This window comes from Triticum urartu, chromosome 7 (genome assembly GCF_003073215.2).
Source record: "Triticum urartu cultivar G1812 chromosome 7, Tu2.1, whole genome shotgun sequence".
In the NCBI taxonomy this organism is placed as follows: domain Eukaryota; kingdom Viridiplantae; phylum Streptophyta; class Magnoliopsida; order Poales; family Poaceae; genus Triticum; species Triticum urartu.
The window spans coordinates 42,487,604-42,559,692 of NC_053028.1; the positions used below are offsets into that span (position 1 = coordinate 42,487,604).

The 72,089-nt window shown below is 46.9% G+C and overlaps 2 protein-coding genes across 3 annotated transcripts; one reads left to right on the top strand and one right to left on the bottom strand.

The window, feature by feature from the left end:
* Positions 1–3,440: 3,440 nt before the first annotated feature.
* On the bottom strand, positions 3,441–4,604 carry LOC125518288 (putative F-box/kelch-repeat protein At1g13200). The gene has a single exon (XM_048683179.1). It carries the CDS (start codon positions 4,602–4,604, stop codon positions 3,441–3,443), a length of 1,164 nt encoding a protein of 387 aa, XP_048539136.1.
* Positions 4,605–18,269: 13,665 nt separating this feature from the next.
* Positions 18,270–31,552, top strand: LOC125519655 (protein DJ-1 homolog C-like). 2 transcript variants are annotated; one of them, XM_048684385.1, is made up of 10 exons: positions 18,270–18,538; positions 18,739–18,899; positions 19,092–19,409; positions 19,481–19,681; positions 20,900–21,049; positions 21,133–21,312; positions 21,642–21,710; positions 22,260–22,460; positions 30,230–30,367; positions 30,450–31,552. In XM_048684385.1, exons 3-10 carry the CDS (start codon positions 19,212–19,214, stop codon positions 30,669–30,671), a joined length of 1,359 nt encoding a protein of 452 aa, XP_048540342.1. In that variant the 5' UTR covers positions 18,270–18,538; positions 18,739–18,899; positions 19,092–19,211; the 3' UTR covers positions 30,672–31,552. The 2 variants fall into 2 exon arrangements, with proteins under 2 accessions (XP_048540342.1, XP_048540341.1); XM_048684384.1 differs by lacking the exon at positions 18,739–18,899.
* Positions 31,553–72,089: the final 40,537 nt, after the last annotated feature.

A 72,089-nucleotide genomic window follows, 5' to 3' on the forward strand; every position in this document is an offset into this window, starting at 1 on the left:
AACCTGGATGCTCATATTGGCTCCTACATATTCTACGAAGATCTTTATCGGTCAGACCGCATAACAACATACGTTGTTACCTTTGTCATCGGTATGTTACTTGCCCGAGATTCGATTGTCGGTATCTCAATACCTAGTTCAATCTCGTTACCGGCAAGTCTCTTTACTCGTTCCGTAATACATCATCTCGCAACTAACTCATTAGTTGCATTGCTTGCAAGGCTTAAGTGATGTGCATTACCGAGAGGGCCCAGAGATACCTCTCCGACAATCGGAGTGACAAATCCTAATCTCGAAATACGCCAACCCAACATGTACCTTTGGAGACACCTGTAGAGCACCTTTATAATCATCCAGTTACGTTGTGACGTTTGGTAGCACACAAAGTGTTCCTCTGGCAAACGGTAGTTGCACAATCTCATAGTCACAGGAACATGTATATGTCATGAAGAAAGCAATAGCAACATACTAAACGATCGGGTGCTAAGCTAATGGAATGGGTCATGTCAATCACATCATTCTCCTAATGATGTGATCCCGTTAATCAAATGACAACACATGTCTATGGTTAGGAAACATAACCATCTTCGATTAACGAGCTAGTCAAGTAGAGGCATACTAGTGACGTTTAGTTTGTCTATGTATTTACACAAGTATTATGTTTCCGAATAATACAATTCTAGCATTAATAATAAACATTTATCGTGAAGTAAGAAAATAAATAATAACTTTATTATTGCCTCTAGGTCATATTTCCTTCAATGTCAGTTACGCGTATGTGGAAATTAGGTAAACACACATGACAACTATGATTAACCATACATGAAAACTATGGTTGGGCCACACGTGGCAATTAGATAAACACACATGACAACTATTGTTTGACCACATGTGACAAGTAGTTAATCACACACGGCAACTATGGTTTGATTACACGCGGCAACTACCATAAATTAGACACGGCAACTATAATTAACTAAAATAGAGAGAGTTGCCATGCTTTTACAAGTACATTTGCCATCCCGGATAACTAAAGTTGCTATCCCCCAGGGTAACTAAAGCGTCATCCCGCGGGTAACTAACGTAGCTGCGTCAGCGATGTGTGGGCATATTTGCTTGGTGCCACACGCGCGGGGTGTGGATGAATAGTATTTGTTGGGCGTGTGGCGCGAAGTAGGTGCGTCCACACATGTGTGGGCAGTTGTAATGTTCGCTCACACATGACCCGTGTAGGCTGCCTTCTGATTATGCCACATAGGGCATGTGGGCGGATCTCTAATATGCCACACGTGTGAACGTTATCGGTGTCCCAAAACAAATACATGGATAATCCAAAGCCATCTTCCTAGCGATCTATATGGCGCTACATCTATTAGTTTGCTGATGTGTCTTGACCTCGCACCAACACATATCATCTACTCTTATGGCCTCACCAAGCTGCCCTACGACGTGCTGAGAGCACCAACCGGTCTAAATTCGTTGCCGCCATCTTCCGTCGTTTCAACTTCAGGAGAGATCAACGCATTGACCTTGCCAGACCAACTGTCGTCGATGCCAGATAGCGCTATAACACTACGCTCGTCCATCAACACACGTCCAATGCCGAGATCTCGTTGTGCCACGATGCCGAGACCCGCTGTCATCGACGCAGTAGATGGCATATAACATATACTCCCTCCATTCCATAATTTGAATTAATGGTTTTAGTTCAAACCACGACAAAAATTATGAAACGAAGAGAGTAATTAGTTAGTCAAATCGATGACCTAAAACTAGGTGTACCTAATACACCCAGACGGAGGAAGTAATAACATCTTATATTATATACTCCCTCCATTCCACAATGTAGTGCTTCCTCTATTTCCGTGCTTCAACTTTGACCGTAAATTTAACTATCAAAACCGATTGCGGCGGGAGCAAACATTATATCAGCGAATTCATATTCGGAAGAAGTTTTCAATTATATAATTTTTTCTCCCGCCGCAGTTGGTCTCGTTGGTTAAATTTATGATCAAAGTTGGATCTCGAAAAGCGCGAGCGCACTATATTTTGGAATGGAGGGAGTATAAGACAGAGGGAGTAATAGCAAGCGCGGAGCACTAGCAGAACTAAAACACAAACAAAAACACAAATGCAAGGGACATGCAACAGCAGCCTTGCAGAAAAATAATACTCCATTGGCCAACACGAGCCTTCGAACATTCTGATCAAAACAGCACCGAATCCTGGACACATAAGCAGCAGGGAAAGAAAGACCCCAGCAAACACTTCCAAACAGCCCAGGAATTACTTTGCCAAAAACTTCAACAGAGGCCGCGCTATAGTAACAATCGGAAACCACCAAACTTTGTTGAGTGTCAAATCACACCCAACCACGCAAGTCTGCCACAAAAAAAAATTAAAAATAAAAAAAATCTCCACACAAAGAGCATGAGCAACTAGGTGCTAGAGTTGCTACTTCATTCATACTCCCTCCCTCCGTTCCTAAATATAAGATTCTTTTAGAGATTTCAATAAAACTATATACCGAGCAAAATGAATGAATTTATACTGTAAAATATGTTTCTATAAATCTATATGTAGACCGTGTTAAAATCTCTAAAAGGTCTTATATATAGAAATGGAGGAGAACAGTTAGGAGTTACGACCACGGTGCGTACTCCACACCAATGAACTATAAACCTATGGAAGGGCATATCTAAACTAAATAATCAACCATTTCAATGGTGCTTACTCAACACCAAGGAATCATTTTAAATTGCGACCATGCAATTTGTGCTTCTAAAAGTGCAGTACTATTATCAGTGTACAAAGTGTTCCGTCCTATTAGCAGTAATAACATCTAAGAACAAAGTAATATAAGACATCGGTCAATGAAATAAAGTACTTGCTATCTTTTAACAATAATCACGCTGAAGTAACAATCCGACCCAAAACAGATGCAGTGACCCAATTACTGCTGCTGCGGTAACAATCAGACACAAAACCATGTTGAGAACCCAGATCACAGGCAGCTTCCCAAATATGGCTGAGAAAAAAACATCTCCACACAATGCAATAGGACCAAGGTGTGCACTGAACATGAAAGATTGAATTATTAAGCAACAGAAAGGAATATCAAAACCAAACATTTGTACAACTAAAACGCCATAATTAACTTCTGATGAAGGAATCAGCATTCCGAACTGCAACCATGCCTTTCATGCTTTTGAACAATGAACGCTGAAAGTAAATAGGGGAGAATTTCAGATCAGTTCTATAGCATAGGATACTCCATTGTTTATAATACTAGCATGATGCTCAAGATATCATAACAAGCACCGAATGATGATAGAAGAAGTGCCGATTCCGCCATCCAAATTGTTCCCTTCATACAGGATAGATGCTTCAAGGGCACGAGTGCACGACTAGTCCAAAACATTGAGATGGAGCATGGCATCTCATAGCACAATAGAGAACAGAGGCTCCTTGTTCACAGCTTCTTGTTTTTGCGTCTCAAACAATGGAAGTGAAATCATGCTCTCTTGGAGGCGATGCCAACTAAGTGTCCAGTGGTTTTCATGCTCTTCGCTTTCCACATTTTCTAAAAACACGCCATCAATATCACAGTGTAATATACGGCTACGACGATTCTGAACCAACAACTCACGCTCGTTCATCACAGCCATGCTACGAACATATTTGATTTGCAAATCAAGTGGTAGTGATGCCTCCATCACTGACAAGTTAATCTGGTACAAAAAGCCCCAAGTTTCAGCATCGTAGTCCTGCAACACCCAAACATCTTCTAAAGTAGTGACACATTCAGAGGACGTGCGGCACAATGCTAGGGCACCACCCATATCCATCAATGACACCATATCGCCCAATTGTGTTGGGCGGCTCATCTGCCGGAATGTCTCGGCTATTGTGTCAAATACCGTTATGTTGAGACCCATTGCCCAATGCAGGCTACCACGATGGTGCACTGCTCGGCAATGGTAGAACCAATTATCAGGAATAAACCTTTGTTCTGGAACTGTCGGCCACTGGATGCTTCTTGGCTGATCCGATCCGACCATGAGGACGAAGTACTCAAGCGACTCAATTGCTACGTCGCTCCCATCGAGCAGCGTGTATGACCAGGGGTATGACACCCAAAGCACTCGGTGTTCTCCAGATGTGTGATGCCGGTAGAACCCGGCTACGCTGACCAGGAAGTGTGGTCGTCGTGGAGGATGTGGCAGGGACGCACACTTGCGGGTGGCCGGGTTGCAGACGTAGAAATCGGATTGTTCTTGTTGCGACAGAATGAGGAGGCCATCACAGGTGGCGCGGTGTACAATGACGTCGTATTCGTGCCGAAGGACGGGCCGTATCTTCAGATCATCACCGGAGGTTCTGACGACGCGGGAGATGCCCTTCCCGTGATTGATGATGGGGAGCGAGGGCTGGTAGCGGTGGTGGTCGAGGATGAAGGCGTCGGTGGAAGTGCCGCTGCGCCACGACCTGTGGACTGCGTGGCAGCGGAGTACGTCTTTGACAGGCAGCCGGACGAGGATCTCGTGGACGACCACCCACTCCGGTAGGTCGTTGAAGACGGTCGCGCTGCGGCTCCCTTGCATACTGATTCCTCGCTGATATATATATACACACACACACACACACTACTATATAGTGTATGAGTTTTAAATGTTTGAATTCATGCATTGAAATGCATTTCTGGCCGTTCATTGAGCTCCATCGGACGGCTCATAGTGCAGGGATTCGCTGCTACAGTACCATTCAATGTTATCAGGGTCTTTCCAGAAACATCTATTGATTGGCCCTGAGTAAGGGAGCCCACGGCATGTCAGTTCACTGGAGCAAACAGAGTCATCATGTCATACTCGCATCGCCTGAAGCAGTACAAATTGTTTTATCAAAGCAGACGGCCGCAGAGGTACATGGCCTGTGTGGTTGGAGAAACAAATGGGATCCGTACCAATAAGTCTGACAGGAGGTGAAAAAGTAGAACGATAAAGAAGTAAACAAACCAAACCAGTGCGTGAACCAAACAGTGCATTGCGCACATACGATACATGGCATCACTGCCTCCCATGCATTTCTGGGTGGAAAGCCATGGTAAACGCTACGGTAAAACATGGCAATAGGTAGAGTATATTACAACCTGCATTTTAAAAATACATTTTAAATATGTTAAAAGCAGTACAAAAATAAATTTCACATGTGCATTTTTGCAAAATAGTGCAGGGAATAAAGTTTTACAAAATATGTCTTTTTATTTTACCTCCACATAAAAGATATTTTTTACTGCTTCTAAATAGCGTTTCACGACACATTTTTTTGCCTTTTCACACATACAAAAAGAAATATTTTTCCACGAAATTTCCTATGCGCGCATATAACTTGGAGGGGGATGAATGCGTGCAACTTATTTTAAAAAAAATTGTCATTACGAAATGTATTTTTTGAAGTTGGTTCATATGTATTTTTTCAGAACTTTTTAGGTGAGTTCATATGTATTTTTTTCATAATTTTTGTCATTTAGAAATGTGTTTTGAGAAGTGGGTTCATATGTATTCAGGTTCGTCTATGTATTTTTCGCAATAGGTATCCCAATTTTTGTGCAAATTACATATTCATGTGATATGCCAATTCCGAATACATGCACAATGGACATTTGTCTTGAATCATTTCTTCGTCATTTTCATGACTAATTCTCGCCAAATCACCCTGCAACGTAATGACGCGCATTGCGCGTGCATGCATACGGAATAAGTTATTCTTCATCCGAGGTAATTTTACGATCATTTCATAATTAAATTACGTTTCGAATTCAAATAATTACATTCCTATTGATTCACTACGTAAAATTTGATATAAGAAAATAAAAATATAGGTCATAAGACAAGAAAATTTGCAGTTTATGTGTATTTTAGACTATGTTTTTACGTTTATAATTTTATATAATATAAAATATTTTTTACGGCGATTATATATTTTCTTACGATCCCTATATATATTTGTAGGACGGTGGAGCGAGGGGTCGACGCTTGGAAAAAGGTTCCAAGGAAAGAAAACAGGCGGATGGAGAATGCCATGGCCGGAGAGAGTCGAGGTGACTTACTTTACTCTGGAGCGGAGAACGGTGGAGCGAGGGCGGCGGTCTCCGGCGGTGACGGGACGGTGTCGTGTTCGTTCCCGGTGGCGTCTCTGGACAGGAAGACGAGACCTATCGATCTGAGGGGCGAAGGGTAGACCTTTTTTGACAAGAAAAAGGGAAAGCAACACCGCAGATGGGATTTGCTTACGATCGTTGGATTACTAGCGACGTGGGTCCTTTTGTAGGGTTTCCTTGGAATTTGCTATTTGTGTATGACTAACAGAAACAAGAAATCACGGTGGATTAGCATTTGGAACGTGGATCCACCTTAGTTTGCTTCCGTGTAATGCTTCCTCAGAACGAACTGCTCCCGAGAATCTAGCGCACTAACAACCATGACATTCCTCAACGTTTGTCCGTATACCCAGGCGATGTCATCAGGGCCGGGCCGGTAAAATCCAGGACCTTGTGCGAAACTAAAAAAAGAGACCCTATCTCACTAGAAAAAAAATAAAATATCAAGCAATTATAATGTATATTTGATATAGTGTCTTACGTAACAAATTATATTGTATTGAAACACAAGATATAAAAGGTGAATAAAATAAAATTATAGTAATATGGTAGTAGATATCAATTGGAGATTATGCATCAATGTTTGACAATTAAACGAACCGTCTAACTCACCTAGTCTTGTGTCCCGTCAGATTGAACTGCTATACTATGATCTTTAATCGAGGAGCAATAATGCAAGAACATATCTTTCCATTGATCCATGTGAAAAGTTAATTAAGAAATAAGAATTAAGAGAATAGGAATAGAATTTGGAGTAAGAACCCAGCGGTATTCCTACCTGACTCAAGAATCTGAGATCACGAAAGTAATAATCGATGGATGAGAAGTTGCAAACCAATGAGATATTGTATTTGCAATACCAAAACTAACGTACAACGTAACCTCATCATATCCTGCCTCTGCCTATACCTGTCGGCGTGTCGTCCGTCGCGACGTCGTCGGATCTTGATGTCTCGATGGCAGGAGGCAGGGGGATGCGCATGCGCCATGTCGCCTGCCCATGGATTCTCGATGCGATCGATGGAGCAGAACTAAACCACCCTTTGGTTACAAAAAAACCGAGCAGATTAGCTTATTAATTTTTTGAGGGAAGATCGAGGCATCGAGCAGATCAGCATGCCCTAGCACCTTGGCGTCTGGGATCGCAATCGAGGAATCGAGCAGTGGCTTGGGATGGTCGAGCAGCAGCCTGGTGGACGCACACACTGGGGAGTCACGCGCCAGCGGACAGAGGCCCAGTTCTATGCGAGGCCCAACACCTACCGTAGAAAAATATGTACAAAGGCATTTTAAAAAAGTTTGGGCCCCCCTAAATTGATGGGCCCTGTGCGGGCCGCACAGTACGCACAACTATGGGCCCGGCCCTGGATGTCATTGTAACGTCCTCGATGCGGCTATATCTCCCACGTGTCGAAACACGACTTAGAGGCATAACCGCATTGAAGGCAATGTCGCAAGAGGGGTAATCTTTACACATCCCATATACTGAATAAGAAAGGGAATATAGAGTTGGCTTACAATCGCCACTTCACACAATACATGAATAAAACATTACATCATCCAGATACAATCAAGGTCCGACTACGGAACCAAAACAAAAGAGGACTACCCCTAATGCTACAGATCCCCGATCGCCCCAACTGGGCTCCACTACTGATCAACTGGAAACGAAACAACACAATGAACGAGATCTTCATCGAGCTCCTCCTTGAGCTGGCTTGCGTCACCTGCACGATATCATCGGCACCTGCAACTGGTTCTGGAAGTAATCTGTGAGTCACAGGGACTCAGCAATCTCACACCCTCGCGATCAAGACTATTTAAGCTTATAGGTAGGGAAAAGGTATGTGAGGTGGAGCTACAGCAAGCACTAGCATATATGGTGGCTAACATACGCAAATGGGAGCGAGGAGAGAAGGCAAAGCACAGTCGAGAATCTATGATCAAGAAGTGATCCTAGAACTACTTACGTTCAAGCATAACTCCAACACCGTGTTCACTTCCCGGACTCCGCCGAGAAGAGACCATCACGGCTACACACGCGGTTGATGCATTTTAATTAAGATAAGTTTCGGGTTTTCTACAATCGGACATTAATAAATTCCTTATCTGCCCATAACCGCGGGCACGACTTTCGAAAGTTCAAATCCATGCAGAGGTGTCCCAATTTAGCCCATCACAAGGTCTCACGGTCAACGAAGGATATTCCTTCTCCCAGGAAGACCCGATCAGGCTCGGAATCCCGGTTACAAGACATCTCGACAATGGTAAAACAAGTCCAGCAAAACCACCCACTGTGCCGACAAATCCCGATAGAAGTTGCACATATCTCGTTTTCAAGGCACACCGGATAAGCTAAGCGTACAGGAGCCCACGTAACCCAAGTTGCCAAGGGATGGCCCTGCACGGTGCTCTAGTTTGGACCAACACTCAGGGGAGCACTGGCCCGGGGGGTTTAAATAAAGATGACCTTGGCTGGCCCGACCCAAGGGAAAGAAAAGGCTAGGTGGCAAATGGTAAAACCAAGGTTTGAGCCTTGGCTGGAGAGTTTTATTCAAGGCGAACTGTCAAGGGGTTCCATTATAACCCCAGCCGTGGTAAGGAACGCAAAATAAGGAACATAACACCGGTATGACGGAAACTAGGACGACAAGAGTGGAACAAAAACACCAGGCTATAAGGCCGACCTTCACCTTTACCAAGTATATATATGCATTAATTAAATAAGAGATATTGTGATATCCCAACAAATAACCATGTTCCAACAAGGAACAAACTCCAATCTTCACCTGCAACTAACAACACTATAAGAGGGGCTAAGCAAAGAGGTAACATAGCCAAACAACGGTTTGCTAGGACAAGGTGGGTTAGAGGCTCATGGCAATATGGGAGGCATGATAAAGCATGTGGTAGGTATCGCAGCCAAGGCATGGCAATAGAGCGAGCAACTAGTAAGCAAAGATAGAAGTGATTTCGAGGGTATGGTCATCTTGCCTGAAAAGTTCTCCGAGAAGACGAAAGCTTGATCCTAGGCATAGCAATAGAGCGAGCAACTAGCAAGCAAAGATAGAAGTGATTTCGAGGGTATGGTCATCTTGCCTGCAAAGTTCTCCGAGAAGACGAAAGCTTGATCCTCGAACACGAACTCGTCTCCCGGCTCTACCCAAAGCAAGAACACAAGCAAAGGGAGACACAATCAACCACGTGCAATGCACAAGCAACATGATGCAAAACATGGCATGATATGCGGGATGAGATATGCAATGTATATGCGAGCTCCGGAAGGAAAAAATTGAATCAGGCCTCAACTTGGAAAACCAAGAATGCCGCTGGAAAGATGAGATGATTTCGGTCGAAATCGATATAAAGATCACCGGAATCGGATGCACGGTTTGCAAATGGCAAGCAAAACAATAATGGCACAAAGCTGCGGTTAACAGCACGAGGCCATCTAGATGCATCAAGAACAATAAGCTACTGCACTCTAACATAACAACAAAGCACATGGCAGGGATCCACTCAAGATGCTTGACAAAAGATGAACACTGAGCTAAGGCTAATTCACTCAATAGCAGGTTCAAACAAGCATGGCAAAAGAGCAAAAGATATCAGGTTACAGACTTAGTGAAAATAACATGTCAGGATTTTAACATCAGGAAGCAATGTTTAGAGCAAGATAACAACATGCTACAGGAACATATCATATCAAAGAAAGGCATGGCATGAAGCTACTCAAAGCATACAACAAAAGTCCCTTACTAACCATAAGCCAAAAGGGATCAGAAAATATAATGGCAACCATGTGAACATAGCAACTTTTGTTAACAGATTCAGACTTGGCAGAAAAATGGAACATGGCAAAACAGATTCATGCATGCATGTTTGCGAGCTCGATGCACTCACCACAAGGCATTGCATGACAAACTAAGCATACATCCAGCAAGTAGACATGGCATAGAAGCTAAACATGGCAAGAACAACAACATAGCATGCATGGAACAACTACAACAACCTCGGCAAAATTGATTAACACGTAAACAATCTGCCAGGAACATTTTATAGCAAACGTAAAGCAAGATTGAGTCATGCTAGGGTACTCCATAATTGCAAACAAAGACATGGATGGATAGAACATAACAATATCTCAAAATCATCCTTACTGAACATGCTCAAAAGAGGCATGGATCTCACTGTAGCAACATGAATACATGACATAAAAATAATATCAGAGAAATGACTTAGAAGAATTCTAAGTCCCTGTAATCAGCAACATCACGAGAGCTACTTTGCATGCTTGTGCTAGTCACCACAAAGATCACAAAAATACATGTCATACACCCATGTAAAGATGGCATGACATACTTCAAAACACATGAAGGGCTCAAGTTCATAGGAGGCACACAACAATCATGACAAAAATGACAAATGTTCAAATACTGATAAGAATCTGAAACTAATATAAACTAGCACTCTTACAACAGAATTTAGGGCATCAAGATGAACTCAAATGAACATGGTCCAATGGAATGAAATGAAGTACTCGCCGAGGCGGACAATTTAATATGCTACACACCCAAAACAGAGTCACGAATGCAAAGTTATAATGCGATGTAGAATGCATAAAAATAAGCAGATCTGGGGACAGACGAAAATCAACCTCCAGATCTAGGGTTTCGTCCGCGAAAAATTCGGGGAGAGCCACATATATATAGGTAGAGGGAGCTAGGAGAGTCCAAATGAGGTGCGGTTTTCGGCCACGCGATCGTGATCGAATGGCCTAGATGATGGAGGGGGTTTAGGTGGGTTTTGGGCCACTTTGGAAGGGTGTTGGGCTGCAATACATACGAGGCCTTTACGGTTCCTCGGTTAACCGTTGGAGTATCAAACGAAGTCCAAATGGAACGAAACTTGACAGACGTTCTATCGGTAGTAAACCAAGGCCGCTTGGCAAGTCTCGGTTCAATCCGAAAATGTTTAACACCAGCACACGAAAAGAGGCAAAAGGGAACACCGGAGGACATAGGAGCGCCGGAATGCAAAACGGACAACAGGGAAAATGCTCGGATGCATGAGACGGACATGTTGGTATCCCCTCCTTGCTCTTGTAGTCTTCCTTCCCTCACCACTCTACTCTTACTTGTGATCTTGCACCTGGGTGCACTTCACAGGGCCAATGTAACATGTGACTTTCACAGGTTTCTAACCTGTTTTGAAATATAAGGTTGGCATTCAGCCACCTTTTCTTTCAAAAAAATGCGATGCACATGATTACATAATATTAAATGCATGACATGCAAGCAAATGACAAGGCAACAACAGCGAATAACTGAAAGACACCTGGCACATCGGTCTCGGGGCGTTACAGTCATTCTCTTTCTTAAGGCAGCACATAATGAGGTAGAGGCAACTAAAGTACTTCTAAATATTTTTGGGAGTGCCTCAGGTCTGAGATGTAACATGAACAAAAGTTCAATAACTCCAATTTCTTGTGAGGATCAGCTGATTGCCAAGTTTGGTAACACCTTAAACTGTCAGATTGAACAACTTTCCATAAAGTATTTGGGTCTATCGCTTAGTCTGAAAAAATTGCGCAAAGAGGACTTTCAGTGATTGATTGACAAGATCAGGAACAAATTAGGGACATGGCGAACCGGCTTTCTGTTTCAGAGTGGTCGTTTGATATTGGTTCAGGTCGTGCGTTCGGCTATACCAATTTTCCACCTCACGTCGTTGGATCCACCTCCGTGGGTGTTCAAGGCCATTGATAAAATTAGGAGAGCTTTTCTTTGGAAGGGTACTGAAGTTGTGAATGGTGGCCATTTTTAGTGAGTTGGAAATATGTTTGCAGACCGAAGGAGTGTGGTGGCTTGGGCATACTGGACCTTGAAATTATGGATTCTGCTCTCAAGTTGTGTTGGGCGTGGAAGGCTCGTACTGCTCGGGATCGCTTTTGGAGTATCATGCTCAACCCCCTGGAGTATAACAATAGACAACTTTTCAATGCTGCGGCTCGAGTTGTTTTGGGAAATGGGCAGCGATGCTACTTCTGGACGGATAGATGGATTGAGGGGGCCACTGTTGCAGATTATGCACCGGATGTTATTAACGTTGTCTCAACAGTCGTCAGAGAAAGAAGAACTGTTGCAGATGCAATGATTGATGGAGCTTGGATTAAAGATATTAAGGGGCAGATTTCTATTCGTACCTTCCATCAGGTGTTAAACTTATGGGAGATCGTTACCAATATTCATCTTGATCCCTCGAATGAAGATAAGTGGACTTGGACTTGGGAGGCAAAGGGAGATTATTCACCAAGGTTTGTTTATAATGCACATTTTTGTGCTGCGGTAAAATGCAGCATGGCCAGTGGTATCTGGAAGACTTGGGCGCCTCTGAAAATTAAACGTTTTCTATGGTTGGTCGTCAGAGGGTATGTATGGACAAACGACCGTCTTGCAAAACGTGGTTTTCCTCGCCAGGTTGCTTGCTGCTACTGTCATAACACTCCAGAAATCGTTCATCATTTATTCATAGGTTGCTCGGTCATGCAGATTATTTGGAATATGGTGCTTCAGTGGGCTGTTTTTTGAGTGAGATAGTGGCTCAAGGATTACCATCTCTCCAGGATTGGTGGCACAATGCTAGACTCATTACTCAAGGAACTAAGAGAAAATCTCTGAACTCCTTAGTTCACTTGATAATCTGGAGCATATGGCGCGAGAGAAACAGAAGTCTTTGATAATCGCTTCACACCTTTGCAAAATGTCGGTGATCAAATCAAAGCTGACGCTAGGCAGTAGGAGGTGGCGAGTTTTGGTCGTTTGATCCTTCATTAACTGCATGTTATTGCGTTCGACTTGTAGGGGCTTTTTTGCGTGTTAGCTGTTCCGCGGTTGGGTGTGTAGTTCGTTTTTCTATTTTTTTTCTGAGTTGTTTTGGATTGGTCGTGTTGTTTACCCCTCTTTCTTTAATATAATACATGCAACTCTCCTGCATGGTTCGAAAAAAAACTGCAAGTCATCCGGCGCCAACTGCCTACGGCCTTCATGAGGTCCTGTTCATCGATCCCAAACTAGTTAGGGCGTGGCGTACAACGGCACTGCGGCACGGCTTCCTCGAGGTCTTGTTCAAACGGCACGGCTTCCTCAGGGTCCTGCTCATTCAGTGCTAACCGCCTACCACAGGGTTCTATTCATCCAACCTCTAATCGGCTGGGGTGGAGTGTACACGCACGCGGTAGCAATGGAGACTATTCATCGAGAGTCAACCGGCTAGGTCAACTCTACGTGTCGCGCAAGGTGGCTCGATGCAACAACTGGTTGGTCTCGACTCTACGTATCGCGTGCGCGATCGACCGGGCCTCCTACACTACCATGCAAGATCGCAATAACTTGATCGAGTCACAAATCGATCGCTTGGGTTCACTAGTGCGAAGGAATCGCTCGGATTTGATAGTGCAGAGGGACCACTCGGTTTTGATAGTGTGAAGGGATCGCTCAGGTTCAGTAGTGTGAAGGGCTCGCTCGAGTTTGATAGTGTGAAGGAATCACTCGGGTTTGATAGTGTGAAGGGAGCGCTTCGGTTCAGTAGTGCGAACGGCTCGCTCGGGTTTTATAATTGATAGTGCGAAAGGCTCGCTTGGGTTTAGTAGGGCGAAGGGCTCACTTGGGTTCAGTAAGCTAAGGGCTCACACACATGCGCGTACAAGAGAAACACGCAAATTACCCCTACATCGCTCGGGGCCGACCACCCACCATATATCGAGAAATCCCTGCAGTTTTTTTGCCCCACTTCTAGCATGATTTTTAAAGTCATGACGGCCCAAAAAATATCATGCAAGTGCGCCTTCAGCCTACCCAGGATGAAAGGTTCATTTTATGTCATAATTTTCTATCATAGAAGTAGATGTCTACCACATCCGTAATGATATACTCCCTCCGTTTTTAAATATAAGACTTTTTAGAGATTTCAATATGGACTGTGTGCGGAGTAAAATAAGTAAATCTACACTCTAAAATACGTTTATATACATCCATACGTAGTCCATATTGAAATTCTCTAAAAGATCTTATATTTAGGAAGAGGTAATATGTTTTTGTCATAATTATCGTCATGTAAGTGACAAAATATAATTTTATTCGGGTCATAACGTTATGGATGTGTCTTTTCCTTGTAGTAGTTTGGGTCCTTTTTCGCAATAACCCTTTCAAACCAATCCAAATCTGTGCAACAGCTAAATGTTCTAGCTAGTCAACTGCGAGGTGCTTGTGGCGTCAAGATGCTATGTCGGTTCAGTCTTTTGAAGGTGATCATAGGGTTTAAGATGTGCATGCATGCGTTCATAGCGGTGAATGTATGCTTGTGTATGTGAGCGACTTTGATTGTACTGTGTTAAAAAAAAAAGAAGCTATCCACCGTGTGATGTTCGCCTGCTGGAGATTTGCTTAAGATATGTGTGCAAAGTTCAGACAAACAAAGATGTCGTGGAGCCAGACTACGAGCATCACATGCAGCATTGTAATCTATCCAAGAACCATCGATAAGATACATTAGTAACACACATAATGAGCTCCAGGGGAAGAAGAACAAGTGACTGGCGCTCCAGACAAGCCATGGTACCAATCTAGAATAATATTACCGGCTTACCGCCCAAAGAGTACATCAGTGCGGGAGGACGATTAGCATCCAAAGCAACGTTGTTATACACACGACGTCTATGCACGATTTACGGACGATATTAATAATCAAGCCGGTGGTGTCATCAAGCTCTTTGCGGGACACCGTTCGATTGCACATCGTGCATGCATCATCCATTCACCAGTCATCCGCAAAGTAGTTTCGCATTCAAAGTGTTGGAAGACATTTTCGGTTCCTACATCCACGCCACCCCACCATACCGTTAGCTCTCCAAGACTCCAACGGCCCATGATCGCATGCACCTTCCTTCTAGGAGATAGCCTAGGAGTCAGCTTAGGTAGTTTGTTTTCTTGTGTGTGTATGAGACTGTGTATATATGTTGCCACTGTCAATTAACGAGATCATCCTGACTCAATCCTTGTGTCTCCTCTCTACATGGTATCAATCTTTCTCCATCCTTGGCATCTCGCTTCCGCCTAGCCTCGATGGATATCTTCTCCGATGTCTCCTCGTCCGGCACCAACCCCTTCGCCGCCGCGGCCGGTTCGCCATCGGTGCCACTCTCTACATCCTCTCCCTCAACGTCCACTCGGCGATGCCTGTTACTCTGCAGCTCTCACCGCCAACTACACTCTGTGGTCCTAATTCTTCATCGCCGTGGTCCAGTCCTTCGGCATCACGGATCACATCGACGACACCGTGGATGCTCGTCAGCGTCGCTTCGACCCCGTTTGGGCCCAGGTCGACTGGTGCATCATCCGTTGGCTCTACGGCCCTGTCTCCGAGGAGATCGCCAACACCATCCGCGTCAACAACCCTACCGCCATCGTCCTGTACACGGCGATCAACACCCTGTTTCGTTCCAACCGGAACCAGCAGGGGGTGCAGGCGCTGGAGGAGTTCGACGGGCTGCACCAGGGTCATCTCTCCATCCAGGAGTATTGCACCAGATTGAAGATGCTCGCCAACACCCTCGCTGACTGTGGCATCCCGCAGACCGACAAGGCCATCGTCACCAACCTGGTTCGCGGCCTCAGCCGGAAGTTCGACCACGCCGTCGGCCATCTCACCTACGACGAGCCACCAGGTGTTGTAAACGGCGTAGGTCGGTTCGAGATATACAAATAGGCATTGTGAGAAAATGTGAATGCTCTTAGTAAAATAATAACTGCACGGTGTGAGTGTGATTCACATGATACAGCTAGCCCAGCATGCTTATGGTACGAAAACGAGAAGAGACCATCAACACACTATCAATAAATTTCCCTTTGTCTGTTTCGTAAAAAAATGGGCTCCTTTTGCAAAGATTTAAGAAGTTTTCTAGTAAGTACAAACTATAAAGAAAACCACTAATCTAGAGTTCAGAGAAGTCATACACTTTAGTAACTTCTTTTTTACTGGAATTGTCCTCTGAAATCTTGTAAAGCTTTCCATGCATGACATAGTCATACTTGTCAGCAAGTGTTTTCCTACCGGCCTGGAACAAAGAAAGCAATAACATGAGCTTCCCGAGTATCTGCCCCTAAACATGCGTCCTCCATGAAGACAAGTGCATGTGAGGTAATAACAACATTTAGGCAACTGCCACACATAATGAGCCGCATTCACCTCATTCAGTTGCCAAATTATTTCATGATCAACTTGTAAAAAGAATCAGGTCCTGTTACCTGTGTATAGATTCAGTGTCGGAGCTAAAACCATGGTGAACTTGTCACCAACACGCATTGGGTACACATCGGTAGCCACATCTAATAACATGTACACATCGGTAGCCTATTGGTCTATATACCGTCGTGCCGTAGCCACTCCTCCACCGTCGGTGATTTCGCTCGGTAGTCACCCACCGCCGCTCGTTCGTTGACCCCTGACCCCGCCGCCTAGCCGCGCCGTTTTGGATCCGCTGATGCGCGCCGTTTTTCTTGCCGATTCGGCCGTTGGCCGGAGCGCCGGCGCCCGTTTTTGACCCGGAGCTTGTCAGCGAGGCCCGACCTGAGTTATAGTAGGTGACATGCACGGCCGCACACCACGACCCTGCCAGACACACTAATTACATGGACCATGTCGGGCCGGCACACGGGCCTCCCACCCAGGCCCAGGCACGGGCGACCCATCGACACGTTTAGCAGTCAGCCGATCTATTATTCAGCCTATTGGCCTATATAAATTAAAATAAAACTAAACGGCCGGGCCGGGCCAGCATGCATGCCCAGCCTCCAGGCCCAGACACGGCCTGGTAAACCATGTGCCGGGCCAGCCAGTCACAAGCCGGGCATGCATGCTAACGGTCCAGCCTGCCAGGTACGGCCCAGTTGGCCAGGTTTGCGAGAGCAACTAGTTAATAAGGACTCATTCGGGAGCCTCGCAACGATAAGCGTCACTTGATATGCTCTCAGCCATTTGCCACGTGTCGCACTTCGGGCGTTCCCTTTGGATTTTATTTTTTCGCCCGCGTTTTCAGTTATTTAAACGGTTTCTTTCGATGTTTTGGTTTTCCACGGGCCTTCCTTAGCTTTTCGACAAAAAAATTTTGCGCGAAAAAACGCGTTTTTTCCCTTTCACTAGAGTCACGGTTTTGCTTTCGTGAGAAGCACGGTTTTGCTTTCGCGAGAGTCACGGTTTTACTTCTGCGAGAGTTACGGCCGTGTCTCTCGAAAACGGAGAAAAACGCGTTTTCTATTTTTTTCCTTTCGCGAGTCACGGTTTTACTTCCGCGAGAGGCACGATTGTGCTTTCGCGAGAGTCATGGCCATGCCTCTCAGAACGAAAAAAATGTGTTTTCTGTTTCTTTTTCTTTTCGCGAGAGTCACGGTTTTGCTTCCGCGAGAGGCACGGTTGTGCTTTCGCGAGAGTCACGGCCGTGCCTCTTGGAACGAAAAAAATGTGTTTTCTATTTTTTTCTTTTTGCGAGTCACGGTTCTGCTTCCGCGAGAGGCACGTTGTGCTTTCGCGAGAGTCACGGCCGTGCCTCCTCGGAAACAAAAAAAAAACATGTTTTCTCTTTTTTTTTCTTCTGCGAGAGTCACGGTTTTGCTTCCGCGAGAGGCATGGTTGTGATTTTGTGAGAGGCACGGTCGTGCCTCTTTCGGAAAGGTAAAAAACCCGTGCTCCTGGTCTGGTTTTTTCGTTCGGTTTTTTTTTGAAAAAAGTTCATCAAAACCTATCAACATGAGATCTATTTTTGAAGATCTCGACGCGAGGAATCCAATTGTGAAGGCGGTTCGAGATTTGGACGCACGGTTTGAAAGATAAAATGGTTTGAATAAACGGATCTACGAAAAAAGGAAAAAAAACTGCCAGGTTGTCGCGCGCTGCATGTGCTCCACTTGTCGCAACCAGGCGAGTTGGAGTGATTTCGCAGATTTGCGCAGGACATGAGACTAGAAAACAAAAAGGTAGCCTGGGGCGCAGCCCACTTTCTCTACTTTGCTGGGCCTCGGCCAGTCAGCCCAATAACAAACAGCGAAAAATTGAGTTTTCGACGAGAAGAAAGGAGTCGTCCCGTGCCCGTCGAACCTTATCCAGCCGCCGCTCGCCGCCCGGCAGCCGTGCGTTCCATGCCCATCCGGCGACCCCCGTGTAGCAGCGAGCATTCCTCCCCTCCCATCTCCTTCCTGGCTGCTCCCCTTGCTGATCTACGGGCTGCTGCCCCGTCCGGCTGACGGCTGACCGACGAAGCGGCGCGCCGGTGGTCTCGACCTCGACGTCTGGCGTCCGTCCTTGGGCATTCCGCCTCAGCCAAAGGTATGCTCCACCTAGCCATCTCAAGTTCAACTCGATCTTAAGTTCTACAGGAAATGCGGCCGTGGCCCTCGGCATTATTAATGCTTGATAGATTGAAGCATGGTCTTTAATTAATTCTCGTTGCCGTTAGTTTGTAATAATTCTGCAGTTTTGTAAATGTGGAAACCAATTTAGTAATTTTGTTTCAATATAATTTGCAGGAAGGCAAGAAGAATAGAAAAAAATAAGACAATAACATCTTTTTTTTTCAAGCTCAAACCACGGTCCTTTGTATGCATTGAAACTGCCACTTTTTTTTTTTGGTCATTTATACAACAGCGACTGATTGACCATGCCTAGAGATTTGAGTTACAAGAGAGAGGTAAGCAAACCTAGAGTTATGAGTTATCTAACAGGAATGTCACCTGTTATTACTTCCTGCAAATAGAATTAGCTTCTTCATACTTTAGCTATCAAATCTGAACTGGAGTGCTCTCTCGAACTGGCAGATATCATATTGCAGTTTGTGTATCTAAAAGTCCAGCTAAACCTGCACTTCGTCTCCATTTTGCAGTCAGAAGGAGGGCGAGGCCGTGAGGGTGCCGTAGCTTATATCAGTTCGTGTGTGCTTTGACGGCTCAAAGGCTGCATATTTGTTGGCTTGATTTTGTTCATCTCCGAACTCCAAATTCTAATGCTCTCCGTGTCTAAACCCCTTCTCTCCCCGACCTCCCTTGCTGCCATGGCTATTCGGCTGCCGCCGACGCCGCATGCACCAACCCACTACGCCCCGCCTCACAGGCGGACATCGCCATTCCGCCCCGTCATGCGAGCGGCTCCTTCTTCTTCCACCGCCGCAACGGCCGTCTCATTGCCGCCATCTCCCAAGAAGGTCTGGTCTCCACTAGTTACCTTTCTCTTTGACAGCGTCAAGAACCTGAATTTCTGCTTTGTACTGTGAAGGTTCTTGTGCCCATTGCCATGGGCACAGAGGAAATGGAGGCAGTCATCCTAGCCGGCGTCCTCAGGCGAGCAGGCGCTGACGTAACGCTGGCCTCTGTGGAGGACGGCCTCGAGATTGAGGCTTCCTATGGGACGCGCATCATCGCAGACAAGCCCATTGCAGCGTGTGCAGACCAGGTGTTCGACCTTGTGGCTGTCCCGGTAACCCACCTCTCTTATTACGATTATTATTTTAATATTTGTTTTGTTTATAAAAGGAGCAAGAGCTTCTTATTTTCATTGCTGAAAAACGATAAAACAGGACATAAACAGTTTTTTTGGGCACCAACATGGCTGTGCTGGTATCCTGAAAATTTTGGCCTGATGCAACACCACCATCCTCCTAGCTGGCCCCATCCAGCCTTAAAAACCTGACTCTTAGAACTCCAACATAACAAGCAGGACAGCCTCAACACCTTACAGCCAAACTAGTCAATGCAGCGACCCTTTCTGATAAACCACCAAAAAATAGCACAAAGAAATTACTCTCTGCTCCAGCTTTTCAAGCTTCAACCCCCTTTGACCAAAGACCACGGGTGGCATGTGCAATACCAGCCAAGCTCCTTGCCATTGTTTGTTTTGAAGAATATGGTTCTGAAGAACAACCCAATCCGACGACAGGTTAAGCCATCATCAAAATAACTTGTGATTGGATCAGTGGGAATAATACTATTGGAACTATTCCTACATTTTCATTAAGACCAAATTGAAGCTGAAATCCCAGAAGCAATAACCTGACGTTCCGTAATAGTACTTGACATTTGCCAACTATGCAACAGATAATCCTTACTGAATATTACTGAACCACATTTTTTATAAGGCCAAGAAACCTGAGCATCTTTCAGCGTAAGGTAAAGGGAACGAACTGTAAACTTGCCATTCTTCCCCAATGTCCAATGACGTCTATCATGCTCCTCCAACAAAACCACCGCACTACATAACTGACTTAAAGAACTCCAAATAACAGCCTTCTTCTCCCAAAGGTTTCTCCTAAATGTGACACAACCAAAACCCTGAGTGAAAACTTCAGCTACTGTCCTATTCGTACTAAAGGTAAGATTGCACAGCCGAGCAAACTGAACCACTAATGGCCTATCTCCTATCCAGTGATCTTCCCAAAACCGAACAGCTTATTGGATTTAGCAGCAGAAACTTATGGAGCATTTATAGTCTCTCTTTGGGAGAGCATTCAAATATTTCTCAGCATTTCTCTTCGATACTGCAAAATTTCAAACTGTTTCATCATATTTTCTCCCTTCTCGTGCTGATTGCAGCATGCCATCTCTTCGTTGTCACTCACTTGACCTGTGTTGTTATATGTGTGTTACAAACTGGCAGTATATAAAATCTAATTTTTGATTGTTGGGGCGATGTGTTCAGGGAGGAATGCCTGGTTCAGTACGGCTGAGAGATAACGAGATCCTTCAGAGAATTATGGTTAGACAAGCTGAAGAGAAAAGATTGTATGGTGCTATATGTGCTGCACCAGCTGTTGTTCTCATGCCCTGGGGTCTTCACAAGGGAAGAAAGGTGGCCATTTTTGCTACATGACTAGGTTTAGTTGATCAAGATCTTCTTTAGTTGACATTGCACCCTTATTCCTTTTTTGCAAGATCACCTGTCACCCGTCCTTCATAGGAGATCTTCCAACATTCCGAGCTGTTGAGTCAAATGTTCAGGTTTCAGGAGAGCTCACTACTAGTCGTGGTCCTGGGACAGCATTTCAGTTTGCTTTATCATTTGTCGAGCAATTGTTTGGGCCTCACGCTGTTGAAGATGTGGACAGTACTTTGGTTCGTCAAAATAAAACTTGCATATCTTTGTTTTGTATCATGCCTTTTAGCTGACTAGACTATTTCTTGTAAATTTAGTTGTTCATGTGTTGTTAAACTTTTATTAATAGCGTACTACTGTACCTGCAATTCAGATTGTTGTTTTTATTCTAGGAAGTGCTATTTATCTTTCAGTTCCTTATGCTAGCAAAAACAATTTAGGGAAGACTGCTATCAAGTTTTTAGACTATGTTCTTTTGCTATAACTTTATGAGGTGCAATTTCTTTCTTGTATTGTAACACCTTCTGACCACTGTGCCATTGTTGGAAATTGCCCATGGATATTACAGATTGATGCTGCTCTTGAAAGAAGTACAGAAGTCAACAGAGTTGAATGGCCTTTTGATCACAAACCTCAGGTCAGTTCATGTTTGAACTATGATTTGTGCTAAATTATTAGCTCAATAATGTTTGTTTTTTACATGTACAACCATCATTAATGTAAAATTTATGTTACAACAAAAAGGATAATATGCTTATGCAAGTCTCTCCTTTTTTTACAAAGGGCAACAAGTCTTGCTTGACAAATGGATGCCTAAAGCATTTCTTGTAAAGAAAATGGGATTGGGCAACACCAGGGTGAATACTTGCACTTTCTTTATTTACAGCAATGCCTGCCTAAAGGTGCATGCTTGATTTAAGAAAACTCGGTTTGATTGCGTATGCCCTAGCATGCTATATGAATTATTGTCTATCTATTGATTTCCCCTCATACACTGTCACTGTATGTGAAAACGCCCCCATGCCATGTTTCTATGTGAAACACATTCAAGCTAGTGCACGTGAAAAATAAAGATCATCCATCTGTCTAGTCCTCATTACTTTCGGCCATGAGCACTGATGGGGAAAATATTAGGAAAGGTGCAATCAGAGTCCAAGTTGTGTGGCATTGATTCTCTCTGAAACAGGTTCTCATTCCAATTGCAAATGGGTCTGAGGAGATGGAGATCATAATGTTGGTGGATATTTTAAGACGGGCAAACATAAATGTGGTGTTGGCATCAGTTGATGAGTCCACAAATATTGTTGGGTCTCAAAGAATGAAGATTGTTGCTGATAAATGCATATTGGATGCTTCTGATTCAAAATATGATCTAATCATTATTCCTGTAAGCTGTTTTGCATTTCACGTTTTTATTTGATACTTCCTATTCATAATATAAGCTATTTTACAGTTTGTGCTAGTCAAATATTTCCTTGTTTGGCCATCAGTATATATTGCAAATATTGACAATATTAAATTGCCCTTACTAGATTTTCATGAAGTATTTTGTTCATAATATATAATTAATTTTTTTGACGCAACATTGTAGAAATTGATGGTCAGAGTATTTATTGGGGGACCATGTAAATATCTCAATAATCATTAATCGGAGGGAGTAATCATATATGTCAAGTTGCCTACTCAAAACGCAACTGTTGTTCCTGTAAGATATTTGGTGTTGAGTTGATTCGTGGATGAGGAACAAAATGCTCAACCTTTTTATCATAATGCATGCCATTCCAAAGTGTGTGTTACTAATAAAAGACCATTCCAAAGTGCATGCCTAACATGCCATGATCACCTCACTCCACTATTTCTTGCATAGGAGTTGGCATGCACACCAATTTGTGACATAGATAGCTACTAGAATACGAAAAAGTCCAGCTCAAGAAAAGTTTGAAAATAAATAAATTTACACGTGCATCTTTCGTAGTCATATATGAGAATGCTTAGCTCGGGACTAGTTTGTAAAGAAATAAACTTACATGTACATCTCTCATGGTTATTGGTAGAAACTAGGGTTCTACCGGGTCTAGGCCGGAGGTTGTAGGGGAAGGAGGGAGCTGGTCGTGGACGAACTCGCGGCCGCCGGCGGCTGGGCGCCGTCGTGCGCGAGGAGGCAGCGACTGAGAGGGAGATGGCGCAGGGGAGGAGGCGGCTAGGGTTAGGTCTCCCGGCTCCCTAAGGAAGCCGAGCAAATATGATTGCTTCTTGCTTAATTCCAAAACGGATCCTTACACGAGTTTATATAATCCTCCTACTAAGATAATTGGGCTAAGCCCCTAATGACGATAAGATAGACTGGGCCACAACTAACTGGGCTAAGCCCCTAATATGCCCGTCATAACATTTCTCCCCGCTTGCACAAACAGCTCGTCCTTGAGCTGGAAGGCGGGAAAGTGCTTGCGGAACTCCTCGAGGTGATCACCCGTCGCCAAACACCTCCGCGGCAGCTGGGGCGGGCAGGTCGCCGAGCCCAGCGCCGGCGGCATCCTCCTCAATGTAGTCCGCAACCTCCAGGTAGAAGTCGTGGGCAGACGTGGCCGGGCACGTAGGGCTCGTTGCCGTTGAAGCACAACCCTTGGCGGCGACGCTCGAGTTGCTCGACCGGGGTGAGCCGTCGAAACGGGCGCGCCGCGGTCGCGGCTAGGGGTGCCGCGAAAGCCTGAGCAGGCCGACCCTGCGTGGGAACGTCCGGCCAAGGTGGCGGCCCAGCGGCCCGGGAGGGTGACGCCTGCTGAATGGCCACCGCGAGGCGCTCGAACGCGTGAGCGTAGTACATGGCCGTCTGGAGGTCCTGGGGTCCCTGCAGCTCCACATCCACACAAATTTGATCCGGCAGACGGCCAACAAAGAGCTCGGCCCGCTGGCGAGCCGTCACGCCGGGCGCGTGGCACGCCAGGGCCTGAAAGCGGTCTGTGAAGTCCTGCATCGTAGAGGTGAAGGGGAGACGGCCCAACTCCGCCAGCCGGCTCCTACGTATCGGCGGCCTGAAGCGAAGGAGGCATAGCTCGCAAAAACGCTCTCATGGAGGCATGCCGCCCTCGTCCTGCTCGAGAGCGTAATACCAAGTCTGTGCAGCGCCTCGAAGGTGATATGAAGCGAGCCAGGTGCGGTCCGACGCAAGCGTGTGTTGCCCCCGGAAGAACTGGTCACACTGATTAAGCCAGTTGAGGGGGTCCTCAGTGCCGTCGTAGGTGGCGAAGGTGAGCTTTGCGAAGCGCGGCGCCGTCTGGGTATGACCGCCGTGGCCCGTGGGGGTACGACTCGGTGGTGCGGAGCAGCGGCGCCGGGTCGGTGATCACAGGGGCCCCCACGTGGAACGGCGGCGCGTCGAGGCCAACGTAGGGGCCCGCGGAGCTGGAGGATCCGCCGTACTGCGCCTGCTGTGTCGACACATGCGGCGGTCCCGAGGCTAGCGTGTAGACCGGCTGAGACGACGACTCGGTCAACCAAGCCGGTAGCAGGGATGGCGAGGGCGGGAACCGGACCTAGTGGATCGGGACTCCCGCCGGCGCGGTCGATGCGGGGACGGAGCTGACCGGCGGTGGTTGCTGCAGCTGCAGCGGTGTCGCGCCGGGCAGCGGCAGCGGCTGCAGCGGAGCACCGGGCACGGCGGAGACCGCCAGGAGCGGCGGCTGCCACTGCAGCCAGGGCGGGGCGGTGGTGGCGGTGGATGGCAGCAGCCACGGCGGTTGCTGGATGGGGGCGGTGGGCGCGGGAGGCGCGGCGAGAGCCGGCACCGGCCACGACGACCACTGCGGGGTAGGGACGGGCGATGGCCGCAGTTGTAGCCTCCCAGCAAACGCAACGGAGGCCGCTGCGTGCGGCGAGTACCACGGCAGGGCTGGTGGCCCGGTGGCCGCGGCCAGCGGCAGGGGTGGCGACGGCCCGTAGGGGCTGGCTAGGTACAGCCGAATACCCTGGACGACGGCGACGAGGTCGTTGAGGACCTCGGTGACCTCCTCCGGGGTGTAGGCGGCTGCTGGCGGCGCGGTGGAGGGCGCCGACATCTGGGTGGCTGCGGCGCCGGAGGTGGAGAGCAGCAGCACGGATGGGGAGGGCAGCGATGCGGTGGAGAGGGCCAGCAGCGCGGTGGTGGTGGTTGGCAGCGGAAGCGACTGGGTTGGCGGCGGGGAAGACATGATCGAACCGAAGCGAGCTGATACCAAACTGGTAGAAACTAGGGTTCTACCGGGTCTAGGCCGAAGGTTGTAGGGGAAGGAGGGAGCTGGTCGTGGACGAACTCGCGGCCGGCGGTGGCTGGGCGCCGTCGTGCGCGAGGAGGCGACAGCTGAGAGGGAGATGGCGCAGGGGAGGAGGCGGCTAGGGTTAGGTCCCGGTTCCCTAAGGAAGCCGAGCAAATATGATTGCTTCTTGCTTAATTCCAAAACGGATCCTTACACGAGTTTATATAATCCTCCTACTAAGATAATTGGGCTAAGCCCCTAATAACGACAAGATAGACTGGGCCACAACTAACTGGGCTAAGCCCCTAATATGCCCGTCATAACATTTCTCCCCGCTTGCACAAACAGCTTGTCCTTGAGCTGGAAGGCGGGGAAGCGCTTGCGGAACTCCTCGAGGTGATCACCCGTCGCCAAACACCTCCGCGGCAGCTGGGGCGGGCAGGTCGCCGAGCCCAGCGCCGGCGGCGTCCTCCTCAATGTAGTTCGCAGCCTCCAGGTAGAAGTCGTGGGCAGACGTGGCCGGGCACGTAGGGCTCGTTGCCGTTGAAGCACAACCCTTGGCGGCGACGCTCGAGTTGCTCGGCCGGGGTGAGCCGTCGGAACGGGCGCGCCGCGGTCGCGGCTGTGGGTGCCGCGGAAGCCTGAGCAGGCCGACCCTGCGCGGGAACGTCCGGCCAAGGTGGCGGCCCAGCGGCCCGGGACGGTGACGCCTGCTGGATGGCCATCGCGTGACGCTCGAACGCGCGAGCGTAGTACATGGACGTCTGGAGGTCCTGGGGTCCCTGTAGCTCCACGTCCACACGAATTTGATCCGGCAGACCGCCAACAAAGAGCTCGGCCCGCTGGCGAGCCGTCACGCCGGGCGCGTGGCACGCCAGGGCCTGAAAGTGGTCTGTGAAGTCCTGCACCGTAGAGGTGAAGGGGAGACGACCCAACTCCGCCAGCCAGCTCCCGCGTATCGGCGGCCTGAAGCGAAGGAGGCATAGCTCGCGAAAACGCTCTCATGGAGGCATGCCGCCCTCGTCCTGCTCGAGAGCGTAATACCAAGTCTGTGCGGCGCCTCGAAGGTGATATGAAGCGAGCCAGGTGCGGTCCGACGCAAGCGTGCGTTGCCCCCGGAAGAACTGGTCACACTGATTAAGCAAGTTGAGGGGGTCCTCGGTGCCGTCGTAGGTGGCGAAGGCGAGCTTGGCGAAGCGCGGCGCCGTCTGGGTATGACCGCCGTGGCCCGTGGGGGTACGACTCGGCGGTGCGGAGCAGCGGCGCCGGGTCAGTGATCACAGGGGCCCCCACGTGGAACGGCGGCGCGCCGAGGCCAACGTAGGGGCCCGCAGAGCTGGAGGATCCGCCGTACTGCGCCTGCTGTGACGGGACATGCGGCGGTCCCGAGGCCAGCGTGTAGACCGGCTGAGACGACGACTTGGTCAACCAAGCCGGTTGCGAGGACGGCGAGGGCGGGAACCAGACCTGGTGGATCGGGACTCCCGTCGACGCGGTCGATGCGGGGACGGAGCTGATCGGCGGTGGTTGCTGCAGCTGCAGCGGTGTCGCGCCGGGCAGCGGCAGCGGCTGCAGCGGAGCACCGGGCGTGGCGGAGACCGCCAGGAGCGGCGGCTGCCACTGCAGCTAGGGCGGGGAGGTGGTGGCGGTGGATGGCAGCGGCCACGGCAGCCATGACGGTTGCTGGATGGGGGCGGTGGGCGCGGGAGGCGCGGCGAGAGCCGGCGCCGGCCACGGCGGCCACTTTGTAGTAGGGACGGGCGATGGCTGCAGCTGCAGCCTCCCAGCGAACGCAGCGGAGGCCGCTGCGTGCGGCGAGTACCACGGCAGGGCTGGTGGCCCGGTGGCGGCGGCCGGCAACAGGGGCGGCGACGACCCGTAGGGGCTGGCCAGGTACAGCCGGATACCCTGGACGACGGCGACGAGGTCGTTGAGGACCCCGGTAACCTCCTCCGGGGTGTAGGCGGCTGCTGGCGGCGCGGTGGAGGGCGCCGACATCTGGGCGGCGGCGGCGCCGGAGGTGCAGAGCAGCAGCACGGATGGGGAGGGCAACAACGTGGTGGAGAGGGCCAGCAGCGCGGTGGTGGCGGTCGGCAGCGGAAGCGACGGGGTTGGCGGCGGGGAAGACATGATCGAACCGAAGCGAGCTGATACCAATCTGGTAGAAACTAGGGTTCTACCGGGTCTAGGCCGGAGGTTGTAGGGGAAGGAGGGAGCTGGTCGTGGACGAACTCGCGGCCGGCGGCGGCTGGGCGCCGTCGTGCGCGAGGAGGCGACGGCTGAGAGGGAGATGGCGCAGGGGAGGAGGCGGCTAGCGTTAGGTCTCCCGGCTCCCTAAGGAAGCCGAGCAAATATGATTGCTTCTTGCTTAATTCCAAAACGGATCCTTACACGAGTTTATATAATTCTCCTACTAAGATAATTGGGCTAGGCCCCTAATAACAATAAGATAGACTGGGCCACAACTAACTGGGCTAAGCCCCTAATATGCCCGTCATAACATTTCTCCCCGCTTGCACAAACAGCTCGTCCTTGAGCTGGAAGGCGGGGAAGCGCTTGCGGAACTCCTCGAGGTGATCACCCGTCGCCAAACACCTCCGCGGCAGCTGGGGCGGGCAGGTCGCCGAGCCCAGCGCCGGCGGCGTCCTCCTCAATGTAGTCCGCAGCCTCCAGGTAGAAGTCGTGGGCAGACGTGGCCGGGCACGTAGGGCTCGTTGCCGTTGAAGCACAACCCTTGGCGGCGACGCTCGAGTTGCTCGGCCGGGGTGAGCCGTCGGAACGGGCGCGCCGCGGTCGCGGCTAGGGGTGCCGCGGAAGCCTGAGCAGGCCGAGCCTGCGCGGGAACGTCCGGCCAAGGTGGCGGCCCAGCGGCCCGAGACGGTGACGCCTGCTGGATGGCCACCGCGCGACGCTCGAACGCGCGAGCGTAGTACATGGCCGTCTGGAGGTCCTGGGGTCCCTGTAGCTCCACGTCCACACGAATTTGATCCGGCAGACCGCCAACAAAGAGCTCGGCCCGTTGGCGAGCTGTCATGCCGGGCGCGTGGCACGCCAGGGCCTGAAAGCGGTCTGTGAAGTCCTGCACCGTAGAGGTGAAGGGGAGACGACCCAACTCCGCCAGCCGGCTCCCGCGTATCGGCGGCCTGAAGCGAAGGAGGCATAGCTCGCGAAAACGCTCTCATGGAGGCATGCCGCCCTCGTCCTGCTCGAGAGCGTAATACCAAGTCTGTACGGCGCCTCGAAGGTGATATGAAGCGAGCCAGGTGCGGTCCGACGCAAGCGTGCGTTGCCCCCGGAAGAACTGGTCACACTGATTAAGCAAGTTGAGGGGGTCCTCGGTGCCGTCGTAGGTGGCGAAGGCGAGCTTGGCGAAGCACGACGCCGTCTGGGTATGACCGCCGTGGCCCGTGGGGGTACGACTCGGCGGTGTGGAGCAGCGGCGCGAGGTCGGTGATCACAGGGGCCCCCACGTGGAACGGCGGCGCGTTGAGGCCAACGTAGGGGCCCGCGGAGCTGGAGGATCTGCCGTACTGCGCCTGCTGTGACGGCACATGCGGCGGTCCCGAGGCCAGCGTGTAGACCGGCTGAGACGACGACTCGGTCAACCAAGCCGGTAGTGGGGACGGCGAGGGCGGGAACCGGACCTAGTGGATCGGGACTCCCGCCGACGCGGTCGATGTGGGGACGGAGCTGACCGGCGGTGGTTGCTGCAGCTGCAGCGGCTGCTGCGGTGTCGCGCCGGTTAGCGGCAGCGGCTGTAGCGGAGCACCGGGCGCGGCGGAGACCGCCAGGAGTGGCGGCTGCCACTGCAGCCAGGGCGGTCCGGTGGTGGCGGTGGATGGCAGCGGCCACGGCAGCCACGGTGGTTGTTGGATGGGGGCGGTGGGCGCGGGAGGCGCGACGAGAGCCGGCGCCGGCCACGGCGGCCACTGCGGGGTAGGGACGGGCGATGGCTGCAGCTGCAGCCTCCCAGCAAACGCAGCGGAGGCCGCTGCGTGCGGCGAGTACCACGGCAGGGCTGGTGGCCCGGTGGCGGCGGCCGGCGGCGACGACCCGTAGGGGCTGGCCAGGTACAGCCGGATACCCTGGACGGCGGCGACGAGGTCGTTGAGGACCCCGGTGACCTCCTCCGGGGTGTAGGCGGCTGCTGGCGGCGCGGTGGAGGGCGCCGACATCTGGGCGGCGGCGGCGCCGGTGGTGGAGAGCAGCAGCACGGATGGGGAGGGCAGCGGCGCGGTGGTGGCAGTCGGCAGCGGAAGCGACGGGGTTGGCGGCGGGGAAGACATGATCGAACCGAAGCGAGCTGATACCAAACTGGTAGAAACTAGGGTTCTACCGGGTCTAGGCTGGAGGTTGTAGGGGAAGGAGGGAGCTGGTCGTGGACGAACTCGCGGCCGGCGGCGGCTGGGCGCCGTCATGCGCGAGGAGGTGACGGCTCCCGGCTGAGAGGGAGATGGCGCAGGGGAGGAGGCGGCTAGGGTTAGGTCTCCCGGCTTCCTAAGGAAGCTGAGCAAATACGATTGCTTCTTACTTAATTCTAAAACGGATCCTTTCATGAGTTTATATAATCCTCCTACTAAGATAATTGGGCTAAGCCCATAATAATGATAAGATAGACTGGGCCACAACTAACTGGGCTAAGCCCCTAATATGCCGGTCATAACAGTTATGCTTGTGCGTTTCTATGACACATGATGTGTTTTCTGCAACTATGAAGTCATATGTTCATCATTTTAGTCTCATTCTTCTTAATTATGTCTTAAGGTGTAGCATTGATAATTTCAGTGCCCAGCTACCTATAATTCAGGTGTTCTTGTGTGTGCATTTGCATGTTCTACTGTCCCTTTGCTTGCTTGCTCTGCTTTTGGTTTCGTTGTCCAATAATATTTTTTTCTATAATGTTTTATCCCTTGATATTGTCCAGGGGGGACCTGCTGGAGCTGAGCGTCTTCACAGGTCTACCACTCTTAAAAAGCTACTCAAGGAACAGAAGCAAGCAAGCAGGATGTATGGTGGGATCAGTTATTCTCCATTGATATTGCAGAAGCAAGGTTTACTCGAGGTGATTTTTCGGACTAAAAACTCGTAGCATCTTATACTTCACTGAAATGGAAGTAAATTGACGTTGGAATTGTGTTACTCAGGATAAAACAGTGACTGCTCATCCTTCCATAGTCAATCAGCTCACTTGCCAGGTTATTGACGGTTCAAAGGTTGTGATTGACGGAAATTTGATTACTGGGAAGGGACTCGGAACAGTCATGGATTTTTCCCTGGCCATTGTAAGAAAATTCTTTGGCCATGGACGAGCGAAAAGTGTGGCAAATGGAATGGTTTTTGACTACCCCAAGAGCAGAAACGCCTAGCATTCCTGGTACTATGGAGCAATGCGCTGAATGTTTGGTTATGGGATATGGATCTTGCGGTAGCTATGCTCAAACTTTTAAGTGACTGTCTCTTGGGGAGATGGCAAAACTTTCTTCTGTTGCCACCTTAGTGGATAGCTGCAGACTGCAGTGAAATGCCCACTAATTATGTTGGGATGAACCACAACTGCATTGGGAAAATCCAGTTTGGGTCAGTTCATCTCGAGATGTTCCTCGCCGATGCGGCATCATGGGCATCAAGGGCTGCGTGCTCCATGTGTGCTTTGAGGGCGCGGAGGACCTCCCCAGCGGTGGCGGCTCCAAGTACAGCAGCAGCGTCATGTGCTAGTGGGCGCTGGACCCGTCGCTGGAAAGCATGTGAGAATATATCGGCACTATGTTGACAAGTTTATTTTCAACCTCCGGGCAATCTGCTTGCGTACGCTTTCCTGAATATTGAGGTGCATGACCTGCAAAGATGACAATACAGCAAGCAGAAATAGATCCATCCAACTGCTCATCGTTTGATACTGCTTTGGTGCGTAATACTCCCTTCGTCCCAAAATAAGCGTCTCAACTTTGTACTAACTTACTAAGGTTAAGACACTTATTTTGAGACGGAGGGAGTACTTGCTTATAATTTTGCTTCGTGACTGAACGAGTTTATGTTATGTTTGCTGTCAGAATTTTGCAATGCTGGTACTAGAACACTGCCAAAACTGGTACTCCCTCCATACCAAAATATCAAACGTTTTTTATTTTGGGTCTAAATTTAGACCAAACAACCATCTTATATTTTGGTACAGAGGGAGTAGTATTCGGAGAAAAAAAAAGGTGACGAAAAACAAATCTGGTAATGCATCTTGGGTCAGTTTTTTTTATCAGTTGGGTCAGTGTTTCTGTTTGCTGTATGTGTTTGCTGGCTTAGTCAGTTAGTCACGTTGTATGTGTTTGCTGGCTTAGTCATCCCAAAGCATGTTTTGTGGAGTCCAATTGGCGCCAAAGTTTGTAATTTGCAGGATACTTAGAGCAGTACAAGGCCCTTCTGTCTGATAGATCCAACTGGTAAATGTGGCGACGTTTTTTTCCCGTTGCTGGTCTGGTAGCACGTGAGATCAGCTGAGCTAAAATCGAGAGAGTTTATGTTGAGTGGTGCCTTGCAGGTGATAGCTATGATAATGTAAGACATTTTTTTTTTTGACGTAGCTAGGGAGCACTGCTGCTCGTTCGTTGTTTGAAGCGCACTCCCATATATGGTAAGTATATGTCCTTGTGTCCAGCGGTGTATTCTAGAAAAGGAATCTGTCTAGCTACATCCAGTAGCGCACAGGCGTGCTGATGGAATCAGCCTGCATCTTATCCCCATGTGCATTTATTTGGGGTTCAAAAGTCTTAAAAGCCGTAACTTTTGATTCAGGCATGGAAATCTAGTTACGTTTTTACCACTATATTTCTTACGACGAATTCTTCAAAACTAGATTCCATATGGGTAGGTTTCGGCAAAAAAAAGTTCAGAGCAACTTTGGGTGCTACGGAGACAACTTTAGTGCTATAAGAAATCAACTCTTTTTTATTCTCAAGTATGGCTACCTGTCAGCCAGGAGTCTTTCTAAGTTTGTTATCATGACTACCAATTGACTAGATTCATCTCTAAGTGTACTATAGGGAAGCAAACACCTTTTTTTTGTCCTAGTTGGACTGTCTATTAGGTTGGTTTGTCTCAAGACGAGAAACACACACGAAAACATGAAGCATCTTTAGTGCTACATGCAAGCAACTTCACTGCACTATGTGTACATATGAATTTTGGTAACATTACCCCAACTTGCCTATAATGCATGGTTGTTCAGTTGCCTACGGTTGATGCTCAGTTGCCTATAAATACTATGCAATTGCCTACCATTGATGCCCAGTTGCCTGCTATTGGTGATTAGTAGCCTATTGTCGCTACTCAGTTGCCTATAACTACTATAAATTGTCTACCATTGATGCACAGTTGCCTACCATTGCTGATCAGTTGCCTATCTTTTCAAATTAGCTGCCTACAAATATTGTGAGGTTGGTTATCATTGTTTTTCTAAGTCGCCTACAAACACTCTGAAGTTGCCTAACAGTGATGCTTAGTTGCCTGCCATTACTGTTTCAGTTGCCTACGATACATTGAAAAGTTGTCCATAAGTGTAATACTATAAATTGCCTACTATTGATGCACAGTTGCCTATGTCCGTGTGAAACGACACCTATGGGATCACAAGAATCCCTACTACGGTTGCCGGGGCGTAGGGTTGCGAGGAGAGCAGGGCTAGTAGACAACACGAGGATCGTTTACCCAGGTACGGGCCGCGAGGATGCATAAAACCCTAGTCCTGCTTTGGTGGGTGTATTTCTGAGAGTTCTTGAGCTCTCGAGCTAGCTGTGGTCAGCGTGTGGTTTCAAAGAGCCGAATCCCTCTCCTTGTCGCCTCGGGCCTCCTTTTATAGGAAAAAGGGGTCGTCACAGTGGCACACAGGAGGTGGAAAGGTCTAAAGTGGCGCGAGGTTATCCCTCGTATTACATGACAAGGTGCATTTAATGCACTGCTTAGGTGTCCTCTTGCTTTATGGGGGACGAGGTTGAGGCCCGTCCCGTCCGTCGCCGCTTCTCCTTGTTTCGACACGCGCCTCGGCCAGGGATGCGTGCGGTGCCATGTAGGTAGGCAGGCAGCTGAGTTGGCGTGGTGGTGGAGCCTTCACGAAGATCTGCATGTCGCCATGCAGGCACTTGAAGAGTTGGCCTGGGAGCAGCATGTTGCCACGCAGGTGCCTGCCCAGCTGGTTGGGCTGGCAGCTGCATGTGAACGGCCGTGGGAGCATGGTTGACGTGGGCTTGGTGGTGGCCTTGCCGGCATCTTTGGGGAGGGCCTTGCCGGGTGGCCCGGCAAGGGTCTCGCCATGGCGTGTTGTCGTCCCCGGCAAGGATCTTGCCGGGGTCTGGTGGCCTTCCTAGGCAGGGATCTTGTCTAGGATCGTCGTCTTCTAATATGATCTTGAATATGTCTTCACAAAGATCCGTATGCCACCACATGGGTGCCTTCCCAAGCCCTGGCCCTATGCTGATGATGGTATTGGGGGCCAGGGGCTCAAGGGTGGCTTGCTCTGTTGGCGTGGGGCGAGCTGTCCCGACAAGAGTTTTGCCGGGGCTGCTGAGGCCACCCGGCAAGGTCTTGCCGGGGGAACCTGCTTCGTCCCTCTACTCTTTGTGCTCTTGGCCTTGGCGTTGCTTTGATTGTCTTGGGCTTTGATTCTTACCTTGGCTCACCTCCCTTGTTATGCTTGGTGTGGTCGTGGGCGCGGCTCTGACTGCCCATGCACAGGAAAATAGGTACAAAGATGCGCCCCTATTTTTGTACACCGACAGGAGCCCCCGGGCCTGGGCCACACATAAGCGCAACACGTTGTTGGGCCAGTCCCAAAACAGTGTGCGGGCAGGTGGGGCGGTTTTTACCGTGGTAAGTTTCTTCGTGCGCTCCGCCTCCCACGACCCGCGCGCGTGGCGCGGCGTGCGGGGGGAGGGGGGGTGCGTGACGTGGGCGGCATGCGTGGGATGGTTTCCACACGCATGCGTCACGTCGCAGTAAAGAGGCGGCTTGCGTCTTCCCCGTAAAAAGAGGGAGGCGTGGAGGTGCGGCTCATTTACTGAGCGAGGTCGGTGTGCGGTCTTCAAGGCATCCACTCCCCATGATCACGGGGAGTGGAGAGGTCGCCTCACCCGTCCCTTCAGTTCTGCACGTCTGCCATGCGTCCTTGTGGTGGCAAACGGTGGAGGCGAGAAACCGGGCCGCCGCTGGTTGGGCGGCGGGTCTATCCTGATTCCCCGCGCCTCCGGTGTCTGGATTGGCCGAGCGGGGCGGCCGAGCCTCAACCCCGTTACTTTATAAAGAGGAGGAAGGGGGAAACGGCACCCCGCATTCTTCCATCTTCCATCTCTTCTCTGCTTTTGCTCCTTCCTCTCACCTGCCATGGAGAAAGGGAATCCTGGCCCTTTGACGGTGGCGGCGATGGTCGCCGCTCAACAGGGCGTCCCCCCCTTCTGAACCCGTGGTGGTGGAACCGACCGCGAGGGGAAGGGGGAGGGGGCGAGGCCATGGGCGAGGCCGCGGTAGAGGCCGTAGCGCTCGGGAAAGAGGAGGACGGGGCGACGCGCCGCCCCCGCCCCTGCCAATGATGCCCTTCTCGATGGAGGGCCACGTTGAAGACCAGCCTTGCGAGTTCTTCATCAGGCTCCGCCGGCCCCCACATCGTCGTCTTCGTCTCCCCACTCCGTTCGCTCTGGTGATGGAGCGTGCCCCGCCCCAGACCCTCAGGTTGTACATGAGGGGCTGCGGGAACGGGGGCACGCGGGTCGACGTCGACTCCTCGGCTCTTCGAGTCATGTATCTCCGCCGTGGATGGAAGACGTTCGCCCGCATCCACAGCCTGACAGCGGGGCTCGTCCTCTACTTCAAGTTAATGGAGGACGACCTGCTCTCCGTCAAGGTCTTCGGAGATCTTGGAACTCGTCTGAAATGCTGCGTGGAGAGATCCTCTGATGGAGATTCTGACGATGGGAGCTCGTTCTCGAGCGAGTGCGCCGAGGAGGACAGCGGGGCAGACAGCGGGGACGAGTCCGACTAGGCGTCGGACGCCCCGCGCCTGGGCGGGTGCGGCAGCAGCAGCATCTGCACCTGGCCGCTCCTCCGGCAAAAGCTGGCCGGGGGCAGGGCCAGCTCCTTGAACCTTGCGGGGCTGTCTCCTTGGGCGGCTGGCGTCGGGAGGCTGCGGAAGAGGAAGAGGGCGGGCGGCAAGGCCGTCAACTCGGAGTACGCAGGCACCGACGCCTTCGTCGCGTATTGCCGGTCCTAGGGATGGCAATGGGTCGGGTTTGGGGCGGGTGGAGCTGGTCCAAATCCAACCCATGACCCATCTTCCTACCCTCTACCCATCCACCAAATTATCCATGGGCACAACTTGTGCCCATGCCCAAACCCGCTGGATACCCACATACCCATGGAGCTCCATGGGCATAGAAAAGTCAGCATGAAGCCTTCCCAAATATCAAATCAACTCATCATCATTCACTCACAAATGACAACATAAGCTACATGCATAAGTAGGTAACAAGTAATACGATGAGTCCTTAAGTGTGACATACCAGAGGTTGATTATGTAGCATATAGCTCATGGCACAAGTTGCAAATTTCCTGCCATTTACCACTGATTCGCTCTTTCTACTGTCACTAGCATATGACCCCACATGTCATATGGGTATCCATTGGATATCCATGGAGCACAAACTATAACCATGCCCAACCCGGCTGTTCGTGGGTATCCATATCCACGGACCCATGGGCAGAAATGTGCTCCATACCCTTGCCCAACTGGGTCGGGTATCCATGGGTATCCAGATCCATGGATAAAATTGCCATCCCTAGCCGGTCCTGCCGCCTCGTCTTCTAGCTCCTTTCCCGGCACCGTCATCATCGGCCCGCCCGTGGGTGGCCACCGAGATGTTCTCTTGGTGCTTTCTGCTGCTCGTAGCTCGCCTAGGCGCCCCTTTTGCCCTTTCGCCTCCTTGACCTGCCTCCTGAGGAGAGGGACAAGAATGGGATTACGGGCATCTTTATATTTTTTTAGTTTGTAAGCCTGCGGGCCTTTGTTAAATTTGAAACTTGTAATCCTCTTGCTCATGTTTTTCATCTCGCACGAACTGTACCTGTATGGGATGTTTTTAATGAAAAAGGGATGCTTGCCGGGTTTTTCGTTCGCGGGTAAATCCCGCGACAAGGAGCGAATCCTTGTTATTGTTTTAAGATAAACGTTTTTCGCCCGGCAACAGGCCTTGCCGTCCCCCCACTCCACTCGACCGTTCTCGCGCTCTTGGCGGAGGCAGGGATGAAGTGGGCTTTAGGCTCCTCGTCCCACCTCGCCACCGCGGCTACGACCAAATCCGGACCCAGGAAATAATCCCTAGGTATAGGAAAAAAGGGGAGCAAGGCAGCCTAGAGATAAAAGCGAGGTTTCACATGCCCCATTCCGGTTTCGAAATGCATGACAGAGGATAAAAGACTTATCTGGATCCGCAACCCTTGGCAATCTCATCTTGCCGCGGTTGGATCCTTCTGCTTGCAGCCCCCGGCAACCCTGGCTTGCCGGGGTCGGGGCGCCGGTCCGTTTCCTTCTTTCCGAGTAGCTCAGTAGAAGTGCTCATGTGCCCTGCGAACCAAAGGAGGACAGAAAAGGAACAGACAGATGCGCACTCGACCTCTAGGCTAGGGGTTAGTCGCCGCTAAGCACTATCAACCCTAACCAAGGAAAAGACTCGACCTAGCATGCATGCTATAACTTAGGGTGCCAGCGCTTCATTTATTTATGCTCAGGGTCTGTGCCTGGCTTTGTACAAAGGGTCACATGCCTTGTCGGCAAAGCTTGTACAAAAGGTGGCTTGCCGGGAGGCCCGGCAAGCCGCGCCTTACGGGTAAAACTTGCGAAGATGCTCGATGTTTCAGGAGTTGCTCATTGGGACGGCATCTTCGGTCTCCAGGCGGACTGCGCCAGGCCTGGTGACTCGTATTACCCGATAAGGGCCTTCCCACTTCGGCGTCAACTTGTTGGAATTCTTGGTCGTCTGAACGCGTCGAAGAACAAGGTCGCCTTCCTCAAGGCTTCGGGCATGAACCTTGCGGCTATGATAGCGGCACAAGGCTTGCTGGTAGCATGCCGCTCTCACAGCCGCCCTAAGACGATCTTCCTCAAGGAGCGTCGCGTCATCTTGGCGCAACGGCTCTTGCTCAATATCATCATAAGCGAGCACTCGAGGTGACCTGTATATGAGTTCCGTGGGGAGAACTGCTTCTGCCCCATATACCAGGGCAAAAGGTGTCTGGCCGATGGCTCGATTTGATGTTGTCCTGATCGACCAAAGAACCACCGGCAACTCATCAATCCAGCGCCTTCCACTCTTGTGAAGCTTGTCAAAGGTCTTTGTTCTCAAGCCTCACAACACTTCAGCATTCACCCTCTCCACTTGGCCGTTGCTCCGTGGATGTGCCACGGAATCAAAACAGACCTTGCTGCCGAGGTCTTGGATGTACTGCATGAAGGCGTGGTTTGTGAACTACGTGCCGTTGTCTGTGATGACTCTGTTTGGCACACCAAAACGGCAGAACAGTCCTTTGAAGAACTTGATGGCTGACTGAGCAGTCACCTTCCTCACTGCTTCCACTTCCGGCCACTTTGTGAACTTGTCGATTGCAACGCACAAGTACTCAAAGCCCACGACAACGCGGGGGAAAGGGCCTAGTATATCGAGCCCCCATACCGAGAATGGCCATGAGAGAGGGATTGTTTGAAGGGCTTGAGCAGGCTGATGAAGCTTCTTTGAACGGAACTGGCACGCTTCACACTTGGTTACTAGTGCTGTCGCATCCTGGAGGGCAGTGGGCTAGAAGAAACCTTGCCGGAACGCCTTCCCGGCAAGGGCCCTTGACCCTATGTGGGAGCCACATATGCCTCCATGTATCTCCACCAACAGCTCCAGTCCTTCCTCCCGGGGAATGCACTTGAGTTTCACACTGTTTGGCCACGTCCGGTACAGGACGTCATCGACGAACTGGTACAGGGTGGACCGACGGGCTACTTTCTCTGCTTCTTCCTGCTCCTCAGGAAGCTTCCCTGTTTGGAGGAAGTGGACGGTAGGCTGCGCCCACGCCGGAGCCTGGGGCTCGACGGCAAGGACCAAAGGCATTTCTTCCGCCATGAGAGCGGCTGTCTCTATGGCTAGGGCTTGATGCCCTGTCGGAGCCAGTCACTCTTGGGCAGGCTCAGCGTCCGCGACAGCATCCTTGCCAGCGGCCCCAGGGGGCTCGGTAGGAAAGTACTTGTCGGGACCTGATTTCCTTCGCTTGTTCTGCCCCGCTGATGGTTCGACAGATGGTCGAGTTAACCGGAGCAAAAAGGTACCTGGTTCCACAAGTAGCTTGAATGCGGCATGATAACCCACAAGTATAGGGGATCGCAACAGTTTTCGAGGGTAAAGTATTCAACCCAAATTTATTGATTCACACAAGGGGAGCCAAAGAATACTCTCAAGTATTAGCAGCTGAGTTGTCAATGCAACCACACCTGGAAACTTAGTATCTGCAGCAAAGTATTTAGTAGCAAAGTAATATGATAATAGTGATAACGGTAACAAAAGGTAATGGTAGTAAAAGCAATGTTTTTGGTATTTTGTAGTGATGATAGCAATTGCAACGGGAAAGTAAATAAGCGAAGAACAATATGTGGAAAGCTCATAGGCAACAGATTAGTGATAGAGAATTATGCCGGATGCGGTTCATCATGTAATAGTCATAACCTAGGGTGACACAGAACTAGCTCCAGTTCATTGATGTAATGTAGGTATGCATTCCGAATATAGTCATACGTGCTTATGGAAAAGAACTTGCATGACATCTTTTGTCCTACCCTCCCGTGGCAGCGGGGTCCTTATGGAAACTAAGGGATATTAAGGCCTCCTTTTAATAGAGAACCGGAACAAAGCATTAACACATAGTGAATACATGAACTCCTCAAACTACGGTCATCACCGGTAAGTATCCCGATTATTGTCACTTCGGGGTTAACGGATCATAACACATAATAGGTGACTATAGACTTGCAAGATAGGATCAAGAACACTCATATATTGATGAAAACATAATAGATTCAGATCTGAAATCATGGCACTCGGGCCCTAGTGACAAGCATTAAGCATAGCAAAGTCATAGCAACATCAATCTCAGAACATACTGGACACGAGGGATCAAACCCTAACAAAACTAACTCGATTACATGATAGATCCCATCCAACCCATCACCGTCCAGCAAGCCTACGATGGAATTACTCATGCACGGCGGTGAGCATCATGAAATTGGTGATGGAGGATGGTTGATGATGACGATGGCGACGGATTCCCCTCTCCAGAGCCCCGAACGGACTCCAGATCATCCCTCCCGAGAGGTTTTAGGGCTTGGCGGCGGCTCCATATCGTAAAACGTGATGATTTCTTATCTCTGATTTTTTTCTCCCTGAAACTCAATATATGGAGGTGGAGTTGGAGTCGGAGAGGCAACAGGGGGCCCACGAGGTAGGGGGGCGCGCCCTAGGGGGGCAGGCGCGCCCCCACTCTCGTGGAGAGGTGGTGGGCCCCCTGGCCTTCATCTTTGGCAGGTATTTTTCTTATTTTCTGAAATGGCTCCGTGAAGTTTCAGTTCATTCCGAGAACGTTTGCTCCTGCACATAAATAACACCATGGTAATTCTGCTGAAAACAGCGTCAGTCCGGGTTAGTTCCATTCAAATCATGCAAGTTAGAGTCCAAAACAAGGGCAAAAGTATTTGGAAAAGTAGATACGACGGAGACGTATCAACTCCCCCAAGCTTAAACCTTTGCTTGTCCTCAAGCAATTCAGTTGACAAACTGAAAGTGGTAAAGAAAAACTTTTACAAACTCTGTTTGCTCTTGTTGTTGTAAATATGTAAAGCCAGCATTCAAGTTTTCAGCAAAGATTATAACTAACCACATTCACAATAATGCATAGGTCTCAAGTTTACTCATATCAATAGCATAATCAACTAGCGAGCAATAATAATAAATCTCGGATGACAACACTTTCTCAAAACAATCATAATATGATATAACAAGGTGGTATCTCGCTAGCCCTTTCTGAGACCGCAAAACATAAATGCAGAGCACCTTTAAAGACCAAGGACTGACTAGACATTGTAATTCATGGTAAAAGAGATCCAGTCAAGTCATACTCAATGTAAACTAACAATAATGAATGCAAATGACAGCGGTGCTCTCCAACTGGTGCTTTTTAATAAGAGGATGATGACTCAGCATAAAAGTAAATAGATAGGCCCTTCGCAGAGGGAAGCAGGGATTTGTAGAGGTGCCAGAGCTCGGTTTTGAAACAGAGGTGAATAATATTTTGAGAGTTATACTTTCATTGTCAACATAACAACCAAGAGATGGCGATATCTTCCATGCTACACACATTATAGGCGGTTCCCAAACAGAATGGTAAAGTTTATACCCCCCTTCCACCAACAAGCATCAATCCATGGCTTGCTCGAAACAACGAGTGCCTCCAACTAACAAGAGTCCTAGGGGGAGTTTTGTTTGCAATTATTTTGATTTAGTTTTCATAAAGCATGGGACTGGGCATCCCGATGACCAGCCATTTATCTCATGAGTGAGGAGCGGAGTCCACTCCTCTTGAGAATAACCCGCCTAACATGGAAGATACAGACAACCCTAGTTGATACATGAGCTATTCAAGCATACAAAACATGATGTTTATTTGAAGGTTTAGAATTTGACACATACAAATTTACTTGGAACGGCGGGTAGATACCGTATATAGGTAGGTATAGTGGACTCATGTGGAATAACTTTGGGGTTTAAGGAGTTTGGATGCACAAGCAGTATTCCCGCTTAGTACAGGTGAAGGCTAGCAAAAGACTGAGAAGCGACCAGCTAGAGAGCGACAACAGTCATGAACATGCATTAAAATTAATCAACACCGAACGCAAGCATGAGTAGGATATAATCCACCATGAACATAAATATCGTGAAGGCTATGTTGATTTTGTTTCAACTACATGCGTGAACATGCGCCAAGTCAAGTTACTTAAATCATTCAGAGGAGGATACCACCCTATCATACCACATCATAACCATTTGAATAGCATGTTGGCACGCAAGGTAAACCATTATAACTCACAGCTAATCAAGCATGGCACAAGAAACTATGATCTCTAATTGTCATTGCAAACATGTTTATTCATAATAGGCTGAATCAGGAACGACGAACTAATCATATTTACAAAAACAAAAGAGGTCGAGTTCATACCAGCTTTTCTCATCTCAGTTAGTCCATCATATATCATCATAATTGCCTTTCACTTGCACGACAGAACGATGTGAATAATAATAATAGTGCACGTGCATTGGACTAAGCTGGAATATGCAGGCATTCAATAAACAGGAGAAGACAAGGCAATATGGGCTCTTTTGTCAGATAAGCAATAATGCATATAAGGGCCACTTCAACAATTTAATTATGGTCTTCTCCTATCGACACCCAAAGAAAAGAAAAGAAATAAAACTATTTACACGGGAAAGCTCCCAACAAGCAAAAAGAAGAGCAGGAAATCTTTTTGGGTTTTCTTTTTAATTACTACTACAAGCATGGAAATTAAACTAACTAAAAGCTACAACTATTTTTTTTGGTTTTTCTTAAGGTTTATTAAACACACAAGAAGAAAGCATAAAAAGGAAAAAAAACTAGCATGGATGATACAATGAAAAAGTATGAGCACCGACATCTAGCAATGAGTGTGTGAACATAAATGTAATGTCGGTGGGAAATACGTACTCCCCCAAGCTTAGGCTTTTGGCCTAAGTTGGTCTATGGCCATGGCTGGCCTGGCGGATATCCATAATAATAGTTGGGGTCGTACTGCGATGAAGAAGAGGAAGACTCCGCTTGCCACTGGCTGACAATCATCTCCGGATCCCCCTGATAATTAGACTGTCGTGAAGGATCAATTTGTGGTTCCGGCTCTGGCTCCTCAGCTGGTGCAGGGTTCCGGTAGGCGTGAATAGCCTTCAACGGAACAAGGTACGTGCCTACAGATAAATCAAACAAAGAAGGAGCAGGCAGGGTAATAGTCTCAGGATGATGTTTATTAAAGAACAATTGATATTTAAGCTCTCCTTCCCTATTCTTAACAATAAAATCATGTGCCACCATACTTTTATAATCTAGATAAACACGAGGCAACACTTTTTCTTCCTTCTCAGCATGCCTAATAGGTATGTTAAAATGTGCAGCTAGGCGTGAAGCGTAGATGCCTCCAGAGATGGGGCCCTTTGTACAGTTCAGACTTAACCGTTTAGCAATAATGCCGCCCATACTAAAAGTGTTATCACTGTATAAACCTTGTAGCAAAATAATAATATCAGGGATACTAAGGTTTCCATAGTTTCTGCGACCAATTAAGCAACGACTAGCAAATAATGCAAAGTAACGTAAAACAGGAAAATGTATGCTAGTGATTTGTGCATCGGAAACCTTCCTTGTTTCCCCTACAGTGATAGTATCAATAAATCCCTCCACATCATCACGATGTGGTTCTTCTGTCTTGTCCTCAAAAGGGACTAAACAAATCTGAAAAAAATCATAAAGTGACATCTCCTTATGCTCATCATATAAATGAAACTCCACCGTAGGTGGTGAGTTCCTAGAATGAAAATGAAAGTTTTGCACAAAAGTATTTGTGAGTAAGAGATACTGATCGCATTTGTTGAGGCCTGCATTCTGAGTCAATTCATGAAAATCTTCATAAATCCCAGCTGCTCTCAAGAAATCCTCGGAAGGCCATTCACACACCCGAACCTCCGCGGTGTGAGGCAGATTATACTTAGGCTTCGGTGCCTTTTCCTTCGAGCTTTGGCTCGATGAGCCCCTCAAAAGTCTCCTCATCATTTTCTGAAAAATTCTGAAATTTTTAGTAACTTCAAAATAAAAGTAAACCAAACTCAATAATATTGATAGCAACTACTCCTACAAGTGCCTAGAGCCTATATCATGCATCAAAACTACTTGGAACCATATAAATTTGACATGCAAGCTCAAGAACAGGGTCACCTAAGCAACAAAAATTTGCAATGAATAAAGCACTAGAACAAAAACTAATTGGACCAATGGAGGAGTCACATACCAAGGAACAAACTCCCCAAGCAGTTTTGTGAGAGGTGCTTTGAGCAAGGAGATCGAAAATGGCAGCAAAAAGAGCTTGGACTCGGGTTTGAGCTGGTTATTCGTGTTTGGGGGAGGAAGAAGGAGTGTATGGGTGAAAGGATAAGTGGAGGGGGGCCACCATGGGCCCATGAGGCAGGGGGCGCGCCCAGGGGGTAGGGCGTGCCCTCCACCCTCGTGGGCAGGTGGTTAACCCCCTGCTGTGTTCTTAGTGCCAAATATTCTCAAATATTCTGGAAAAATCATATTTAAATTTCAGGGCATTTGGAGAACTTTTATTTTCGAGGTATTTTTATATTGCACGGATAATCAGATGACAAACAGAAAAATATTTATTGTATTTTATTTAATGTAAATAACAGAAAGTAAAAGTGGGGTACAGAAGGTTGTGCCTTCTAGTTTCATCCATCTCATGATCATCAAAAGGAATCCACTAACAAGGTTGATCAAGTCTTGTTAACGAACTCATTCCGAATAACATGGAACCGGAGAAATTTCGAATAACACTATGTTACCTCAACGGGGATATGCACATCCCCAATAATAAGAATATCATATTTCTTCTTGACAGCAGGAAGAGGAAATTCAAAACCTCCAAATATGATCGATGGAATTTTTCTAATAGAGTTGATACTATAAACTTGAGATTGTTTCCTCGGAAAGTGTACTGTATGCTCATTACCATTAACATGAAAAGTGACATTGCCTTTAGTGCAATCAATAACAGCCCCTGCAGTATTCAAAAAGGGTCTTCCAAGAATAATAGACATACTATCGTCCTCGAGAATATCAAGAATAACAAAGTCCGTTAAAATAGTAACGTTTGCAACTACAACAGGTACATCCTCACAAATACCGACAGGTATAGCAGTTGATTTATCAGCCATTTGCAAAGATATTTCAGTAGGTGTCAACTTATTCAAATCAAGTCTACGATATAAAGAGAGAGGCATAACACTAACACCGGCTCCAAGATCACATAAAGCAGTTTTAACATAGTTTCTTTTAATAGAGCATGGTGTAGTGGGCACTCCTGGATCTCCAAGTTTCTTTGGTATTCCACCCTTAAAAGTATAATTAGCAAGCATGGTGGAAATTTCAGCTTCCGGTATCTTTCTTTTATTTGTAATAATATCTTTCATGTACTTAGCATAAGGATTGGTTTTGAGTATATCAGTTAATTGCATACGCAAAAAGATAGGTCTAACCATTTCAGCAAAGCGCTCAAAATCCTCATCATCCTTTTTCTTGGATGGTTTGGGAGGAAAGGGCATGGGTTTCTAAACCCATGGTTCTCTTTCTTTACCATGTTTCCTAGCAACAAAGTCTTTTTTGTCATAACGTTGATTCTTTGATTGTGGGTTATCAAGATCAATAGCAGGTTCAATTTCTATGTCATTATCATTACTAGGTTGAGCATCATCATGAACATTATTATTAACATTATCACTAGTTTCAGGTTCATTACCAGATTGAGTTTCAGCATCAGAAATAGAAATATCATTTGGATTCTCACGTGTTTCAGCAATAGGATCACTAGAAGCATGCAAAGTCCTATCATTTTTCTTTTTCTTCTTTTTAGAGGAACTAGGTACATCTATGTTATTTCTCTGAGAATCTTGCTCAATTCTCTTAGGGTGGCCTTCATGATACAAAGGTTCCTGAGTCATTCTACCAGTTCTAGTAGCCACTCTAACATCATTATCATTATCTTCACTATTCAATTCATTGAGCAAATCATTTTGAGCTTTAAGTACTTGTTCTACTTGAGTGGTAACCATAGAAGCATGTTTACTAATAAGTTTAAGTTCACCTTTAACATTAGCCATATAATCACCCAAGTGTTCAAGCATATTTGAATTGTATTTCAATTGTCTACCAAAATAAGCATTAAAATCTTCTTGCTTAGCCATAAATTTATCAAACTCATCTAAGCACGGGCTAGCAAATTTAGTAAATGGGATTTCAGCTTTATCATATGTGTAGAGAGAATTTACCTTTACTATCTGTGTCGGGTTATCAAGACCATGAGTTTCTTCAATAGGTAATGGAGTAAGATTACATGTTTCTTCAACATGCGGTAAATTAAGACCATGTATTTCTTCAATAGGAGGTAAATTATTATCATCTTTAGCTTTAATACCTTTTTCTTTCATAGATTTCTTTGCCTCTTGCATATCTTCAGGACTGAGAAATAGAATACCTCTCTTCTTCGGAGTTGGTTTAGGAATAGGCTCAGGAATTGGCTCCAGAGGTGTCCAATTATTTTCATTTGTCAACATATTATTCAATAGAATTTCAGCTTAATCCAGTGTTCTTTCCCTGAAAACAGAACCAGCACAACTATCCAGGTAATCTCTGGAGGCATCGATTAGTCCATTATAAAAGATATCAAGTATTTCATTTTTCTTAAGAGAATGATCAGTCAAAGCATTAAGTAATTGGAGAAGCCTCCCGAAGCTTGTGGGAGACTCTCTTCTTTAATTTGCACAAAATTATATATATCCCTTAAAGCAGCTTGTTTCTTATGAGCAGGGAAATATTTAGTAGAGAAGTAATAAATCATATCCTGGGGACTACGCACACAACCAGGATGAAGAGAATTAAACCATATCTTAGAATCACCCTTTAATGAGAATGGAAATATTTTAATGTTGTAAAAGTAACGAGTTCTCTCATCTTTAGTAAACAGGGTAGCTATAGCATTCAATTTAGTAAGATGTGTCACAATAGTTTCAGATTCATAACCATGAAAAGGATCAGATTCAACCAAAGTAATTATATCAGGATCAACAGAGAATTCATAACCCTTATCAGTAACAAAGATAGGTGAAGTAGCAAAAGCAGGGTCAGGTTTCATTCTAGCATTTAGAGATTGCTTACTCCATTTAGCTAATAACCTTTTGAGTTCATTTCTATTTTGGCAAGCTAAAATAGCTAAATAAGCTTGCATGCCTGCAGGTCGACTCTAGAGGATCCCCGGGTACCGAGCTCGAATTCGCCCTATAGTGAGTCGTATTACAATTCACTGGCCGTCGTTTTACAAGAAAATCACTAAGTGGCATAGTAGTATCAGGCATAGAGGTAGTTTCATCATAAGTATCATGCATAGCAGAAGTGGCATCATCAATAACATGCGACATATCAGAACGAATAGCAGAAGCAGGTGTAGGTGTCGCAAACTTACTCATAACAGAAGGTGAATCAAGTGCAGAGTTAGATGGCAGTTCCTTACCTCCCCTCGTAGTTGAGGGATAGATCTTGGTTTTCGGATCTCTCAAGTTCTTCATAATGATAAGCAGATATAAATCCCAAGTGACTCAAAGAATAGAGCTATGCTCCCCAGCAACGGCGCCAAAAAATAGTCTTGATAACCCACAAGTATAGGGCATCGCAACAGTTTTCGAGGGTAAAGTATTCAACCCAAATTTATTGATTCGACACAAGGGAGCCAAAGAATACTCTCAAGTATTAGCAGCTGAGTTGTCAATGCAACCACACCTGGAAACTTAGTATCTGTAGCAAAGTATTTAGTAGCAAAGTAATATGATAGTAGTGGTAACGGTAACAAAAGGTAACAGTAGTAAAAGTAATGTTTTTGGTATTTTGTAGTGATGATAGCAATACCAACGGGAAAGTAAATAAGCGAAGAACAATATGTGGAAAGCTCATAGGCAACAGATTCGTGATAGAGAATTATGCCGGATGCGGTTCATCATGTAATAGTCATAACCTAGGGTGACACAGAACTAGCTCCAGTTCATATATATAATGTAGGCATGTATTCCGAACATAGTCGTACGTGCTTATGGAAAAGAACTTGCATGACATCTTTTGTCCTACCCTCCTGTGGCAGCGGGGTCCTTACGGAAACTAAGGGATATTAAGGCCTCCTTTTAATAGAGAACCGGAACAAAGCATTAACACATAGTGAATACATGAACTCCTCAAACTACGGTCATCACCGGTAAGTATCCCGATTATTGTCACTTCGGGGTTAACGGATCATAACACATAATATGTGACTATAGACTTGCAAGATAGGATCAAGAACACTCATATATTGATGAAAACATAATAGGTTCAGATATGAAATCATGGCACTCGGGCCCTAGTGACAAGCATTAAGCATAGCAAAGTCATAGCAACATCAATCTCAGAACATAGTGGACACTAGGGATCAAACCCTAACAAAACTAACTCGATTACATGATAGATCCCATCCAACCCATCACCGTCCAGCAAGCCTATGATGGAATTACTCATGCATGGCGGTGAGCATCATGAAATTGGTGATGGAGGATGGTTGATGATGACGATGGCGACGGATTCCCCTCTCTGGAGCCCCGAACGGACTCCAGATCAGCCCTCCTGAGAGGTTTTAGGGCTTGGCGACGGCTCCGTATCGTAAAACACGATGATTTCTTCTCTCTGATTTTTTTCTCCCCGAAACTCAATATATGGAGGTGGAGTTGGAGTCGGAGAGGCAACAGGGGGCCCACGAGGTAGGGGGGCAGGCACGCCCCCCACCCTCGTGGAGAGGTGGTGGCCCCCCTGGCCTTCATCTTTGGCAGGTATTTTTCTTATCTTCTGAAAAGTGGCTCCGTGAAGTTTCAGGTCATTCCAAGAACGTTTGCTCCTGCACATAAATAACACCATGGTAATTCTGCTGAAAACAGCGTCAGTCCGGGTTAGTTCCATTCAAATCATGCAAGTTAGAGTCCAAAACAAGGGAAAAAGTGTTTGGAAAAGTAGATACGACGGAGACGTATCACCGCACGCTTTGACAGGTAATCGGTGATGTCGTTCTTTGCTCGGGGGACGTGCTCCGCCTGGATACCGTCAAAGCATTCCTCCAGCTTCCTCACCTCATCTATGTAGGCTTCCATCAATGGGCTCTGATAATCCTTGTTGACCTGCTTGACAACAAGCTGCGAGTCGCCCCTGACGATGAGCTTCTTAACCCCGAGGTCTGCCGCGATCCTGAGACCGACAAGAAATCCCTTGTACTCAGCAGTGTTGTTGGTGGACATCTCCCTGGGGAAGTGCATCTGGGTCACGTACTTGAGGTGTTCTCCTGTGGGTGCGACGAGTAGCACACCGGCACCGGCGCCTTGCAGCAAGAAAGCCCCATCAAAGTACATGATCCAGTCGCGATCTGCTTCCTTGCCGGGGAGAGTGGTCTCCTGAATTTCTTCATCAGGCGTCGAGGTCCATTCTGCGATGAACTCCGCCAAGACTCTGCTCTGAATTGTCGAGGTACTTACAAACTTTAAATCGAAACTTGACAGCTCGAGGGCCCATTCTACAATCCTTCCGGTTGCATCTGGTTTATGCAGTATCCGTTGTAACGGGAGGCGGGTGACGACGGTGATCTCGTGGGCCTGGAAGTAGTGATGCAGCTTCCTCGAGGCCATAAGGAGGCCGAAGAGCAATTTTTGCATGCCGGAATACCTCGACCTAGCCCCCTGCAAGAGGGAGCTGACAAAGTAAATCGGGTGCTGCATCATCTTCTTCTTTGGCACCACTTCACTTGACTGTGCGGGCATTGCCTTGGTGGCACCAGACTTCATCGGGGGCCGTGCCTTGCCGGCACCAGGTCCTGCCGGGGGAATCTTTGGCTTGCCATCCGCTTGTTCTGCTGCCACTTCCACCCCTTCGTCGGCCTCCCTCTGTGCCACCAGTGCGGCGCTGACCACTTGATTCATCGCTGCCAGATACAGCAGCAACGGCTCTTGTGGTTTAGGCGCAACCAGTATCGGCGTGGAGGAAAGGTACTTCTTCAGATCCTGCAGTGCTGCCTCGGCTTCTGGTGTCCACTCTATTGGGCCTGCCTTCTTCAAGATTTTAAAGAAAGGAAGGGCGTGCTCTGCGGACTTGGAGATGAACCGACTCATGGCGGCAACGCAGCTGGTGAGCCGACGCACATCCTTGATCCGCATGGGCGCCTCGATCTGCTCAATAGCCTTGATCTTGTCTGGGTTTGCCTCGATCCCACGTTGTGACACAAAGAATCTGAGAAGCTTGCCAGACGGAACATTGAAGACGCACTTCTTAGGGTTCAGCTTGAGGTTGATCTTGCGCAGGTTAGCAAATGTCTCCTCCAGATCTTGCACAAGAGTGGGCCCGTCTTTGGTTTTGACCACTATGTCATCCATGTAGGCCTCCATATTTCTATGGAGCTGAGGTTCAAAACCAATTTGGACCGCTCTTGCAAACGTTGAGCCGACACTCTTCAACCCGAAAGGCATCTGTAAAAAGAAATACATACCACATGGGGTGATGAATGCCGTCTTCTCTTCATCTTCTCTTGTCATGAAGATATGGTGGTAGCCTGAGTAGGCGTCGAGGAATGATAACAGATCACACCTGGCCGTGGAGTCAACAATCTGGTCGATGCGCGGCAACGGGAAGGGGTCCTTAGGGCAAGTGATAACCCACAAGTATAGGGGATCGCAACAGTTTTCGACAAGTAAGAGTGTCGAACCGAAGAAATATTACCTCAAGTTCTATCGACCACCGATACAGCTCTACGCACGCTTCACGTTCGCTTTACCTAGAACAAATATGAAACTAGAAGTACTTTGTAGGTGTTATTGGATAGGTTTGCAAGATAATAAAGAGTGCGTAAATAAAAAGTAGGGGCTGTTTAGATAAAGAAACAATAAAGTAAATATAGCGATTGTGGAAAAGTGGTGGTAGGAGTTGCGAAATTGCCCCTAAGCAATTAACTATTTTACTAGACCGATAGCAAGTATTATGTGGGAGAGGCCACTGTTAGCATGTCATCCCCTACTTGGAATTCTATGCACTTATGATTGGAACTATTAGCAAGCATCCGCAACTACTAACGTTCATTAAGGTAAAACCCAACCGTAGCAATAAGATATATTGGTCCCCCTTCAATCCCGTATGCATCAATTTCTATGCTAGGTTGAAGCTTCTGTCACTCTTGCCCTCCAATACATAGTCCTATCAACATACAACTAACCCTAAGGTGTGATCCACGCGCGCAATCATATGATGGGCACCAAAGGACAGCAACATAACCACAAGCAAATTAAACCAATCATAGCAATTCATCAACCACTGAAAGGACAACGAAAATCTACTCAGACATCATAGGATGGCAACACATCATTGGATAATAATATGAAGCATAAAGCACCATGTTCAAGTAGAGGGTACAGCGGGTTGCGGGAGAGTGGACCGCTGTAGATAGAGGGGGGAAGGTGATGGAGATGTTGGTGAAGATGGCGGAGGTGTTGGTGTAGATCGCGGTGATGATGATGATGGCCACTGCAGCGTTCCGGCGCCACCGGAAGAGAAGGGGAGAGGGGGCCCCTTCGTCTTCTTCTTCCCTGACCTCCTCCCTAGATGGGAGAAGGGTTTCCCCTCTGGTCCTTGGCCTCCATGGCATGGGAGGGGCGAGAGAGCCCCTCCGAGATTGGATATGTCTCTCTGTCTCTCTCTGTTTATGCGTTCTCAGATTCTTCCCTTTCACCGTTTCTTATATTCCCGGAGAACCGGATATTAGCTTTCCTGCGGCGAAAGAAGGGCATCAACCGCCTTACGGGTGGCCCACGAGGGTCAGGGGCGCACCCAGGGGGTAGGCCCCTGCCTCATGGCCACCTCGGGCACCGTCTCGCGTGGATTTTTCTTCCAAAAAATCATATATATTCCAAAAAAAATCTCCGTCAGTTTTTATCGTGTTTGGACTCCGTTTGATATGGATATTCTGCGAAACAAAAAACATGCAACAAACAGGAACTGTCACTGGGCACTGGATCAATATGTTAGTCCCAAAAATAGTATAAAAAGTTGCCAAAAGTATATGAAAGTTGTAGAATATTGGAATGGAACAATCAAAAAATATAGATACGACGGAGACGTATCAGCATCCCCAAGCTTAATTCCTGCTCGTCCTCGAGTAGGTAAATGATAAAAAAATAATTTTTGATGTGGAATGCTACCTAGCATAATCTTGATCACATATCTAATCATGGCATGAATATTAAGGTATGAGTGATTCAAAGTAATAGTCTATCATTTGACATAAAAACAATAATACTTCAAGCATACTAATAAAGCAATCATGTCTTTTCAAAATAACATGGCCAAAGAAAATTATCCCTACAAAATCATATAGTCTGGCTATGCTCCATCTTCACCACACAAAATATTCACTTCATGCACAACCCCGATGACAAGCCAAGCAATTGTTTCATACTTTTGAAGTTCTCAAACCTTTTCAACTTTCACGCAATACATGAGCGTGAGCCATGGACATATCACTATAGGTGGAATAGAATATGATGGTGGAGAAGACAAAAAGGAGAAGATAGTCTCACATCAACTAGGCGTATCAACGGGCTATGGAGATGCCCTGTAACACCCCGGATGTAACTACCTTAATTGTATTCCGACTCTTGCCTTTTCCGTCATTAAGTTATGTCATTTCCTCGTTGTCGGGTTTTTTCCTTCGTGTGTTTTTGTCTTTGTCATGCATCTCATATCATGTCATCATGTGCATTGCATTTGCATACATGTTTGTCTCATGCATCCGAGCATTTTCCCCGTTGTCCGTTTTGCATTCCGGCGCTCCTATGTCCTCCGGTGTCCCTTTCTACCTCTTTTCATGTGCGGGTGTTAAACGGTTTCGGATTGGACCGAGACTTGTCATGCGGCCTTGGTTTACTACCGGTAGACCGCCTGTCAAGTTTCGTGCCATTTGGACTTCGTTTGATACTCCAACGGTTAACCGAGGGACCGAAAAGGCCTCGTGTGTGTTGCAGCCCAACACCCCTCCAAAGTGGCCCAAAACCCACCTAAACCCCTTCCATCATCTAGAGCGTTCGATCACGATCGCGTGGCCGCAAACCGCACCTCATTTAAAGCTTCCTAGATCCCTCTACCTCTATATATAGGCCACTCCCCGAAAATTCCGGATCCAAAACCACTCTAACCCTAAAATTCCGCTCGCGCCGCCGCCAGACATGTCCACCTGCGCGCCGGGCACTGCCCAGATCCAGTGAGCGAGCGACACGTGGCTCCGTCGCCTCCTTCCACCACGCGGCCCGGCGAGCCCATGGCCGGCCCCCGCGGCCCACGTCGCCCCGCCGCCACCTACCTCTGCTTCCGCCGCCCAGCCTTCCTCGCCGCGCCGCCGCTCGTCGCTCCGGCGACCTCGCCGCACTCCGGCCCTGGCGACCCCTCCTCTCCGGCGTCCTCCTCCGACCGCGTCCTCGTCGCCGGTGAACAGTAACTCCGGCGCCGACGAACCTCGTAATCCGCACCAGATCTGGATCTCAGAAGTTACGGTTGACTTTTCCCCCCAAACCCTAGATATTTTGCATACTTTGACGCATCATAACTTCCTCATCGTGGCTCCGTTTCGTGCGTGTAGCATGTCAAAATGTTCGTCTCGATGAGTACATCATTTCATCTCATTGCATCATTTTCAGTTGAGGTCATCTTGATGCCCGAAATGCTGTTGGAAGAGGGCTATGTGATGATAGTTTCAGATCTGTTGCAGCAAATGCAGTTTTGTCATTTTTGCCATGATTAATGTGTGCATGCTATGATCTTGAGCTCTACATGTGTTTTGAAGAATGCCATGCCATCTTTACAGGGGTGTATGCCATGTATTCTTGTGATCTTTGTGGTGACTAGCACAAGCATGCAAAGTAGCTTACTCAATGATGCTGATTTCAAGGACTTAAGTCCTTGCCCTCTCATTATTTTTATGCCATATGTTCATGTTATTTCCTAGTGATCCGTGCCTCTTTTGAGCATGATCAGTAAGGATGTTTTGTAGATATTGTGGTGCTCTATCCATCCATGCTTTTGTTTGAATTTATGGAGCATCCTAGCTTGAGTCAATCGAGCTCTTCTTTTGCTATAAAATGTTCCTGGCAGATTGTTAACATGTTTAGCACTTTTGCCGAGCTTGTTGTTGTTGATCCGTGCATGCTATGATGTTGTTCTTGCCATGTCTAGCTTCTATGCCATGTCTATTTGCTAGGTGTATGCTTAGTTTGTCATGCAATGCCTCGTAGTGAGTGCATCGAGCTCGTAAACATGCCTACTTGTTATCTGTTTTGCATGCTCCAGTTTTTCACTAAGTCTGAATCTGTTTATGTTTTTGCTATGTTCACATGCTTGCAATTGTATTTTCTGATCCCTTTTGGCTCATAGTCACTAAGGGACTTTTGTTGTATGCTTTGAGTAGCTTCATGCCATGCCTTGCTTTGCCATGATATGTTCCTGTAGCATGTAGTTATCGTGCTCTAAACATTGCTTCCTGATGATAAATTCCTGACATGCTGTTAATTTCACTAAGTCTGAAACCTGTTATCTTTTGCACTTTTGCCATGCTTGTTTGAAGCTGTTAACGAGTGAATTAGCCGTAGCTCAGTGTTCATCTTTTGTCAAGCATCTTGAGTGGATCCCTTACATGTATTTTGTTGCCATGTTTGAGTGCAGTAGCTTATTTATATTAATGCATTTAGAAGGCTACTTGCTGTTTATCGCAGACCGGTGCCATATTTGTTTTGCTTGCCATTTCCAAACCGTGCATCTGATTCCGGTGATCTTTATATTGATTTCGACCAAAATCACCTCACCTTTCCATTGGCTCTCTTAGATTTCCAAGTTGAGGCCAGGTTCAATCATTCCTTTCCAAATCTTGCATATGCATCACATATCGCATCCCGCATATCGTACCATGTTTGCATCATGTTGCTTGAGCATTGCACGTGGTTGATTGTGTTCTATTTGCTTGTTGTTCTTGCTTGGGTAGAGCCGGGAGACGAGTACTTGATCGAGGAGCCCGTTGAGTACGCTTACGAGGATCAAGTCGACTCTGAGAACTTTGCAGGCAAGATGACCATACCCTCGAAATCACTTCTATCTTTGCTTGCTAGATGCTCGCTCTTTTGCTATGCCTATGCTACGATACCTACCACTTGCTTACCATTCCTCCCAAATTGCCATGTTAAACCTCTAACCCACCTTGTCCTAGCAAACCGTTGTTTGGCTATGTTACCGCTTTGCTTAGCCCCTCTTATAGCGTTGCTAGTTGCAGGTGAAGATTGGAGATCGTTCCTTGTTGGAACATGTTTATTGTTGGGATATCACCATATTATCTTGTTTATCTTAATGCACCTATATACTTGGTAAAGGGTGGAAGGCTCGGCCTTATGCCTGGTGTTTTGTTCCACTCTTGCCGCCCTAGTTTTCCGTCATATCGGTGTTATGTTCCCGGATTTTGCGTTCCTTACACGGTTGGGTTATAATGGGAACCCCTTGACACTTCGCCTTGAATAAAACTCCTCCAGCATGGCCCAATTTTGGTTTTACCATTCGCCACCTAGCCTCTTTTTCCCTTGGGTTCTGCAGACTCAAGGGTCATCTTTATTTAAACCCCCGGGCTAGTGCTCCTCTGAGTATTGGTCCAACCTGTCAGCTGCCGGTGGCCACCAGGGGCAACTCTGGGCTGGCCTACCAGAACCTTGGACAATCCGGTGTGCCCTGAGAACGAGATATGTGCAGCTCCTATCGGGATTTGTCGGCACATTTGGGTGGCCTTGCTGGTTTAGTTTTACCATTGTCGAGATGTCTTGTAACCGGGATGCCGAGTCTGATCGGATTGTCTTGGGAGAAGGAATATCCTTCGTTGACCGTGAGAGCTTGTGATGGGCTAAGTTGGGACTCCCCTGCAGGGATTTGAACTTTCGAAAGCCGTGCCCGCGGTTATGTGCAGATGGGAATTTGTTAATGTCCGGTTGTAGAAACCTAAAACTTAACTTAATTAAAATGCACCTACCGCGTGTGTAACCGTGATGGTCTCTTCTCGGCGGAGTCCGGGAAGCGAACACGGTGTTGGAGTAATGCTTGACGTGGGTTGTTCTAGGATCACTTCTTGATCATAGTTGTTCGACCGTGATTTTGCCTTTCTCGCTCTCATTTGCGCATGTTAGCCACCATATATGCTAGTCGCTTGCTGCAGCTCCACCTCATACCTTTACCTTACCTATAAGCTTAAATAGTCTTGATCGCGAGGGTGTGAGATTGCCGAGTCCCCGTGACTCACAGATTCCTTCCAAAACCAGATGGAGGGACCGATGATACCGCTCCAAGTGATTCAACTGAGCTCAAGTGGCTGTTCGATGAGCACTCAGGATGATACTACGTGTCTTTCCCAGTTGATCAGTAGTGGTGCCCAGTTGGGGCGATCGGGGACTATGTTGCATTTGGGGTTTATCTTTATTTTGGTTCCGTAGCCGGACCTTGAGTGTATTTGGATGAATGTAATGTTATTTATGCATTGTGTGACGTGGCGAGTGTAAGCCAACTATGTATCTCTTTCCCTTTATGTATTACATGGGTTGTTTGCAAAGATTACCTCACTTACGACATTGCTTTCAATGCGGTTATGCCTCTAAGTCATGCTTCGACACGTGGGAGATATAGCCGCATCGAGGGCGTTACAAGTTGGTAATCAGAGCCTTCCCCGACCTTAGGAGCCCCCCTGCTTGATCGAATCGTTGGCGTTGTTGAGTCTAGAAAAATGTTTTGAGTCATTTAGGATTATATATACCGGAGAGTTAGGAATTCTTTTTACTCCTCAGTCCCTTCGTCGCTCTGGTGAGGCCTCCTCACGTAGAGTTTTGACTCTTCTCTTCTCAAATTTCACTAAATTTTTTTAGGATCACGCGGGTATCTTGGAATCGTTCCGATGGTTTTGTGACAAGAACATTATTCTTGGTGCCTCCTGTCATTTAGGGGTTGTGGCAGTGTCCCCGGGAGTTGAGCTCCAAGGTGTTGTCGTCACAATTTTATCATTGCAATTCTGGAATACCTGAGTTTCGCCGACATCGAAAATCTCTTTTATGCAGTTGTTGGTGAGATAACCTCGACGCCACCCAGTACTGGGGCGGGAGTTCGGGAGTATTGCCATAACTCATATAACGGATGCTTTTCGAAGGTTGAGGTAAACGATTTCCGAAGTTTTCTTGGTTATGTGTTGAAGGATGGATACAGCTGGATGTAGGATTTGCTAGCTTTGGGTGAGATATTATGCTTCCCCTGTATCCCCAACACCTGATTGCATAACCGGAAAGGTTCGGGAGTTTCATAGGTGGGAATTCATGTAGCTCTAGTATTTCTTCCGCGGATATTTGGTTTGGGATTGGGTAATTCCTTACCAAGTATTTGCTCTTGTCCGTACCTTGTTGTTTTATTCTTCTACCTCTATCTAAGTGGCTTCTCAATTTATGGAAATGTGACCATTTCAATTGGGATGCATTCGTTCATTTTGTTCGGATGTGAAGACTTTATGTTGCAATTTCTATCCGTTGGATTCGGCTTCAATATATGTCTGTCAAGATGCTAACGGATGTCACCCTCTTCAGGATGGCTCCTGCTAAGGGTCAGAATCAGAATCAGGATCCGCCACCACCACCTCCATCTCCGGAGGCATGGCAAGCTGTGATGGCTGCTACCAATGCAAACACGCAACTGATGATGCAAATTCTGCAAGAGCGCAACCAAGGGAACCAAGGCCATGGCAACAATCAGAATCAGTTTGCTACACTCAACCAGTTCCTTGCTAATCAGCCAAAGACCTTCAGCAACTGTGTCGAGGCCTCATACGCTGATGATTGGCTCGTGGATATATGCAAGCATTTCGAGTGCAGTAACGTCAGGCCTAAGGACTTTGTCAAGTTTGCCTCCTTCCAACTCAAAGACCAAGCTGCAGAATGGTTTCAGCAATACAAAGATTCCAGAGGAGGCCGTGTGATTACCTGGGATGAATTCCGTCAAGACTTCAAAGCTCATCACATTCCTCAGAGTGTTGTTGAAAGCAAGCGTGAGGAATTCCGCAACTTGAAGCAAGGCAACTTGTCTGTTTACCAGTATAACATTCTGTTCCAGAGGCTCGCTCATTTCGCCAAGCAGGACGTCCCTGACGAGAAGAGCATGATTTATCAGTTCAGGGGTGGCCTCAAAGAAGATCTCCAACTAGCTCTCGTCCTTTTTGAGCCAAAGAAGTACGATGAGTTCTACAATATGGCAATGAAGCAAGAGACTTCTCAACTCAAGTGCGATGCTTCCAAGAAGCGAGTCAGAGATGCAACTCCTTCTTCCTCAACTCAAGTGGCTTCTAAGCAGCAAAAGTATTGGCTGCCTCCTCCTCCGTTCCGTCATCCTTATCAGCAGAAGAGCAAAGGTGGCAATGGATCTTCCCCCCCCCCCACCCCCGGCTTTCAGAACAAGACTTCGTCTCAAGCTCCAAGATCAAGTGCTCCGTATCACCGCCCGCTCTCGGAGGTCATGTGCAACAAGTGTCAGTAGAAGGGTCACTATGCCAACAAATGCTTCAATCAGAGGTGTCTTCCTCCTCCTCCTCCTGTGAGGTCTGCCAGCACCGCAGTGGTCAAGCATAACCCCAAGTTTGCCAAGGTCAACATGATAAATGCAGCTCAGGCAGAGGACTTGTCAGATGTCATCATGGGTAACCTTCATGTTAACGATATTCCTGCAAAAGTTCTTTTTGACACTAGTGCATCAGATTGTTTCATCTCAAGACCTTTTGCATCTAAGCATGAATTGGCTCTCCAAGTTTTGCCTAGACCGATAGCAGTTGTCTCTCCGGGTAAACGCATGAACGCTAACTCCATGGTTCCGGATGTTACTATCACGTTGGGCGACTACAAGTTTCTGTCTTCTCCTACGGTTCTTGGTGACTCAGATATTGATCTTATTCTCGGAATGGACTGGCTTTCTAAGCACAAGGCTCAGCTTGATTGTGCTGCCTAGCAGATTCAATTGACTCATTCGTCTGAGGATGTAATTGTCTTCGCCGCTCGTGATGATACCATCCGTCTGTTTTCTCTCAATGAGAAGGGTGAGCTAGATGCCATTTCTCAGATTCCGGTCGTTTGTGAATATCAAGACGTCTTTCCAGAAGAGCTTCCAGGAATGCCTCCGCACCGGCCAGTTGAATTCGTCATCGATCTTGAGCTTGGCACGGAACCTGTTTGCAAACGTCCTTACAAGCTTGGACCTGAAGAGTTGAAGGAGCTGAAGAAGCAACTCGATATTCAAGAGAGAATGGGTCTCATCCGACCAAGTTCTTCTCCATGGGGTTGTGGAGTTCTTTTGTGAAGAAGAATGATGGAACGGACCGACTTTGTGTCGACTACCGTCCATTGAACAAGAAGACCATAAAGAACAAGTACCCACTTCCCAACATCAACGAGCTGTTTGAACAACTCAAAGGTGCTCAAGTATTCTCCAAGCTTGATCTCCGTATGGTCTATCACCAGATTCGCATTCTGAACAAGATATCCCCAAGACAGCATTCAGAACAAGTTATGGTTCACATGAATACACTGTCATGTCTTTCGGCCTCGTCAATGCTCCGCCAACATTCTCTCGCATGATGAATTTCATCTTCAACGCCTACACAAATGACTTCGTCTTGGTCTACCTCGATGACATTTTGGTCTTTTCCAAGAACAAGGAGGATCATGCCAAGCACTTGCGTTTGGTGCTGGATAAGTTCAGAGAACATCAGTTCTATGCCAAGTTTTCAAAGTGCGAGTTTTGGCTCGATGAGGTTCTCTACCTTGGACATATCATCTCTGCCAAGGGCATAGCGGTTAATCCTGAGAAGGTGTCTGCAATTGTGAATTGGGAACCACCTCAGAACGTGAAGCAACTCTGCAGCTTCTTTGGGCTCGCAAGCTATTGCCGAAGGTTCATTGAGAACTTCTCAAAGATCGCGAAGCCTCTTTCCAACCTTCTCCAGAAGCATGTGAAGTACGTTTGGTCTCCTGAATGTGACATCGCTTTCAACACCCTGAAAGAGAAGTTCGTCACTGCTCCAGTTCTGACTCCTCCTGATGAATCCAAACCGTTTGAGGTCTTCTGTGATGCTTCCCTTCAAGGTCTTGGTGCAGTGTTGATGCAAGAGAAGAAAGTTGTGGCCTATACCTCTCGCCAGTTCAAGGCCAACGAAAAGAACTACCCCACTCATGACCTCGAGTTGGCGGCAGTTTTGCATGCTCTTTTAACTTGGAGGCATCTCTTATTGGGAAGAAAAGTGGACATCTTCACTGATCATAAGAGTCTCAAGTACATCTTCACTCAGCCAAACCTCAACCTCAGACAAACTCGTTGGGTCGAAATGATTCAAGAGTATAATCCGAGTATCGAATATACTCCAGGCAAGGCCAATGTAATTGCTGACGCATTGAGCAGGAAGGCTTACTGCAACAGTTTGATTATCAAGCCTTACCAACCTGAGCTTTGTGAAGCTTTACGCAAACTCAATCTGCAAGTTGTTCCTCAAGGTTTCCTCGCCAACCTCCAAGTCTCTCCTACTTTGGAAGATTAGATTCGTGAGGCTTAACTTCTTGATGCTATGGTGAAGAAGGTGAAGATTGGGATTGCCAAGAGTCAACCCAAGTACAAGTGCTATCGTCTTGACGACAAGGATACTCTATTCTTCGAGGATCGCATTGTTGTGCCAAAAGGTGATCTTCGTAAAGTCATTATGAACGAGGCTCACAATTCACTCCTCTCTATCCACCCGGGAAGTACAAAGATGTACCAGGACCTCAAGCAGTTGTATTGGTGGACTCGAATGAAGCGTGAGATTGCTCAGTTCATGAATGAATGTGATGTCTGCAGACGAGTGAAGGCAGAACACCAACGACCAGCTGGTCTCCTCCAACCTCTTGCCATCCCAGAATGGAAGTTTGACCATATTGAGATGGACTTCGTGACTGGATTTCCAAAGTCCAAGCGTGGCAATGACGCTATCTTCGTTGTCATAGACAAGCTCACTAAAGTGGCTCATTTTCTTCCTATCAAAGAATCTATCACAGCAGCTCAATTGGCAGAGCTATATACCTCCCGGATTGTCTCTCTGCACGGCATTCCGCGGTTGATTTCTTCAGATCGTGGCAGCATCTTCACCTCCAAGTTCTGGGATTCTTTTCAGAAGGCCATGGGCACCAACATTCGCTTCAGCACAACTTTTTGATAACCCACAAGTATAGGGGATCGCAACAGTTTTCGAGGGTAGAGTATTCAACCCAAATTTATTGATTCGACACAAGGGGAGCCAAATAATATTCTCAAGTATTAGCAGCTGAGTTGTCAATTCAACCACACCTGGAAACTTAGTATCTGCAGCAAAGTGTTTAGTAGCAAAGCAATATGATAGTGGTGGTAGCGGCAACAAAAGTAAAGACAACAAAAGTAATGTTTTTGGTATTTTGTAGTGATTGTAACAGTAGCAGCGGGAAAGTAAATAAGCGTAAACCAGTATATGGAAAACTCGTAGGCACCGGATCAGTGATGGATAATTATGCCGGATGCAGTTCATCATGTACCAGTCATAACATAAGGTGACACATAACTAGCTCCAATTCATCAATGTAATGTAGGCATGTATTCCGTATATATTCATACGTTCTTATGGAAAAGAACTTGCATGACATCTTTTGTCCTACCCTCCCGTGGCAGCGGGGTCCTATTGGAAACTAAGGGATATTAAGGCCTCCTTTTAATAGAGAATCGGAACAAAGCATTAGTACATAGTGAATACATGAACTCCTCAAACTATGGTCATCACCGGGAGGGGTCCCGATTATTGTCACTTCGGGGTTGCCGGATCATAACACATAGTAGGTGACTATAGACTTGCAAGATAGGATCAAGAACTCACATATATTCATGAAAACATAATAGGTTCAGATCTGAAATCATGGCACTCGGGCCCTAGTGACAAGCATTAAGCATAGCAAAGTCATAGCAACATCAATCTCAGAACATAGTGGATACTAGGGATCAAACCCTAACAAAACTAACTCGATTACATGATAAATCTCATCCAACCCATCACCGTCCAGCAAGCCTACGATGGAATTACTCACGCACGGCGGTGAGCATCATGAAATTGGTGATGGAGGATGGTTGATGATGACGACGGCGACGAATCCCCCTCTCCGGAGCCCCGAACAGACTCCAGATCAGCCCTCCCGAGAGGTTTTAGGGCTTGGCGGTGGCTCCGTATCGTAAAACGCAATGATTTCTTCTCTCTGATTTTTTTCTCTCCGAAAGCAAATATATAGAGTTGGAGTTGGCGTCGGAGGGCAGGGGGCCCACGAGGTAGGGGGGCGCGCCCTAGAGGGGGGGGCGCCCCCCACCCTCGTGGACAGGGTGTGGCCCCCCTGGTCCTCATTTTGGCAAGGATTTTTTATTATTTTTTCTAAGATGTTCCGTGGAGTTTCAGGTCATTCCGAGAATATTTGTTTTCTGCACATAAAACAACATCATGGCAATTCTGCTGAAAACAGCGTCAGTCCGGGTTAGTTCCATTCAAATCATACAAGTTAGAGTCCAAAACAAGGGAAAAGTGTTTGGAAAAGTAGATACGACGGAGACGTATCAACTCCCCCAAGCTTAAACCCTTGCTTGTCCTCAAGCAATTCAGTTGACAAACTGAAAGAAAGAAAGAAAAACTTTTACAAACTCTGTTTGCTCTTGTTGTTGTAACTATGTCAAGCCAGCATTCAAGTTTTCAGCATAGATCATAACTAATTTGCAATAATTCTCAGGTCTCATAATTACTCATATCAATAGCATAATCAACTAGCAAGCCATAATAATAAATATCGGATGACAACACTTTCTCAAAACAACCATAATATGATATAATAAGATGGTATCTCGCTAGCCCTTTCTGAGACCGCAAAACATAAATGCAGAGCACCTTTAAAGATCAAGGACTGACTAGACATTGTAATTAATGGTAAAAGAGATCCAATCATAGTCATACCCAATATAAATTAACAGTGATGAATGCAAATGACAGCTGTGCTCTCCAGCTAGTGCTTTTTAATAAGAGGGTGATGACTCAACATAAAAGTAAATGAATAGGCCCTTCGCAGAGGGAAGCAGGGATTTGTAGAGGTGCCAGAACACGGTTTTGCAATAGAGATAAATTGTATTTTGAGCGGTATACTTTCATTGTCAACGTAGCAACTAAGAGATGGCGATATCTTCCATGCTAAACACATTATAGGCAGTTCCCAAACATAATGGTAAAGTTTATACTCCCCCTCCACCAACAAGCATCAATCCATGGCTTGCTCGAAACAACGAGTGCCTCCAACATACATCGGGTCCCGGGGGGAGTTTTTTTGCAATTAATTTTGATTTAGTTTGCATAAAGCATGGGACTGGGCATCCCGGTGACCAGCCATTTATCTCGTGAGTGAGGAGCGGAGTCCACTCCTCTTGAGAATAACCCGCCTAACACGGAAGATAAGGACAGCCTTTGTTGATACATGAGATATTCGAGCATACAAAACAGAATGTTTATTTGAAGGTTTAGAGTTTGGCACATACAAATTTACTTGGAACGACAGGTAGATACCGCATATAGGAAGGTATGGTGGACTCATCTGGAATAACTTTGGGGTTTAAGGGATTGGATGCACAAGCAGTATTCCCGCTTAATACAAGTGAAGGCTAGCAAAAGACTAGGAAGCGACCAACTAGAGAGCGACAACAGCCATGTACATGCATTAAAATTAATAAACATTGGATGCAAGCATGAGTAGGATATAATCCACCATGAACATTAATATCGTGAAGGCTATGTTGATTTTGTTTCAACTACATGCGTGAACATGTGCCAAGTCAAGTCACTTAAATCATTCAAAGGAGGATACCACCCCATCATACCACATCATAATCATCTCAATAGCATGTTGGCACGCAAGGTAAACCATTATAACTCACAGCTAATCAAGCACGGCACAAGAAAGTATGATCTCTAAATTTCATTGCAAACATGTTTATTCATAATAAGCTGAATCAAGAACGAGAGACTCATCATATTTACAAAAACAAAAGAGGTGGAGTTCATACCAGCTTTTCTCATCTCAGTCAGCCCATCATATATCATCATAATTGCCTTTTACTTGCACGACCGAACGATGTGAATAATAATAAGAGTGCACGTGCATTGGACTAAGCTGGAATCTGTGAGCATTCAATAAACAGGAGAAGACAAGGCAATATGGGCTCTTGGTTAAATCAACAATAATGCATATAAGAGCCACTTCAACAATTTAATTATGGTCTTCTCCTACTGACCTCCAAAGAAAAGACAAGAAATAAAACTATTTACACGGGAAAGCTCCCAACAAGCAAAAGAAGAACGGGAAATATTTTTGGGTTTTCTTTTTAATTATTACTACTACAGCAGAAAAATAAACTACTACTAATTTTTTTGGTTTTTCTTAAGGTTTAACAAACACACAAGAAGAAAGCAGGAAAAGGAAAATAAACTAGCATGGATATTACAGTGAAAGAGTATGAGCACCGACATCTAGCAATGAGTGTGTGTGAACATAAATGTAATGTCGGTGAGAAATACGTACTCCCCCAAGCTTAGGCTTTTGGCCTAAGTTGGTCTATTGCTAGGGATAGCCTGGCGGATACCCATAGGTGTAGCTGGGGTCGTACTGCGACGAAGAATAGTTGGGATCATACTGTGATGAAGAAGAAGACTTTGACTGCCACTGGCTGCCAGTCATCTCTGGATCCCAAGAATAAACAGATTGTCGTGGAGGCTCATCTTGTGGTTCCTGTTCCGGGGTTGGTGCAGGATTCTTGTAAGCTTGGACGGCAACCCACGTAACGAGGTAGGGTCCTACAAAATTAAACAAAGAAGGAGCAGGCAACGTAATAGTTTCAGGATAATGTTTATCAAAGTATAACTTATTTTTGAGCTCTCCATTCATGTCCTTAACAAGAAAATCATGAGCTATCATGCTCTTATAGTCTAGATAAGCATTAGGCAGCAATTTTTCTTATTTCTCATAATGCCTAATAGTTATGTTAAAGTGTGCAGCAAGGCAAGAAGCATAAATGCCTCCAAAGATGGGGCCTTTAGTACGGTTCAGACTCAACCGCCTAGCAATAATTCCGCCCATACTGACAGTGTTTTCGCGGTATAAACCATGGAACAGAATAATAATATCAGGAACACTAAGGTTCCCACAGTTCCCACGACCAATCAAGCATCGACTAGCAAATAAAGCAAAATAGCGTAACACAGGAAAATCTATGCTAGTGATTCTTGCATCAGAAACCTTCCTGGTTTCTCCCATAGAGATAAGGTTAATAAATGGTTCCAACTCTTTATGAGGTGGTTCCTCTAAGATACCATCAGGAGGTATGTTGCAGACTGCGCAAAATTCAGAGAATGGCATTTTCTTCACAACGTCATATAAATGAAACTCTACTGAAGGAGGTGACTCTTTAGGGAAAAAGTAGAAGTTTTGCACAAAAGTATTTGTGAGTAAGAGATACTGTGGACGTTGGTCGCGGACGGAGTCGGTGAGGCCAGCATTCTTAATCAATGAATAGAAATCCTCACAAATCCCGGCCTCTCTCAAGAAATTACCAGAAGACCATTCACACGGCCGGATCTCCGCGGTACGAGGCAAATTATATTTGGGCCTCTGAGCTTCTTCATTTTGTTTATCCTTTGAGCTTCGGCTCGATGAACCCCTCAAAAATCTCCTCATTATTTTTCTGAGATAATCTGAAATTTTTAGTAACTTCAAACAAAAGTGAGCCAACTTCAATAAAACTGATAACAACTACTCCTACAAGTGCCTAGAGCCTAAATCAAGCATTAGAACTACTTGGAACCACATAAATTTGACATGCAAGCTCAAGAACATGGTCACCTATGCAGCACAAATTTGCAAAGAATAAAGCACTTAGAACAAAAACTAATTGGGCCAACGGAGGGGTCACATACCAAGGAACAATCTCCCCAAGCAGTTTTGCGAGAGGTGCTTTGAGCAAGGAGATCGAAAATCACAGCAAAAGTGGCTGGAACTCGTGCTTAAGTTGGTTTTTCGGGTTTGTGTGTGACACAGGAAGAAGATGGGTGCTGGGATAAGTGGAGGAGGGCCACCGTGGGCCCACGAGGCAGGGGGCGCGCCCTGAGGGGGGGCGCCCACCACCCTTGTGGCCAGGTGGCAGCTCCTCCAGCGGTAATTTTTGCACAGTAAATCCTCAAATATTCCCGAAAAATCATATTAAATTGGCATGGCATTCTGAGGACTTTTATTTTTGGGATATTTTTATATTGCACGGATAAGTCAGGAAACAGACAGAAAAAAATACTATTTTTACTTTATTTCTACTAATTAACAGAAAGTATAGAGAGGGTACAGAAGTTTGTGCTTCTAGTTTCATCCATCTCATGCTCATCAAAAAGAATCCACTAACAAGGTTGATCAAGTCTTGTTAACAAACTCATTCCGATAATCATGAAACCGGAGAAATTTTAAATAGCACTAAGTTACCTCAACAGGGATATGCACATCCCGTATAATAAGTATATCATATTTCTTTTTGACAGTAGGAAGAGGAAATTCAAAACCTCCAATTATAATCGATGGAATTTTTCCAATGGAGTTGATACTATGAACTTGAGGTTGTTTCCTCGGAAAGTGTACCGTATGCTCATTACCATTAACATGAAAAGTGACATTGCCTTTGTTGCAATCAATAACAGCCCCTGCAGTGTTAAGAAAAGGTCTTCCAAGAATAATAGACATACTATCATCCTCGGGAATATGAAGTATAACAAAGTCCGTTAAAATAGTAACATTCACAACCACAACAGGCACAACCTCACAGATACCGACAGGTATATCAGTTGATTTATCAGCCATTTGCAAAGATATTTCAGTAGGTGTCAACTTATTCAAGTCAAGTCTACGATATAAAGAGAGAGGCATAACACTAACACCGGTTCCAAGATCACATAAAGCAGTTTTAATATAATTTCTTTTAATGGAGCAAGGTATAGTAGGTACTCCGGGATCTTCAAGTTTCTTTGGTATTCCACCCTCAAAAGTATAATTAGCAAGCATGGTGGAAATTTTTGCTTTCGGTATCTTTCTTTTATTAGTAATGATATCCTTCATATATTTAGCATAAGGATTTGTTTTGAGCACATCAGTTAATCACATACGCAAAAAGATAGGCCTAATCATTTCAGCAAAGCGCTCAAAATCCTCATCATCCTTTTTCTTGGATGGTTTTGGAGGAAAAGGCATGGGTTTCTGAACCCAAGGTTCCCTTTCTTTACCATGTTTCCTAGCAACAAAGTCTCTTTTATCATAACGTTGATTATTTGATTGTGGGTTATCAAGATCAACAGCAGGTTCAATTTCTACATTATTGTCATTACTAGGTTGAGCATCATCATGAACATCATCATTAATATTTTCATTAGGTTCATGTTCATTACCAGATTATGTTTCAGCATCAGACATAGATATATCATTTGGATTATCAGGTGGTTCAGCAATAGGTTCACTAGAAGTTTGCACAGTTCTATCATTTTTCTTCTTCTTCTTCTTTTTAGAAGAACTAGGAACATCAATATTATTTCTTTGAGAATGTTGCTCGATTCTCTTAGGGTGGCCTTCAGGAGACAAAGGTTCCTGAGTCATTCTACCAGTTCTAGTAGCCACTCTAACATCATAATCATTTTTCTTACTATTCGTTTCATCAAGCACTTCTTCTTGAGCCTTAAATACTTGTTCTACTTGAGTGGTAACCATAGAAGCATGTTTGCTAACAAGTTTAAGTTCACCTTTAATATTAGTCATATAATCACCCAAGCGTCTAATCATATAAGCATTTTCTTTTAATTGTCTACCAAAATAAGCATTGAGGTCGTCTTGCTTAAACATAAAGTAATCAAACTCATCCAAGAACTGACTAGCAATTCTAGTAGGAGGGACTTCAGCTTTATCATATCTATAGAGAGAATTTACCTCTACTACCTGTGTCGGGATATCGGGATCAGGAGGTTCTTCAGTAAATAAAGAATTGAGATCATATGTTTCTTCAACAGGCGGTATATTAAGACCATGTATTTCTTCAATAGGAGGTAAATTCTTAACATCTTCAGCTTTAATACCTTTTTCTTTCATAGATTTCTTTGCCTCTTGCATATCTTCGGGACTGAGGAATAGAACACCTCTCTTCTTCAGAGTTGGTTTAAGAATAGGCTCGGTAATTGGAGCAGGAGTTGGCTCAGGAGGTTCCCAATTATTTTCATTTGTCAACATATTATTTAATAGAATTTCAGCTTCATCCGGTGTTCTTTCCCTGAAAAGAGAACCATCACAACTATCCAGGTAATCTCTGGAAGCATCGGTTAGTCCATTATAAAAGATATCAAGTATTTCAGGTTTCTTAAGAGGATGATCAGGCAAAGCATTAAGTAACTTGAAAAGCCTCCCCCAAGCTTGTGGGAGACTCTCTTCTTTAATTTGTACGAAGTTGTATATTTCCCTCAAAGCAGCTTGTTTCTTATGAGCAGGGAAATATTTAGCAGAGAAGTAATAAATCATATCCTGGGGACTACACACACAACCAGGATCAAGAGAATTAAACCATATCTTAGCATCACCCTTTAATGAGAACGGAAATATTTTGAATATATAAAAGTAACGCGATCTCTCATCATTAGTAAACAGGGCAGCTATATCATTTAACTTAGTACGATGTGCCACAACAGTTTCAGATTCATAGCCATAGAATGGATCAGATTCAACCAAAGTAATTATATCAGGATCAACAGAGAATTCATAATCCTTATCAGGAACACAGATAGGTGAAGTAGCAAAAGCAGGGTCGGGTTTGATTTTATCTCTAAGTGATTCTTTGTTCCATTTAACTAATAACCTCATGAGCTCATATCTATCTTTGCAAGCTAAAATGGCGGCAGAAGATTCCATATCAACAAGATAGCCCTCAGGAATAACAGGAATATTTTCATCATCACTGTCATCATCGTATTCAGATTCAATAATTTCTTTTTCTCTAGCCCTAGCAATTTGTTCATCAAGAAATTCACCAAGGGGCACGGTAGTATCAGGCATAGAAGCAGTTTCATCATAAGTATCATGCATAGTAGAAGTGGGATCATCAATAACATGCAACATATCGAAACAAATAGCAGAAGCAGGTTTAGGTGTCGCTAGCTTACTCATAACAGAAGGTGAATCAAGTGCAGACCTAGATGACAGTTCCTTACCTCCCCTCGTAGTTGAGGGATAAATTGTTGTCTTAGCGTCTTTCAAGTTCTTCATAGTGTCCAGCAGATATAAATCCCAAGTGACTCAAATAATAGAGCTATGCTCCCCGGCAATGGCGCCATAAATTAGTCTTGATAACCCACAAGTATAGGGGATCGCAACAGCTTTCAAGGGTAGAGTATTCAACCCAAATTTATTGATTCGACACAAGGGGAGCCAAAGAATATTCTCAAGTATTAGCAGCTGAGTTGTCAATTCAACCACACCTGGAAACTTAGTATCTGCAGCAAAGTGTTTAGTAGCAAAGTAATATGATAGTGGTGGTAGCGGCAACAAATGTAAAGACAGCAAAAGTAATGTTTTTGGTATTTTGTAGTGATTGTAACAGTAGCAACGGGAAAGTAAATAAGCGTAAACCAGTATATGGAAAACTCATAGGCACCGGATCAGTGATGGATAATTATGCCGGATGCGGTTCATCATGTATCAGTCATCACATAAGGTGACACATAACTAGCTCCAATTCATCAATGTAATGTAGGCATGTATTCCATATATAGTCATACGTGCTTATGGAAAAGAACTTGCATGACATCTTTTGTCCTACCCTACCGTGGCAGCGGGGTCCTATTGGAAACTAAGGGATATTAAGGCCTCCTTTTAATAGAGAACCGGAACAAAGCATTAGCACATAGTGAATACATGAACTCCTCAAACTATGGTCATCACCGGGAGTGGTCCCGATTATTGTCACTTCGGGGTTGGCGGATCATAACACATAGTAGGTGACTATAGACTTGCAAGATAGGATCAAGAACTCACATATATTCATGAAAACATAATAGGTTCAGATCAGAAATAATGGCACTCGGGCCCTAGTGACAAGCATTAAGCATAGCAAAGTCATAGCAACATCAATCTCAGAACATAGTGGATACTAGGGATCAAACCCTAACAAAACTAACTCGATTACATGATAAATCTCATCCAACCCATCACCGTCCAGCAAGCCTACGATGGAATTACTCACGCACGGCGGTGAGCATCATGAAATTGGTGATGGAGGATGGTTGATGATGACGACGGCGATGAATCCCCCTCTCCGGAGCCCCGAACGGACTCCAGATCAGCCCTCCCGAGAGGTTTTAGGGCTTGGCGGCGGCTCCGTATCGTAAAACGCGATGATTTCTTCTCTTTGGTTTTTTCTCTCCGAAAGCAAATATATAGAGTTGGAGTTGGCGTCGGAGGGCATCCAGGGGGCCCATGAGGTAGGGGGCGCGCCCTAGAGGGGGGCGCCCCCACCCTCATGGACAGGGTGTGGGCCCCCTGGTCTTCATCTTTGGCGAGGATTTTTATTATTTTTTCTAAGATGTTCCATGGAGTTTCAGGTCATTCCGAGAATATTTGTTTTCTGCACATAAAACAACATCATGGCAATTCTGCTAAAAACAGCGTCAGTCCGGGTTAGTTCCATTCAATCATACAAGTTAGAGTCCAAAACAAGGGCAAAAGTGTTTGGAAAAGTAGATACGACGGAGACGTCTCACTTTTCATCCAAAAACTAGTGGCCAAGTCGAGCATGTCAATCAGATTCTTAAAGATATGGTCAGGGCTTGCGTCATCTCTTTCGGTTTGAAGTGGGAAGATTGACTTCCATATGCCGAGTTCTCCTCCAACAACAGCTTCCAAGCGAGTTCGGGCAAGGCCCCATTTGAAATTATCTATGGCAGGAAGTGTCGTACTCCTCTTAACGGGTCAGAGACTGGTGAACGCCAACTTCTTGGCAATGACTTGGTCACAGAGGTGGAAGAGATGTGCAAAGTCATTCGTAATAATCTCAAAGCCGCGCAATCGCGCCAGAAGAGCTACTATGATAGCAAGCATCGTGACTTGGCTTTCGAGATCAGAGACCATGTCTACCTCCGCGTCTCTCCAATGAAAGGTACTCGTCGCTTTGGTATCAAAGGGAAGCTTGCCCCTAGATACGTGGGCCCTTTCAAGATCGTCAGCAAGAGAGGCGATCTCGCCTATCAACTTGAGCTTCCCTCCAACTTTGCAAACATGCACGACGTGTTTCACGTGTCTCAACTCCGCAAGTGCTTCAAGACTCCTGACCGCACCATCAACTTCGAAGACATTGATCTCCAAGAAGACCTTTCTTATTGTGAGCACCCCATTGCTACTCTTGAAGAAACTGAGCGCAAGACTCGCAACAAGTCTATCAAATTCCTGAAAGTCAAGTGGTCACATCATTCCCGTGAAGCCACCTGGGAACGCGAGGACCACCTCCGTTCCAAGTACCCGGAGTTTTTCCAGTCCTAGATCTCGGGACGAGATCCTTTCATAGTGGTGGAGTGTTGTAACACCCCGGATGTAACTACCTTAATTGTATTCCGACTCTTGCCTTTTCCGGCATTAAGTTATGTCATTTCCTCGTTGTCGGGTTTTTGCCTTCGTTTGTTTTTGTCTTTGTCAAGCATCTCATATCATGTCATCATGTGCATTGCATTTGCATACGTGTTCGTCTCATGCATCCGAGCATTTTCCCCGTTGTCCGTTTTGCATTTCGGCGCTCCTATGTCCTTCGGTGTCCCTTTCTACCTCTTTTCGTGTGCGGGTGTTAAACGTTTTCGGATTGGACCGAGACTTGTCATGCGGCCTTGGTTTACTACCGGTAGACCGCTTGTCAAGTTTCGTGCCATTTGAACTTCGTTTAATACTCCAACGGTTAACCGAGGGACCGAAAAGGCCTCGTGTGTGTTGCAGCCCAACACCCCTCCAAAGTGGCCCAAAACCCACCTAAACCCCTTCCATCATCTAGACCGTTCGATCACGATCGCGTGGCCGCAAACCGCACCTCATTTGAAGCTTCCTAGCTCCCTCTACCTCTATATATAGGCCACTCCCCGAAAATTCCGGATCCAAAACCACCCTAACCCTAAAAATCCGCTCGCGCCGCCGCCGGACACCGCCCTGATCCAGTGAGCGAGCGGCACGTGGCTTCGCCGCCTCCTCCCACCGCGCGGCCCGGCGAGCCCGTGGCCGGCCCCCGCGGCCCACGTCGCCCCGCCGCCACCTACCTCTACTTCCGCCGCCCAGCCTTCCTCGCCGCGCCACCCGAGAGCTGCCGTGCGCCGCCCGCCGGCGAGCGCCGCGCCGGCGACCGACCGGAGCCGCCGCATCTTCGCTTGGCGCCGCGCCGCCGCTCGTCGCTCCGGCAACCTCGCCGCACTCCGGCCCCGGCGACCCCTCCTCTCCGGCGTCCTCCTCCGACCGCGTCCCCGTCGCTGGTGAACAGTAACTCCAGCGCTGATGAACCTTGTAATCCGCACCAGATCTGGATCTGAGAAGTTTTGGTTGACTTCCCCCCCAAACCCTAGATATTTTGCATACTTTGACGCATCATAACTTCCTCATCGTGGCTCCGTT

Bases quoted from the DNA above. Each gene is read 5' to 3' on its own strand.
- LOC125519655 (XM_048684385.1), top strand. From the start codon at position 19,212: ATGCTCTCCGTGTCTAAACCCCTTCTCTCCCCGACCTCCCTTGCTGCC. The intron at 22,461-30,229 runs GTAAGCTGTTTT...GATATTGTCCAG, and splicing joins ATGATCTAATCATTATTCCT to GGGGGACCTGCTGGAGCTGA. The intron at 30,368-30,449 runs GTGATTTTTCGG...TGTGTTACTCAG, and splicing joins AGAAGCAAGGTTTACTCGAG to GATAAAACAGTGACTGCTCA.
- LOC125518288 (XM_048683179.1), bottom strand. From the start codon at position 4,604: ATGCAAGGGAGCCGCAGCGCGACCGTCTTCAACGACCTACCGGAGTGG.